Source organism: Opisthocomus hoazin, unplaced genomic scaffold (assembly GCF_030867145.1).
Source record: "Opisthocomus hoazin isolate bOpiHoa1 unplaced genomic scaffold, bOpiHoa1.hap1 HAP1_SCAFFOLD_143, whole genome shotgun sequence".
NCBI classification, from domain to species: domain Eukaryota; kingdom Metazoa; phylum Chordata; class Aves; order Opisthocomiformes; family Opisthocomidae; genus Opisthocomus; species Opisthocomus hoazin.
This window is the reverse complement of record NW_027449057.1, coordinates 4,740-72,864: the sequence shown is the minus strand read 5'-3', so window position 1 is coordinate 72,864 and position 68,125 is coordinate 4,740. Positions and strand designations below refer to the sequence as shown.

Genomic DNA, 68,125 nt, shown 5'->3' with positions numbered 1-68,125 from the left:
CCAGAAGTAGGTTTAAAATTACCAGAATTGGATTAAAAAAATGCCAGAAATGGGCCCAAAATGCCAGACAAGGGTAAAAAAATGGCATAAATAAATTTTTAAAAATGCCAAAAATGGGCCTAAAATGCAGAAACGTGTTAAAAAGTTCCAGAAATGGTTTTAAAAATGCCAGAAATGGGTCCAAAATGCCAGAAATGGGTTAAAAAGTGCCAGAAACGGGTCCAAAACTCCCAGTCTTCCCAGTCCCAACAGTCCAGCATGAAGACCTCGTTGGGGCTGAGCACCGGCGCGAGTCCAAAGGCCGCGGAGCTCAATCCCGCCCCAATTCCATGTCTCCGCGCGATCCCTCACGTCCCCATTCGCCAGCGCCGCCTGTGCCCCACCCCCGCCTACCCACGCCTCCATGTTGCCGTTTACGGTGATGAAAGCTTCGCGGAAGAAGACGAAGATGGCCGCCACGGCCGGGACGCCGTCGTCGCGGCACTCGCTGACCTCCACCACCACCTTGAACCAGTTGGGCGACTGCTCGTCGCAGAGGGCGGCCATCTTGTAGGCGCCGCTGGCTGGGAGCCGCCCGCTGGCTCCATCGAACGTGGTCAAAGAGGCCCCCGGGGAGAGGCGGCAGCGGCCTTCCCGCTTGACGCAGCGCTGCGCCCCGTCCCGCGTGGCGCAGACCTCCTCCGGGGGACACCGTGTCTCCTCGCAGACGAGGCCCCGGGCCGGGTGGCAGTCGCATTTGGTGGAGCAGTTGTTGGAGGTGATGGACTCACCCACCTGAGAAGGAAAAAACGCGGAGGTGAAGCCACGTGAACACCAGCTCCAGGTTTTGGGACCACGAGTTCGAGCACCACCTCGGTGGGACAACCCAATTCAACAACGGGTGAGTCTCCAAACCAGTTGCATCATCTAACTGGGACAACCCAACTCACGCAAGGTTGAGACCCCCAGTTAGTTGCACCATGTCAATGGGACAACCCAACTCGTCAACGACTGAGGCCACCAACAACTTGCATCATCTAACTGGGACAACCCAACTCACTGAAGATTGAGTTTCCAAACCAGTTGCATTGATGAGGTGGGACAACTGACCTCATCCAAGGTGGAGTCCCCAAACTGGATGCATCATCCAGATGGGACAACCCACCTCACTGAAGGTTGAGACCCCCTGTTAGTTGCACCACCTCGGTGGTACAACCCAACTCATCAATGACTGAGGCCACCAACCAGTTGCATCATCCAAGTGGGACAACCCACCTTACTGAAGACTGAGTCTCCAAACCAGTTGCATCATCCAACTGGGACAACCTAACTCATGGAAGGTTGAGTCTCCAAACCAGTTGCCTTGATGAGGTGGGACAACTGACCTCACCCAAGATGGAATCCCCAAACCTTCTGCATCATCCAGATGGGACAACCCACCCCACAACCCTCCCTCAACCCAAAACACCAATGCCAAGCCTCGACGCTCCGCTTCACCTTGAGATAGCGCCCACGGTGCACGCAGCCGCACCGCTCCAGGGACACGCAGGCTTCCCCGTCGAAGAGGAACCCGTCGTCGCACTGGCAGCCCTCGAAGCACGTCCAGCTGCACGGGGCCGGCACGGAGAGGCTGGCGCAGGTGAAGTCGCAGGTGCGGGTGCAGAGCTCGTAGTGGCTGTGGGGTGGGCAGGAGAGGGCTGGGAAAAAAAAGAAAAAAGGGAGAAAAACTGTGAACACGGGCCAAAAAAAAATCACGACCGTTTTTTCAGGACCCAATGGGGCATCCTCTTGGCTGACCCATGGTACCGGGCATCTCTGGAGGCTCCAAAAGTACGTTAAAACAACCAAATCCTGCTTTTAACACCCTCATTAAAGCATTTGCATACGACTAATGGCCTCGAGGACGCCATTTTCGAACTCGTTCGACACAAATCTGGATGTTTTGGAGGGGGTGAGCTGAGATTTCCTCCTTCCCGGGGGGGTTTTGGTGGGAAACGGGTGATTGAAGCACCCCAAAAGAGATTTACTGGGAGATTTGAATATAATTTCTGGGCTATTTGATAGATTTTAAGCAAAAAGCAGTGATATTACACAGGTAAATTGGTATGTCTTCTTCCGAAAGCGAACGCGAGTTCACCACGAAAGCGGGAAAAAAAGTGCCACGATCGCAAAATTGGAGGGGTTTGCTGGGGGTAAATGTGGCTTCGGAGGAAAACAGGAGTAGAAGTGGCTCCGCGGAGATATCCCGGAGCACTTACGGCAAAACCGGGTCGTTCTCCACCCGCCGATCTGGGCCCCGGCGGCTTGGCAAGCGGCGGCGTAGGCTTGGAGGCTGTGGCACAGGGCGTCGCGGGCGCCGGCGGCGGCGCAGACATCGTGGATGCAGTGGTTGAAATACTCCACCGGGCTCACCCGCGGGTGACACGGCCCAAAAGGTCCCGCCGGGTCCCGGATGAGCCCGCAGGAGTCGCCGGCGCCGTAGGGAGCGGCGTCGGCGGTGTCGCACACCGGGCAGGCTTTGCCGTTGCAGCCGTCGGCGCACGCTCCGTCTTCCGTTGGCACCTTCCAGGAGGTGGCAAATTCCTCGGTGCTCTGCGCCAAGGACCCGCCGCGCAGCTGGAAGTCGTCGCCGGGGTCTCCGTTGAAGTTGCCGCCCAATCCGCAGACGCGACCCCGGTAGGCATCGGGGATGGTGACGAGGAGGTAGGTGGCCGCGTTGTAGAGGAGCCGGAGGCCGGCGGCGGTCTGGAGGACGATGTTGTTCCCTTCTTGGCCGACCCGTAGCTTCCTGTCCTCTGTCACCAGCGGCAGCGTGTAGCGCTCCCCGTCCACCTGCGATGAGCACGTAGGGTTGGGGAGGGGCTTGCACGCGCGTGTGCACCGAGGTATTTTGCCCGGGGGGATCTTGCGCTGCGGATTTTGCATGCCCACATGTGCCGAGGCGCGGGATCCTTGCTACTTACCGTCACCTCCCACCTCCGTCCCCTCTCCATGCCGACCGTGTAGCCGTGGATGGAGACGACCACCTTCTTCATCAGGGCCATGTCGCTCCGCCCGCCCACGTCGTGCTCCAGCAGCACCGAGAAGTTCGTCAGCCGCGGGTCCGTCTTGCAGACCCGCGCCAGGATGTAGGTGCAGGAGCCCTGGAGATCGAAGGCTCGCCCGTCGAACGTCACGTAGTGCGGGTCGCCCGACACCACCAGCCGCCCGTAGCCGGCGGGGTAGCACCCCAGCACCCCGTCCTCTACTCGACACTCCTCGTGGGCGCCGCAGAAGACCTCCTCGCACTCCACCACCCCGTTGGCTTTGCAGCGGCACCTCTCCCGGCACGAGGCGTAGAAATCCTCGCCCTTCTTGTAGTAGCGATCCCGGTGCTCGCAGCCGCACTCGCCCGCCGGCACGCACTCGTCGCCGCTGAGGACGAAGCCCTCGTCGCAGAAGCAGCCTTCGGTGCACGGCGCCGACGCGCAGCCCTCGGTGGCGGCTTGGCCCCGGCACGTGGCTGGGCAGCTGCTCCCGCAGAGTTCATAGTGCGAGTGACGGGGGCAGGAGGGGCCTGCAAGAAGCAGAGGAGAAAATGTGAAGCCGCACTTGGGTTCACGGTTGGAAGCATCAGGGTGAGAGCTTCCATCTTGCACCAATGGTCGAGGACCAAATGCAAAGCAAATCTTCGGTGGTGGAGCATCAATATCGCTCTGGGGGGGCAAAGGGGATTTATTTTCACCCCCCTTCGTCTCATTAATGAAATACGTGGAGGGTGATGGGGATTTATTTTGCACCCCCCTTCCTTCCATTAATGAAATATGTGGGAGGTGATGGGGATTTATTTTGCACCCCCTTTCCTTGCATTACTTCAATACGTGGGGGGTGATGGGGTTTTATTTTTCACCCCCCTTCCTCTCATTAATGAAATACGTGGGGGCGATGGGGATTTATTTCGCATTCCCCTTCCTTGCGTTAATGAAATTCGTGGAGGACGAAGGGGATTTATTTTGCATTCCTTTCCTTGTGTCAAAGAAATATGTGGAGGGGGATGGGGATTTATTTTGCACCTCCCTTCCTTGAGTTAATGAAATATGTGGGAGGGGTTGGGGATTTATTTTGCACCCCCTTTCCTTGTGTCAATGAAATACGTGGGGGGCGATGGGGATTTATTTTGCACCCCCTTTCCTTGCATTACTTCAATACGTGGGGGGTGATGAGGTTTTATTTTTCACCCCCCTTCCTCTCATTAATGAAATACGTGGGGGGCGATGGGGATTTATTTTGCGCTCCCCTTCCTCGCGTGAAGGAGGAACGTGGAGGGCCGCACAGATTTATTTCACTCTGTTGCGTGATAGTGGACAGATTTCACTTCTAAAATGAGTTGGGGGGGGGGGGGAATTCTCCCGCATCCACGTTTGCATATCAACTCCTCCTTTGGCATCGGGGCTGGGACGGGAGAGAATAAAATGATATTTTCCGGCAGGAATGGTTGGAAACGGGGCAGAGAAATCTTTTTCTTTCATCTGCCCAAGGCGCAGGGTGCAAATCCGAGCTGGTTTTGAGTGGCTGAGCGTTAATATTGCTCTGGGGAGCGACGGGGACCGGTTTTGCATTCCCCCTCCATTCGTCAAGGAAGAATTTGGAGGACAACGGGGATTTGTTTTGCAGCATTGCGTGAAGGAAGGAAGGAATTTGGCTTTGGGATCGAGTCAGAGGGAATTTCCCTGGGTCCGTATTTGCATATGAACTCATCGTTTGTCCGCACAGCTGTGAAGGGAGGGGAGAAACCAGCTGCAGTGCAAGGGGATGTTGGAAACGGGGTAAATAAACCCAATTTTGGGAGCGTTCCGTGCTTCCGTTGGCTCTAAGCAAAGCCAAGACCGGGTGGTTGGGCTCAAAATCGTATTTTTAAGGCTCAAAACCTGATTTTTATGGCTCCGTGCGTGGGGGAATCCCCTTCTGCCCCCGCTCACCGCAGAAGGACGGCGTCCTCCACCGCTCCACGCCGACGCCGCGGCTCTGGCACTCGGTCACGTAGGCGGCGACGGCTTTGCACAAGGTGTCCCGGTGGCCTTTGTAGTGGCAGGCGTCGAAGGCGCAATCCTCCAGAAACGGCGCGGGGTCGACGGCGCGGTGGCAGGCCCGGAAGGGCCCCCCGGCTCTGGCGATCACCCCGCAATAGCCGTCGCCGCGGTAGAGCCGTTTCTGCTCCTCGTTGCAGATGGGGCAATCCCCCACGCAACCGGCCGAGCAGCCGGGGACGTCTCCCACCTTCCAGCTGTCGGCCAGCTGGATTTCATCCGCCGCCCGTCTGCCGTCGCGGGCCACAAAGTCGTCGTCGGCGTCGCCGTTGGCGTTGCCGCAGAGGCCGCAGACGGCGCCAGCGTAGGCGTCGGGGAGGATGACGCGGGCGTAGCTGTACCAGTCGAAGCTGACCCGCAAGCCGAAGGCGGTGCGGGCGAAGCCGTGGACGCCGCTGTGGTAGAGCTCGAACTGGTCCTTCTGGGTGAACGGGAGCTCCACGAAGGCACCGTTGACCTGAAGGGGGGGGAGGGGGGGCGGAGGGTTGGCAGTGGCACAGGGTGGCGAACAGCTCGTGCGAAACCGCTCAAAATCCGGGTTTTTTGGTAAAAAAATTTTGCAAGGGGAAGATTTCCATGCAAACCGTTGAGATTCAAGGTTTGGATTTTTTTTTGTAGAACCCTTTGCAGCAGGAGAATTTCCTGGCTGACGCAGATCGGTCACGATCAGCGCGTTTTCGGCGAATGCTGTGCACGGGGAGAATTTTTGAACCAAACGCGATTGTCGCGAGATTTGGGTGGTTCCTGCAGAACCCGGGGAGGATTCGCGGGCAAAGGGGAATTACTCAGGGTTTGGGCGTTTCCGTCAAAACAACGCAAATCGCTGGAGATTTGGGGCATTTTTGCGAAACCCTTGGCCCAGAGAGGGTTTCCAGGATTTCCCCGAGATTTGGGGGATTTGGCAAAAATGCTTTGCATGGAAGGGGTTTTATGGTCAAACACAAATCACTCGAGATTTGGGTGTTTTGGCAAAAATCCTTTGGCAGGAGGAGGATTTCGCATTGAGGAGCTACTGGAGAGAGTCCAGTGGAGGGCTACGAGGATGATCACAGAATCCCAGCACGGCAGGGGTTGGCAGGGACCTCTGTGGGTCATCTAGTCCAACCCCCCTGCCGAAGCAGGGTCACCCAGAGCAGGCTGCACAGCACCGTGTCCAGCCGGGTCTGGAATATCTCCAGAGAAGGAGACTCCACAGCCCCTCTGGGCAGCTTGGGCCAGGGCTCCGTCACCCTCAGAGGGAAGAAGTTCTTCCTCGGGTTCAGCTGGAGCTTCCTCTGCTTCGGTTTGTGCCCGTTGCCCCTTGTCCTGTCGCTGGGCACCACTGGAAAGAGTCTGACCCCGTCCTCCTGACACCCACCCTGCAGATATTTATTGGCATTTGTAAGGTCCTCTCTCAGCCTTCTCTTCTCCAGGCTGAACAAGCCCAGCTCCCTCAGCCTCTCCTCGTAGGAGAGATGCTCCCGTCCCCTCATCATGTCCTGCTGGAGAGCAGCTCTGTGGAGAGGGACCTGGGTGTGCTGGTGGACGACAGGTTGACCATGAGCCAGCAGTGTGCCCTGGCTGCCAAGAAGACCAATGGGATCCTGGGGTGCATCAAGAGGAGTGTGGGCAGCAGGGCGAGGGAGGTTCTCCTCCCACTCTGCTCTGCCCTGGTGAGGCCCCGTCTGCAGTGCTGTGTCCAGTGCTGGGCTCCCCAGTTCAGGAAAGATGAGGAGCTACTGGAGAGAGTCCAGCACAGGGCTACGAGGATGAGCAGGGGACTGGAGCATCTCTCCTACGAGGAGAGGCTGAGGGAGCTGGGCTTGTTCAGCCTGGAGAAGAGAAGGCTGAGAGAGGACCTTACAAATGCCAATAAATATCTGCAGGGTGGGGGTCAGGAGGACGGGGCCAGACTCTTTCCAGTGGTGCCCAGCGACAGGACAAGGGGCAACGGGCACAAACTGAAGCAGAAGAAGCTCCAGCTGAACCCGAGGAAGAACTTCTTCCCTCTGAGGGTGACGGAGCCCTGGCCCAGGCTGCCCAGGGAGGTTGTGGAGTCTCCTTCTCTGGAGATATTCAAGACTCACCTGGACGCGGCGCTGTGCAGCCTGCTCTGGGTGACCCTGCTTTGGCAGGGGGTTGGACTGGGTGACCCACAGAGGTCCCTTCCAACCCCTGCCAGTCTGTGATTCTGTGATTTCCAGGCGTCAGGTTCTGTATTCAGTGGGAAACATTATGGTGCGGAGAGAAAAATGGGGGAAATTTGTTGCCAACCCTTTTGTGCAAGGCTTTGGCTAAAACAAGGTGGGGACCGGACCCAAATGGGTTGAGTCAGTCCGCAGCTGTCGGGGAGAAAGGAAATGTGAACTCAGAAAGCCGCAGGGGAGAGCGAAAAGGAAGCCGAAGGCGTCAAGCGAAGCGGAGGGTTTTGAAAGTGGAAGCATTTTTTTGCTGTTGTTTGTGGAGATTTTTCTCTCCCTCCATTCCCCAGAGGGAACACGAATGGCTTCCAGCACACCGTAAACTAATCGTGGGGTTTTTTGCTTTTTTTTTTTTTTAAACTTCTTGAAGGTTTTAAAAAGAAAGTGTTTAAGTCCAAACGAGCTGCTCAGGGCTCCCTCTGGAGACGGCAAAGAGAAATTGATGCTTCCATGGAGACGCTGATGAGGAAATTAGTGGGATTTTTGGGGCGGAAAACACAGCAAATAAGTACTTTAGACACAGGTCGTGTGAGGTCCTTGGTGGACACCTACCTTGACCTTGCGCGGGTGCTCCTGGCTCATGCTGATGACGTTGCCGTAGACCTCCAATGTGACGGTCTTGGTGAAGGAGACGGCTTTGCTGCCCCGGTTGTTGTTCTCCACCTTGACGGTGAAGGGGACCAGGTTGGTGTCCTGGGCGCAGAGGGCCGCGAACTGGTAGATGCACGTCCCTTGGAAGTCGTATTTCAACCCGTCGAAGGTGGTGTAATGAGGATCGCCCGTCCCGATGCAGGTGAAGTGCTTCTTCGCCTGGCAGCTGTGGACGCCGTTGACCGTGATGCATTTCTCGTGGGCTTTGCACCCCACCTTCTTGCAAACCACCTCGCCCTCCTCCTCGCAGCGACACCGGCTCTGGCAGCTCCCGTCCTCCCAAAACTCCTCCTGGACCTTGTAGGAGCGTCCGTTGCGGGAGCAACCGCAGGTCTCCGCTGGGAAGCAGGTCCCGTTGTGGAAGACGAAGCCCTCGTCGCACTGGCAGCTCGCCGCGCAGGGCTGGCTGCAGGACGCGGGGGCTTTGGGGTTGGCGCAGGTGGCGGGGCACGCCGTCCCGCAGGCCTCGAAGTGGCTGTTCTGGGGACATCTCTGAGCTGCGGGGGTGATATTCGAGAAGAAGATCTCAGAAAAACATAAGGGATGAGCTAAGGACTTTCCTCAGGGGGACATCGGGCTCCTGCGTTGGCTCGGCTGATGCCTATAAGTGATTCAGAGTCCATGAGTCACCCCCTTGGGGAGGGCCCTCGAGAAATCCCCTCCATAATTCTGTGTGTTATGGACCTCTGAAGTACGCAGGGTGGATTTCGGGGTGGCTTGGCATGAGAAGAGCAGAATCACAGAATCACAGCACGGTCGGGGTTGGCAGGGCCCTCTGGGGGTCACCCAGCCCAACCCCCTGCCAAAGCAGGGTCACCCAGCCCAGGCTGCACAACACCGCATCCAGGCGGGGCTTGAATATCTCCAGAGAAGGAGACTCCACAGCCCCTCTGGGCAGCCTGGGCCAGGGCTCCGGCACCCTCAGAGTGAAGAAGTTCTTCCTCGGGTTCAGCTGGAGCTTCCTCTGCTTCGGTTTGTGCCCATTGCCCCTTGTCCTGTCGCTGGGCACCACTGGAAAGAGTCTGGCCCCGTCCTCCTGACCCCCACCCTGCAGATATTTATTGGCATTTGTAAGGTCCCCTCTCAGCCTTCTCTTCTCCAGGCTCAACAAACCCAGCTCCCTCAGCCTCTCCTCGTAGTAGAGATGCTCCAGTCCCCTGCTCATCCTCGTAGCCCTGTGCTGGACTCTCTCCAGTAGCTCCTCTTCTTTCCTGAACTGGGGAGCCCAGAACTGGACAGCGTACTCCAGATGAGGCCTCACCAGGGCAGAGCAGAGGGGGAGGAGAACCTCCCTCGACCTGCTGCCCACGCTCCTCTTGATGCACCCCAGGATGCCATTGGCCTTCTTGGCAACCAGGGCACGCTGCTGGCCCATGGTCAACCTGTCATCCACCAGCACACCCAGGCCCCTCCCCTGATGCTGGAGATATTGACTAAGCTGATGCCTACAGCCATTGGTGGGCTGGGCAGTAAATCTCCAGCACCCCATGGCCGGGTCCCCACATGGATCCTTTTCTTTCTCCCCAAAATATTTAGGGACCCCCCCCAATCCGAGCTCACCACAGCCTGCCGTGTCCTGCAGCGTCTCCTGGCCTCCACAATCAGCCGGGCAGGAGGGATCTCGCCAGCTCTCGGCCCAGTCCTCCACACTGGAAGCCTGGGTGCCATCGGGAAGTGTCGTCTCGTCCTCCGTGTCCTCATTGAAGTTGCCGCAGAGTCCGCAGGTGGCCCCGAAATAGCTGCTGGGCACGGCCACCATTACGGCCCAGTCTTCGTCGTAGGTCACCTGCAGCCCGAAATCCGTTTGCAGGATGGTCCGACCATCGTTTTGGGAGATCTGGATCTTCCTGGCTTCGAGGGTGGCTGGGAGGCTGATGAGCTTGTTGTTGACCTTGGGGGAAAGCAGGAAAGAAGAATTCAGGTTGATGGTTGCTTTGCTATGAGTTTGTGACCTGCAAAAGCACATAGATACGATCAGACGAGAGAGATTTCTTTCGGGAAGAAGCGATGATCAGCATAAATCAGCAATTTCACCCCACGTCACGTAGAAGCGCAATGAGCTTTAGCGGGAAAAGATCGAAAACCCAAACGTGTCCTGAGAGAACCATTTCCTTCAACCTCTGATCTTAAAATCTCGTTTGTATTACGACCACTGAACTGCCTGGCTGGGAAGAATCTCATCTAACCTCGCAAAATAGCCTTGGGTCTCACCTAGGCTCCCCTTTTTGTTGGTGGACCCCATGGAGAAAGCCAACCTCACGGTAGAGTTGCGTCCTGCAAATTGCCTTTTTCGTGACGCCAACGGAAAAGTGAGCGTGGTTGAACTGGAGACACCCCTGAGGACATCTCAAGTAAGCCCCAAAACGCCCTTTCCTCTGCCGTGTCCTGCTATATCTCCCCAGACTCTGTGGTTTTGGTGGTTTCTCCTCATTTTTTTTAGTTTCAACCTCACCTGCCACAACGTTTTCTCCTCTTCCACCTGGCTTTGTCCGGAATAACCCTGCGGCAGCCTGGAAAAACCCACCTGGATTTTGCCTCCTTCTCCTTTGTGGATGGAGACGTTGTAGGTGTAGACGTAGATGTTGGTCAACCGCTCCTCAAAATCGCTTTCGCTCTTCTTCTCCTCCACGGTGAAAGGCACCAGGGCGGGATCGTTGCCGCAATATTTGGCGATGGTGTAGGTGCAGCCGCCCCGGATGTCGACGGTCATGCCGTCGAAGGTGTGGTACTGCAGGGACTGCGACCCCGTGCAGGTTCCCATGTAGTCGTGCACGCACGCGGCCTCCCCCTTCTCCACCTTGCACGTCTCCTTGGCGCGGCATTTCACGAGGCGGCAGGGGTCTGGAAGGAATCACGCAGCGTTATTTGCGGGGGTGATTTTGCTGCCAGAAGTGGCCTCGAGGGCAGTGCGAGAGTCACCGTGACCGTAGAGGGTCAACCGGCGCCTCTGGATCTCTGCTGTATTAAAGCAGGGATTTATCCCACGTGGGTTTACCCACCTTGAGCTTAGACTCGAACATCTATCTGGGTTGGTCACGTGAGGCTCCTTTCACTGCTTACTTAACTAGAGATGATTTATTTACGGATTATTTATATATAAAAAATTGTTCCAGGTGGGTTTAGCCACCTTAAGTTTAGACTCGAACTTCTGGGTTGATCATGTGAGGCTCCTTTTTTAATTAGAGATTATTTTTTAATAGATCATTTGTAGATAAAAAATTATCCCAGGTAGGTTTAGCCACCTTCAGTTTAGACTTGAAGATCTGGATTGGTCACTTGAGGCTCTTTTCATTGCTTGCTTAATTATAAATTATTTATAGATAAAAAATTATCTCAGGTGGGTTTAGCCACCTTAAGTTTAGACTTGACTATCTGAGCTGATCGCTTGAGGCTCCGTTCATTGCTTGCTTAATTATAGGTGATTTATTTATGGATTATTTATAGATTAAAAATTATCCCAGGTGGGTTTAGCCACCTAAAGTTTAGACTTGAACGTCTGGGTTGATCACATGAGGCCCCTTTCATTGGTTGTTTAAATAGCGATGATTTACTCCTAGGTTATTTATAGAGTATATATTTCTGGAAGAAATATCCTCTCCCAAAATTGGCCAAAGCCACGTGGGATTAATTGCCCCCTTTTAGACCCGCCCACCTCTGTGCCATGCGGGAAAAGCTGAGTTTCAGCTCAAAACAGCCGATTTGAGACAATTTTGAAGACGCGAGCTCAGCGTCGATCAGCTACGGGGGATGGACACCCGGCTCGGAGGACTAAATTATGACCCCTAAAAAAGTGTGGGTTCACCTTGCGTGGCGACCACGCTTCTGCGAGGGGGCAGCAGGGGGGTGAAGGGAGCTGGGGGTGCCCCCGTCGTGCTCACCGCTGTCGCAAACGGCCGCTGTCCCGTAGGCTTTCTGCTCCCGGATCCCCACGCTGAGCAACCCGAAGGGGGACTTCTCGTGCTCCACCGTATGGACGGTGAATTGACTCCCCAAACTCTGCCCGGCCCAGGAGTAAGCGGTCCCCGGGATGGGTTTCCACGCCGCGTTACTCAACGGCGTTTTGTTGAGCGTCGTTCCAGCCGTCTCCGAGGTCTTGGCTATCAGCAGGGCGTAATTCTCATAACCTTCCAGCGCGAAGATTTTGTAGGAGTCGCAGTAGCTGGTGACGTCTGGGATGGTCATAAAAAAGGGATCGTAAGAGATGGCGTCTTTCTCCCCTCCGTCGGCGAAAAAAATGACCTGGATGCCGGCGTTGGCGGAGAGGTACAAGGTGTTGGAGGCTTGGAGTCCATAAAGCGTTGACCTGTTGGGCCGTAGCTGCCGAACGGCCTTGGTCGCCCCGTGTTGAGACTCTACGCGCGTCGGCTGCGAGGTGGAGACGTAGACGATGTCGGACTGAGCCTCGAAAGGCAACGGTGGCACGATGAAGGTGCTGCCCCAGCTGGCGACGGGCCGAAGCTGCTCCACCAAATGGTCACAGTGGGTGAACCTGGCCAAGCAAGTGTGGCCGGTGAAGACGGCCACAGGTTTTTGTGCCACGATCCTCGTGCCAGACAGATCAGACGGGCTTTGGAGCTGGGCTGCTTGGAAGGGCTCCAGTCTGATGGGGAGCACTGAGCCCTGGGGGTAAGACCGACCTTTGTAGGTCACCGTGGCTTTGAGGTGCACGTCAACCGTTGTGGGCTCTTCCCCAGCGACCACCACGAACTCGCCGTAGCGGTCGGTGCCCACGTTGGGCGTCACAACGTGGTACTCCATGCCCCAACTGTGCGCCGGGTACACCACGGCTGAGTCGACTGAGGTGGATTTCTCGTTGACCATCACCAAGGAGATGGCGTTGTTGGCCCTCACCACCACGGTGTTGTCGAAGGATTTGCTCCCCACCATCTCTGCTTGGGGCGGGATTTTAACCAGGATGGTCTGACCTGTGGTTGCCTGCACTGTCATCCTCAAGCCTGGCTTCTTCATGGAGATGGTGACTGATGTGAAGGGCGAGTAACCTGTGATGAGCAGCTTGAAGTCGCTGTTGAGGGTCTGCTGCAAGCCGTTTTGCATGAAGGCCACCACGAAGTTCTCCCCCAGGTGATTCGGGGCTGATGCCGCCACGCCAAGCAAGCAAAAGACGCCTAGAAAAGCCCGAGGAAGAGGAGAATTGGCCATCGGTGCCTTCATCGTTGGATTTGGCAAGCCTAGCTGGGGACCAAGACTCAAGCTGGGCTTGAGGTGGCACCTGGTTGAGTCGTGGTGGCTAAGGAGTAGCGATTTGGTGGGCTGTTGGTTTGATGGGACGTTATTTTGGGGTAAAACCAGCTTAAATTAACCTCGATTCGATGGATTATTGACTTTTGATTTGACGGGTTATGGGGTCGGAGATAACAAGGTCCGTTGATTTGGGTAAATATCGAATTGGAGAAATTGTTTTGAAGCAATATTGCTCAAGAGGGGCCAGAAATACGAAGAAATCTCAATCTGGAGAAATAAAAATCAGTTTCCCTGGCAAAAGATGAGCTTTTTGGGTGGGTTTCGTGCTGGATGAAGGAATTCGAAATGAATAATTGAGATTTTTAAGGCGTCCCCTTCCACCTCCAATAGGCCACGGGGGTGGAAATGGCGACAGCCACGCTTGGAGATGACACTGAAGGACCACACCCAGCGCTGGGTTGCAACCAGGGTGGAAAATTTCCTGATTTTCAACCAATCCGCACCCAAAACGCCTCTTGGGGGGGGGTCTTTGGCCCTTGGTTTCCACTCCGCGTGCCATGGGGTGGGGGAATTTTGACTTTTCTCATCCGTTGCACGGGATGAGGGTGCAAAACACGGCCTCCGGGGCTGGAAAAATCTTATTTGGAGGCGATTCATGTTTTGGGGGGGGTTGGGTTTTACAGGTCATGGAGCGTTTCTCTGCCTCGTTCGAACTCACCCCAGAACACGACGGGCCGGACCCGCAGCGGCACATCGGCGTTTCCCCAGCCCGGGCTGCCGGCCATGATACTTTGGCTGGAAAAAAGGTAAGAAAACCATCAAATTCTCTGATTTTTATTTTATTTTTTTTTTTAAATTGTGTCCCCAAAATCTGTTTTTTTCCCTTCAGACTCATCCCGAAAGTTTCTGCTCCGCAGCTCTTCTGCCTACCTCAACAACTGGCATTTTATGCACGGCCGCTTGCCCCTGACCCCCAAATCTGCTTTTTTTCTGGCATTTCCGTGCACCCTCCCGCCAGTCCCCCCTTGTTTTTTTCCCCTTCCTCCTTCTTTTTTCCTCTCCCCCTTTTTTCCTTTCTTTCCCCTTTCCTCCCTTTTTTTCACCATTTTTTCCTTTTCCTCTTTTTTCCTTTTTCCCCTTTCCTCTTCTTTCCTCTTTTTGCCTTTTCCCACTTTTTTCCATTTTCCTTCCCCCCCTTTTTTCTTTTTCCATGTTTCTCCTGTTTATCTTACCCCATTTTTCTCTTTCCCCCCAAATCCCCCCTTCTTACACTTCCCCCTTTTCCCTTTCCCCTTCTTCCTCTTTTTTCCCTTTTCTCCCCCCTTTTCCCATTTCTCCCCCCAAATCCCTTCTTTTCACTCTTTTTCCTCCTTTTTCCTTTTCCCCTTCTTCCTCTTTTTTCCCTTTTCTCCCCTTTTTTCCCTTTTTTCTCCTTTTTTCCCTTATCTCCCCCACTTTTCCTTTTTGCCCCCCAAATCCCCTCTTTTTACTCCTTTTCCTCCTTTTTCCTTTCCACTTGCTTCCTCTTTTTTCCCCCGTTTCCCTTTTTCCCCCTCCCAAATCCCCTCAGAAACGGCCAAATCCAGCTGCTACCGGGAACAAACCCAGGGCAGGGGAGACACCGGAGGAATTTCCCAATGCGCTTTCCCATTTTAGGCTCGTCATCGAAAAAAAACCCAATTGATTCTTTTTTTTATTGATAGATTTAACCTTACCTGCCCCCAGCTTTTATCCAGTCCCAAAAAGCTCCGTTTTGTCCTCAAATTCTTGCCGCAGACACCGAGAGTGACCCTGGGGCAGCCAGCTCCCGCTCCTCCCTGGATTATTTTTTTGCAGACATAAAGGGGGGGGGGGGGGGAGGGAAATGACAAACCCGGACGACCCCGGGGGACCGACCCACCCAGCGCTTTGACATCATTTTTGGCGAGTAAACGGTGAAAACGGGGAGGAAAACAGCGTTTTGGCGAAAGCCAGGCCAGGGGTTGAGGCAAAGGTCAAAGAATTGCTAAATACGGATTTCTTAAATTTTTTTTTTCATGGGTCAGTGTGGAAGAAATTGGCCCAAAATGACAAGCGAGGGGTGGGGGGTGCAAATATGGGGGGGGTTGGAGGAGCGAGGGGTGGCGGCAGCACGAGAAATGTTCGGCCGCTGCGTGAACGGGCTGAAAAAGTGGGGGGAAACAGCGCGGGGGAGGGGTTTTCCCCCCCCCAAAAAAAATCCCTTTTGGGGACCGGGGAAGGGGAGCGAGGGGGGTGGGTGCGCGCGGCGGGTTGCGGGGGGTTGCGGGAAGCTGCGCGTTGTGCGGGTTGTGGGTGCCGTGGCAGAGCGTGTTGTGGGCGGGAAGGATTTGGGAGGGGGGATTTGATCTGAATCGCGTGTGGTGTGCGTGTGGTGGCGTGGGACAGCGTGTCGGGGGTGCGAGGGTTTGGGGGTGTTCGTGTCAAGTTGTGTGTTGTGGGTGTGTTGTGGGTGTCATGTTGGAGCGTGTTGGGGGTGTATTTTGGGGGGTGTTTGTGCCAAGTTGCGTGTGGGTGTTGTGTGTCGTGTCATGTCACGTGTTGTCGTGTCATGTCGTGTTGTGGGCGTGAAGTTTTGGGGGTGTTTGTGCGAAGTTGTGTATTTTGTGCGTGTTGTGTGTGCTGTGTCATGTTGGAGCGTGTCTTGGGTGTGAAGGTTCAGGATTTTGTGCCAAGATGCGTGACGTGTATGTGTGTTGTGTGTTGTGTCATGTCAGAGCGTGTTGTGGGCATGAAGGATTTGGGGGGGTTGCGCTGAGTCATGTGTGGTGTGCGTGTGGTGGCGTGGGACAGCGTGTCGGGGGTGCGAAGGTTTGGGGTGTTCGTGTCAAGTTGCGTGTTGTGGGTGTGCGTTGTGTGTTGTGCCATGCCAGAGCGTGTTTTGTGCGCGTTTTTGGGGGTGTCTGTGCCAAGGTCTATATTGTGTGTGCAGTGCGTGTGTTTTGTGTGTTGTGCCATGTTGGAGTGTGTTGGGGGTGCCACATTGTGGGGATGTTGGTGCCAAGTTGCGTGTTGTGTCATGTCAAGACGTGTGCGCAAAGTTTTTGGGGTGTTTGTGGTAAGTTGGGTGTTGTGCGCGTGTCATGTTGGGGCGTGTGGAATATGCAAAGATTTGGGAGTTTGTGCCAAGTAGCGTGTTGTGTGTGTGTGTTGTGTGTTGTGTCATGTCAGAGTGTGTTGTGGGTTTGTTTTTGGGGTGTTCGTGCTAAGTTGTGTGCTGTGTGTGCGCGTTGTGTGTGTTGTGTCATGTCAAGGCGTGTTGTGTGCACAAAATTTTGGGGATGTTTGTGTGAAGTTGTGTGTTGTGTGTGCAGTGCGTGTGTTGTGTGTGTTGTGCCATGTTGGAGCGCGTTGTGGGGGTGCTTGTGCCAAGTTGCGTGTTGTGTGCGTGTCATGTGTTGTGCCGTGTCCGAGTGTGATCCGGGTGTAATGTTTTGGGGGTGTTGGTGCCACGTTGTGTGTTTTGTGCGTGTGTTGTGTCATGTTGGGGCATGTCGGGTGTGCAAAGCCTTGGGATTTTGTGCCAATTTGCGTGTTGTGCCATGTCAGAGCGTGTCGTGGGCGCCACGTTTTGAGGACGCTTGTGCCACCTTGCGTGTTTTGTGCTCTGTGTGTTGCATGTTGTGTGTGTGGTGTGTTGCGTTGCACGCGTGTGTTGTGTCACACGTGTGCTGCGTGTTGTGCATGTGTGCGCTCGTGTGTGTTGACGTACTGTGTTGCACACATGTGTTGTGTTGCACATGTGTGTTGTGGATTGTGTTGTGCGTTGCGCACGCTGTGTGCGCACCCAGTGTGCGTTGAGCGTTGCGCTGCACAAGCGTGTTGTGCTGCACGCATGCGTCGCACGGTGTGCAAAGGCGTGTTGTGCACACGCGTGTCCTGCTGTACATGCTAGCATGTTGTGCGCATTGCACATGTGTGTCAATACACGGGTGTGTCGCGTGTTGTGCACACCAGCGTGCTGTGTGTTGCGTGTTGCGTGTTGTGTGTCATGTGTTGCATGTTTTTTCTCATTTCCAGTGAAAAACCACCTTCACTTTAGGGAAAAAATATCCTTTTTAGGGGAAAGAACCGCCTTCAGGGGAAATGATTCCAATTTTTTTTTTTTAGCTGATATTTAGGTGAAAAAATTCACAATTTGGGATTCCTAGGTGATTTTTTCCCTGTAAAATTTGGATTTTCCCCCTAAATTAATTTTGGCACAACCCAGCCCCTGCGTCCTCGCATGCAAATGCCCAGAAATGGGGGAAAATCCACGATTATCATAAATAAATTGAGTCTAGAGCAGTTGGAAATTATTTTTTGCGGCATTTTCTGCAAAAGAGAGGGGGGAAAAATCATAAATGCGTGACACAAAGTACAAGAAATCATAAATTCATGCATGAAGCCAAAAAAATCAGGCACACTGGCAATAATAATAATAATAATAATAATAATAATAATAATAATAATAATAATTCATGCACAGAATGACAAAAAAAATCATAAATTTGTGCTCATAGAGGGCAAAAATCGGTAAATTTCAGGATACAGAGGGCAAAAATTCTAAATTTGTGCATCAAAAAATCAGGAATTCATACACAAAGGGCAAAAAAATTGTGAATTTATTCAAATAGGAGAGAATATCGTAAATATTTGCACGGAGAATGCGTCAAATTCAGGCACAGAGGCAAAAAAAAGGGGCAGAAAGAGGGCAAAAAATCATAAATTCTTGCACGCGGAGGGCAAAAAATCCTAAATTTGCGGAGGCAGAGGGCAAAAATTCATTAATTTCTTCACAAAAAAAGGCAAAAAAATGCCTAAATTTGTGCATGTGTGCAAAATTTGTGCAAAATTTGCGCTGATTGAGTAAAAAAATCATTAATTCACCTGCCCCGAGTGGCAAATAAATGCATAAAAATATGCAGAGAGTGGGGAAAAAATAATAAATTCCTCTGCAGCGTGTGAGAAATGTTAAATTTCTGCGCAGAGAGGTGAAAAAAATCATAAATGCAAGCGGAGAGGTGTGCAAAAATCGTAAATTTGCACCCGTGAGGTGCAAAAAAATTACAAATTCCTGAAGCGGGTGAAAAAATTTCATAAATTTATGCCCGCAGAGGGTGAAAAGCGAGAAATTTGCGTGTGGAAATGCTAAAAAAATTAGAAATTTGTGGACATGGAGGGCACTAAAGCATAAATTTGTGGATGCAGGCACAACCCCCCCCAGGTATTTGCGTATGCAGAGGGTAAATTTATGCACCTGGGGAGCAAAGATTCGCAAATTAATGACAAAAGAGGTGGAAAAAAACCGATGAATTTTGGCAAATTTGGTCCAGCCGCCCCGAAACGCGGAGGGGGGAGGGGAAGCGAAGAGGCCGCGGGAGCTGCAATTTCTCAGCTGTGGTTTTATTGCATTGGGAGAGGTCGTTGCGTCCTTGTCCTCTGGGGGAGGGGTGACGGGGACCACGGGGACAACGGGGACAATGGGGGCGGTCCCTCCGCCCCGCGCGCCTCGATTTACCTACGAGAAGAAACCCAAAACTCAAGAAGAGGAACCCATTTCCCCCCCAAAAATTCTCATTTCTCCCTATTTTTGGAGGTTTCCATCCCCAAAATCCGACTCACAACCAGCAGCCGTTGCCGTCAGCGACCTTGGGCGCCTCGGTGGGGACCCCCGTCACCTTGAAGTCGTCCACCTGGAAGACCCAACGCCCCGGGACGTTGACGTTGGAGGTCTTGGTGATGTTGATGATGGCTGCGGTCTGGGAGCCAGGGATGTTGTAGAAGTTGGTTTTGTCTCCGCTGTTGAAACCGGCCTGGAAAGGGAAGTCAAATGGAGGGGTCGGAGGGTGAAGACCACCCGTGGGGTTCATGGGGTGGGACAACCTCCTGCTGGCGGTGGTGGTGTGCCCCAAAAAAGTTCTGGGCCGGCCTCTGATCTTTGGTGAACCTGGTGGTGGTCTTCTAAAACAGTCTGGGCCAACCTCGCTCCTTCCACATGGTCACCAGGAGATCTCATGGGCCAACCTCCTATCTTCAACACGGTCACCAAAAGATGTCGTGGGCCAGCCTCCTGCCTTCCACATGGTCACCAAAAGATGTCATGGGCCAGCCTTCTACCTTCAACATGGCCACCAAAAAATGTGTGGGCCAACCTCCCACCTTCAACACAGTCACCAAAAGATGTTGTGGGCCAACCTCTTACCTTCCTCATGGTCACAAGGAGATCTCACGGGCCAACCTCCTGCCTTCAACATGGTCACCAAAAGATGTTGTGGGCCAACTTCCTACCTTCAACATGTCCACCAGAACATGTGGACCAACCTCCTACCTTCAATATGGCCACCAAAATATGTGTAGGCCAACCTCCCACCTTCCACGTGTTCTCCAGAAGATGTTGTGGGCCAACCTCCCACCTTCCACATGGCCACCAGAAGATGTTGTGGGCCAGCCTCCTGTCTTTGGTCAACCTGATGTCATCCCCCAAAACATTACAGGCCAACTTCTGACCCTCGCCAAACCTGGCGTTGTCCTCCCAGAAACGTTACAGACCAACCTCCAACCTCCATCATCATCCCCAGAAGATGGCATGGGACAACCTACTACCATTTCTCCTCAAAATGTTGTGGGCCAACCTCCAACCTTCACCATTGTCTTCCCCAGAAGATGGCACAGGACAACCTCCTACCTTGAATCAACCTGATGTTTCCCCCCAAAACCGTTGTGGACCACCATCCTACCATTGGCATTGTTGTTCCCCCAGATAGGTCCAGGACAACTTTCAATCTTGAATGAACCTGATGATGTCCCCAAAAACCATCATGGGCCATCAAAAACATCAATTATGGGCCAAAGTCCTACTTTCAGTGGTGTTTTCCCCAAAAAACATTGTGGACCAAAGTTCTACCTGCAGCAAACGTGGTGGTGTCCCAAAAGAACCCCATTACTGGTCAACCTTCTCCCCTATTCCTCAGCTCCTTTTGTCCCATCTCCCTCCGTGGTTCCCTCGGTCCCACCTACATGGGCCGGGGTGCCGCCGAGACCCGTTTCAGGGTCACCGTCGCTTGCTACCCCCGTGGTCCACTGGATATCGTGATAGTTGAGGATGATGAAGGACCTCTTGGTGTCGGTGGTCAGGGTGGCTTGAAAGGTGTTGCCCTGCGGGAAGGAAGGAGGAGGTGACACCATCAGTGGTGGGATGAGCAGGTGTGGGTGGGATTTAACGCACGGATGTAGGCTCCTTGCCTTGAGCTGTGCCGGGAAGCCACCTTGGTCAGGCTTTTTTTGGTGTCTACCTTCAGATGAGTACTTTTGGTGCTCTACCACAGCCTCTTTCTCTGCACGAGGTGGCCAGAGGAAGAGCACGGTAGAAAAGGTGGCTTTCGACACTGAACCTCCCCCCCCCATCAATTAAGTGGGGAGTAAAAGTTTGGTGGGACACCTGCGTATTGGCACCTGGGGATAGCGGAGAAGCTCCATGGGGTTTTGTGTGCCCATCGGGCTGGCAGGTAGGACGGAAGGACCAGAGGATACGAGCTCACCTCAAATGGATGGGTGGTAAAGACCAATGGATGGGTCAACAAATGGGTCAGGAATGCCAGGAATGGGTCACGAAGGCCACAAATGGGTCGTGAAGGCCAAGGAATGGGTCACAGAGGCCAAGAAGTAGATTGTAAGGTCAACAAATAGGTCAGGAGCCCAAAAAGTAGGTCGTGAAGGCCGCGAATGGGTCGTGAAGGCCAACGAGTGGGTCACAAAGCCCAACGAGTGGGTCATGAAGACCAAGGAGTGGATCTCAAAGACCAATAAGTGGATCTCGAAGGCCAATGAGTGGGTCACAAAGGCCAACGAGTGGGTCATGAAGACCAATGAGTGGATCTCGAAGGCCAATGAGTGGGTCATGAAGGCCAGTGAGTGGGTCACAAAGCCCAACGAGTGGGTCATGAAAACCAATAAATAGAATATGAGGCCAACGAAAGGGTTGCAGGCCCAACAAATGGGTCATGAGGACAACAGGTGGGTCAGGAGAGCCCAGGAGTGGGTCATAAGGCCACCGCGTGGGTCATGAGAGCCCAGGAGTGGATCGTAAGGCCAACAAGTGGGTTATGAGAGCTCACAAGTGGGTCGTAAGACCACCACGTGGGTCACGAGAGTCCAGGAGAAGGTCGTAAGGCCAACACATGGGTCAGGAGGCCAACACATGGGTCAGGAGGCCAACACATGGGTGTGACCACATTTCACCTTCAAGTAGTGACCGTGGACCTTACCTTGTTGGTGGTAGAACCGTAGTAGGCCACGTGGTCCCAGGTGGCCACGAAAGCCCACGTGGCGGTGAAGGGGACCTTCGGGAAGTATTGGTTGATGTTCTCGGTGATGCGTGCCAGCAGCTTTGGGTCAGTGGTCTCTCGGTAGAAGACATCCCCTCCCAGGACATTGTCGACGTCCCCCCAGTACGGCGCCACGAAGGAGCGCCCGTCGGCCAAGGGGAGGGGGTCGGGGGTGTATTGGCTGACCCGGGCGCCGAAGGAAATCACGCCGTTGTTGTTGACCTGCGAAAGACACCGGGTCGACCCCGAGGTGGCGGCGACCTGTGTTGGCACCCTGCCGCGTGGTCAGCACCTCGACTCGGTGGTGGCACCGTGGAGACGGACACGGGAGCCGGGTGCGGTCTCACCGCCAACTTCCACATCTCCATGACCTTGGTGGAGATGTTTAGATCGCTGTGACATCTACGGCTCTACCAAAAAGTGGGGTGGGGGGGGTGGGGATGTGACATCCGAACCTTGGCCACGGATCTCCCAACTGCCGCTCCAGAAGGGTGGAGACCTCCACCCAACGCCCACCAATCCCACGAGGATGCTCCAATGCACCAGAAGAAAAAACCCATCATATGAAGGCAACTGGATTTTGTTGGGGGGCAAGCGAGAAAATGGGGTGGAAAAGGGGGTGGAAAGAAGAGGGGGATGTTGGGAAATGGGGGAGGGGACACACGCGAGGAGGACGCAGAGTTTTGGCCGACGCACGTAAAGGCTCCGGTGCTCTTTGCCGTAGAAGGTGAAGGGCACGGCGAGGGCGAGGGGCTTCGACGTCCCGTCGTCCAGTTTGGGGTTCTTCTGGTCGCGCTCGTCCGGGCCGTAGGGGTAGAGCAGGGGGACTGCGGGAAGGCGAAGGCGGAGGGATTGGGGGGTCCTCGCCCACCCCAAACCCCCCCGACCTCATGCATTTTTGGGGTGAAGCCTGCCGAGTTTGGGATTTTTGATTTTTAAACGGGGAGGGTGCTGCAGGTGACCTAAAATCGGGGTCGGGGCGTCCAAAAGTTGGGGTGAAACCGGGGCCGGAGGGAATTTCCCCCGGGGGGGTCACGGATTTGAGGACAAACGGCTCAAAATCGGAACATCTGCTTTCCACATATGTGCAGCTGGGGAGGGAGGAAGCCCCGCTCGCTTCCCGCTTCCCGTTCAGGTGGAAATACAGTTTTTTAGTGAAAAACCCTGCAAACCCAAATTCTCACCTTTTTCTTGCGCCAGTTGTACGCCGGTGGCAGCTCCTGGAGAAGAGAGCAGGGTGGGAAATGTCAGCCCGGGAACCGACTCCCCCCCGGGCATGGCGTCCTCAGGAGAAAAACCCACGCGACCCACCTGAGGTCAAGAGCAGGAAAACGAGGGAGGGCTTCATCCCGGCTCCCGCGAAACGGGGACAATTCTGCCAAAATTCAAGAAAAAAAATAAAACAAATCCCCGATAAAATGGATGAAGCAGCCGAGAGGGAACGGTTTCTCCTTAAAATACCAGCCAGGATCTTCTCGCCGCATTTTTGCCCTGTGGCGTGGCGGGGAGGAAGAATTTTCACCTTATTTTTTTTTTAAATCGCACGATCAGCGAAATTTTTCTTATTCTCGTTGACCAGGAATTGAGAAAAATCAGATTTGAACCCTTCACTCGTCCTGTTTTGCCCCGACCTGGGAACGCCGCGGTCCTGCCAGTGCGGATCACCCCTCCCGCCACGAATCTACGTGGAAATTCGTGAATAAAACCCCGCGCCCGGGTGTTTTCATGGCTGGAAAAAGAGAAATTGAGGCAGGACGGAGGACGCGCGACGTGAACCGGGGCGGGGGAGGATTTGGTGAGCACCCACGTGGGCGTTCGGCACCGTCCTTCGCCCCGGGTGGGTTTTTTGCGACCATCTCCCCCCGGTTCGCGTGATTTCAGGCCCGTGGGAGGAGAGCGTGGCCGCCGGACGCGCGTCGCGAGCGTGGCGTTAGGGGAGCGACGGGGATCGAATCTCTCACCTCGACGTCTCGCCGCGTCCCAACTTTCCCGGGGAGAAGCGAGAAGAGGAGGCAGGAGGCACCGGCACCGGCGCGGACGCCAAGAACTGACTTCTCGCTCGCGTCCGGCCCCTTCTTTAAACGCGCGGCGCTCCCGGCCGTGAAAAAAAATAACTCCGAAAAATCCCGTAAACGCTGGGAATCCGCCAACTCCGCGGACGCAGATTTATTTTTTTGGGGATCGAGGAGATTTGTTTTTGGCTCCTCCCGACGTTTTTTCCCGCAGCGCTGATAAGGTTTTGGCACGGAGACACGGCGCCCGCGGGGACGGGGGGGGGGGGGGGGGGCTGAGAGTTCTCGGGAATTCCAGGAAGAGATTACAATATTTTTTTAATTAATCTCAAAATAATTAAAAACAACCCCCCCACCCCCCATTCCCCCACCCTTGCCCCGACGCCTGGGGGGCAACGGCCGGGCGGCCGCCAGGTAAAAGGTGCCGCGAGCGAGGTGGTTTTTTGGGGGGAGTTGGGTGAAATTTGGGGAGGGGGGGGTGGGGTGCTGGGAGGGGGGGGAGGGGGGAGAGCCTCGGGAGGGTGCTGGGGGGCAGCTGGGGCCATTGTGCGCCCTGTGGGGTTTCTTCGCCCAATGGCGTTTGCGACAGCGAAGAAATATTAAATAATGTATTTATTAAATAAAATCTTCTTCAGAACGTCCCCTGTGGGTCCAGCACCCACTGCAACGTCCCCTGTAGATCCTGCACCCATCACAATGTCCTCTGTGGGTCCAGAACCCATCACAATGTCCCCTGTGGGTCCAGCACCCATCACAATGTTCCCTGTGGTTCCAACACCCATCACCATGTCTTCCGTGGATGCTGCACCCATCACAATGTTCCCTGTGGGTCCTGCACCCATCACAACGTCCCCTGTGGATCCCACACCCATCACAATGTCCCCCGTGGGTCCAGAAACCATCACAATGTCCCCTGTGGTTCCAACACCCATCACCATGTCTTCTGTGGATGCTGCACCCATCACAATGTTCCCTGTGGGTCCTGCACCCATCACAACGTCCCCTGTGGATTCCACACCCATCACAATGTCCCCTGTGGGTCCAGAACCCATCACAATGTCCCCTGCGAATCCTGCACCCATCACAATGTCCCCTGTGAGTCCTGCACCCATCACATCCCCTGTGGGTCCAGCATCCATCACCATGTCTTCTGTGATCCTGCACCCATCGCAACGTCCCCTGTGGATCCTGCACCCACCACAATGTTCCCTGAGGATCTTGCACCCATTGCAATGTCCCCTGTGGATCCTGCACCCATTGCCACGTCCCCTGTGGACCCTACACCCACCACAACATACCCTGTGGATCCTGAACCCATCGCAAGGTCCCCTGTGGGTCCAGCACCCATCGCAACATCCACTGTGGATTCTGCACCCACCACAATGTCCCCTGTGGATCCTGCACCCATCACCATGTCTTCCGTGAATCCTGCACCCATCACGGCCCCTGTATGTCCAGCACCCATCGCAACGGCCCCTGAGGATCCTGCACAAATCACGTCCCCTGTGGGACCAGCACCCATCACAATATCTCCTGAGGATCCTGCACCTATCACGTCGCCTGTGGGTCCTGCACCCATCACAACATCCCCTGCGGATCCAGCACCCATTGCAATGTGTCCCATGGATCCTGTACCCATCGCAATGACCCCTGTGAGTCCTGGATCTATCACATCCCCTGTGGGTCCAGCACCCACCACAACATCCCCTGTGGATCCTGCACCCATCGCAATGTCCCCTGTGGGTCCAGCACCCACCACAACATCCCCTGTGGGTCCAGCACCCATTGCAATATCTCCTGTGGATCCTGCACCCATCACGTCCCCTGTGGATCCTGCACCCATCGCAATGTCCCCTGCGGATCCTGCACCTATCACTTCTCCTGTGGGTCTAGCACCCATCACAACGTCCCCTGTGGGTTCTGCCCCGGTCTTGGCATCCTCCACGGTCTTTTTCCGAGGAAGAGGTGCTGATGAAGGAATCCAGCTGCACATCTTCACCTCCCGGCCCCACCACCCCCAACCAGCACCTCCCAGTTCCGAGGAAACCCCAGGCTCGATTTTGGCCAGCTGATCTCCTTGGGCCGCGCCAGGACCCGGCAAAAGCCCCTACCCCGTCCCCCTTGCCGCCGGATTCTGCCGAGTCAGCGGAATTCCAGCTCTTCTCGGAGCCAACCCCTTCTCCCGCTGCTCCCGGGGGAGGATTCTCGGGAAATCATGGACGAGCCCGAGCTGGGTTATAAAAACGGAGATTTTTTGGGAGTGACCCAGCAGATTTTGGGACGATTTCCATGGGATTCGGGGAGAGCATTGGGAGCTGCTGAGGCGGGAAGGAGACGGCCGGTGAGTGGTAATTTGCTTTTTTTTTTCTTTTTGTTCCTTTTTTGCTTTTTTCCTCCTCATTTTGGGGCGTGAGCTCGGGTTTTCCCCACCTGAGCAAAGCAAAGCACCAGAGATGCCTTCACCCATCAAGCAGGAACCCCAGGTGGGTTCATTTTACTCTAAAATTATAAAAAAAGAGGATTTTTCTCCTTCCTAAACCCAAGTTGAGATGTTTTTTATGACATCCGTGTCCTAAAATCCCACCGGGCACCACCATCTTGGTGTTGACCCCAACGGGTGTTGGGTGGCGGTGAGGGACCAGTGGCTCTGAGAACCTCCAGAAGGTGGAAGGGAGGGGAGTCTGGTCCTTCAACCCCTTTTTTAGAGCCGAATTTTGGTGATTTAGGGGAAAATTGTGCCAAGGGGCGGTTTGGTAGGAAGAGGGAGAGGGACGGGGTCTTTGAGGTGGCATCAAGGAGGGGTTTGGGGGTGGTCGGGTTGGAGACAGGGTCTTTGAGGTGGCATCAGGAAGGGGTTTGGGGGTTGTTGGGCTGGAGGTGGGGTCTTTGAAGTGGCATCAGGGAGGGATTCGGGGGTCGTCGGCTTGGGGACAGGGTCTTTGAGGTGGCATCAGGAAGGGGTTTGGGGGTTGCTGGGTTGGAGATGGGGTCTTTGAGGTGGCATCTGGAAGGGGTTTGGGGGTTGCTGGGTTGGAGATGGGGTCTCAGAGGTGGCATCAGGAAGGGATTTGGGGGTCGTTGGGTTGAAGGAGGAGTCTCTGAGGTGACATCAGGCCTCAAAAAGGGCATTTTCATCATTTTTGGCTTTTTCTCCTCACTTCCAGCGATGGGCGGGACGTGGTGGCTTGCAGCCTGGCTGGCTCTCTGCTGCGGTGAGTGACAACACAACCCCATTTCCCCCCCCCAAAAAAACCCCCCTCCAGTTTTCCTGAATTTCGGATTTTTGTGGTTTCTGCAGTAAAAAGCCACTTTTCCCCCTGTTTCCCTGTTTTTCAGAAAATTCTCTTTATTCCCTCCTTTTCCCCCAGCAAAAAAAGTTGTTCACCAAAAATCTCTCATCTCATTTTTAATTTTCTACCCAAAAATCCTCATCACCTCCTTTTTTTTAATAAAGCATCACATTTTTTCTGCCGCCCCCCGGAAAAAGCCCTTATTTCCTTATTTTTTTAAAAGAAAAATCCACGTATTTCACTCTTTTAAATTGCATTGAGATTAAAAAAAATATATTATTATGTGTTTTTGGGGTTTTTATTTCCCAGAAAATATGAATTCTTGTACACCAGGGATGTCTTTTAGGGCGAAAAAAGGCCTTTCTTGCCACTTAACTTTCTTTTTTTTTCAACAAAAATGTCATTTTATTGGTTTTATATTAGGAAAAAAAATCCCTATTAGGAAAAAAATCCCTATTTTTTCTTCACCTGCTTTTTTTTTTCCCCTAAGGAAAGAATATCCCTTACGTGATTTGGGGTTTTTTTCCCCGAAAAAGTCCTTTTTTCCCTGTTTTTTTTTTTTCAGATAAAAACACTTTTTTATTTTTTCCCCCACCAAAAAGTCCTGGTTATGGCTTTTCTTTCCCACAAATGCCCCTGTTATCATCTTTTTTCACCCCAAATTCTTTATTATCTTTTTTTTCTGGAAATAAAATGCTCTGATCACAATTTCCTGACAGGAAATAGCCCTTTTTAGGGAAAAAAAATCCGGATTTTTCACCAGCCCCCACGGTCACCCAGTTGGTTTTCAGCAAAAACTCCTCAATCGCTGCTTTTCTTCTAAAAAACCCCTCCTTTTTCAGGAAAAAAAAGCACTTATTATCTATTCTTATTTCCACCCAAACTCATTGTTCTCTTTTTTTTCCCTACAGTGCCCTTATTCCAATTTTTTTGAGGAAAAATAACAGCCAAAATTCGCTGTTTTTACCAAAAAAATCTCTTTTTACCTTCTCTTTCGGGGTTTTTTTTCAGCAAAAAAAAATTACCTGCTTTTTATTTTTTTTTACAGATCCTTTAGTAACTTTGGGGGCTTTTTTTCTGGTAGAAGCCTGAATTTCCTATTTTTTTTCCTCAAAAAGTCAGTGTTACCTGCTCGGTTTTGAGCACGACGTTCTTATTCTTGGTTTTCTTGGGTTTTTTTCTGTCTATTTTTCTAAGAAAAATCTCTTGTTCACTATGGTTTTGTTCTTTAATAAAAATAAAATAAAATAAAATAAAATAAAATAAAATGAAATAAAATGAAATAAAATTTTAAATAAATAAATAAATAAAACTTCTCACCTATTTATGGTACAAAATCCCATTATTCCCTGGGATTTGGGGGTTTTTAAATTAATAAAATTTCCATTTTACTTCTTTATAGTTTTTTTTCCCCCCACAGGAAGGAAAAATCTCAGTTGAACCTGGTGTTGGGTTCCACCCCCCCCCGGGAAAATGCCCTTCGTTCCTCGTGTTTTTATCGCACTAAAAAACCCGTTATACCGGTTTTTTGGTTCGTGATATTTGGGATTTTTTACCCCATGGGGGAATAAATTAACCCCACCCTGTTACCCCTTTGATCAGAGAAAATAAAAACCTTCTCACCTGCTTCTTTCCACCCCCCAAAAAAAATCCAAACACCTGTTTCTCACCCAGACTTCCTCATCTGCTTATATTTTTCCTTTCAGGAAAATAAAAATATCTAATTTCCTGTATTTTTCAAGAAAAGAAATACTTTTTTTTAGGAAACAGTCACACACTTGGGTGTATTTTTCCTAAAAAAACCCCAAAAAACCCAAACATGAAAAATTCTTTTAAGAGCCCTTATTATGACTTTTTTATTGGTTTTCTTCGACTTTTTTTATAGAGTTATTCATCAGAGCCCTTAAAATCTGGGGTTTTTCCACCAAAAATCCTTTATTACTCATTTTCTTTTTGGAAAAACCTGATATTCTCCACTTTTTCCCTCAAAAAAGACTCATTTTTGATTTCTTTCCCTCAACAAAAAGAACCCCTTTGGTTTTTAAAGACTTTTTCAGGCAAATTTCTGCAACAAAAAAAAAGATTTATTTCCAGCGGAGTATTTTCTGGAATTTCTACCGCAATTTTTCACCCCAAAAAACCCCTTTTTCTCCCCCTTCCTCCCTCCCCCCCAACTTTCTGCGGGTTTCTTCTGCAAACTTCCCTTATTCCTGATTTTTATTTCAATTTCTGCTGTAAAATCCCTTTATTATGTGCTTAAAAAAAAAAAAGCAGGAAAAAAACACAACTAAAAACCCCCAACTGCCCACTTTCCGTTGCAATTTCTGCAGCAAAAAGCTTTTTTTCCCCATTTTTATTTTCCGGCATGTTCAAACCTCGCATTTCTACAAGGAAAAAAACCGCTTTTATTCCCCAATTTCTATTTTTGGAACTTTCTCTTGCGATTTCTGCGGCGAAACTGATTTCCTTGTTTCTTCGGAACGCCCTCCCGTGTGTTTCTGCAGGAAAAATAAAATTATATTCTCCGTTTTAAAATATTTTTTCAATTAATTTCAATTAATTTTCGACAGCAGATTTTTTCCAGCTGAAAAACCCTCATTCCTTATTTTTTTTTAATTTTAAGAAATTCCTACCACAATTTCTGCGCTCAAAAAGAAGCAAAATTTTTTCTTGATTTGGGTTTTTTTTTTTATTTTTAATGGAGAAATATCTACAGCCACAAAAAACCCCCCTTTCTTTCTCCCCCCTTGTTTTTCCCAGCTCTCTCCACCGCCATGTTCCGCGGCAAGGAATTCTTCACCGTCTTCATGCAGAACTCCGAGCGGGGCACCCGCGCCAACCTCCAGCTCCTCTTCACCTCTTACTCCAACTCCACCCAGGTGACGGTGACGCAGCGCGGCGGCACCTTCGCCCACACCGTCGCCCTCGGGCGAGACGAGACCGTTTCTCTCTCCGTCCCCGGCCACGTGGAGCACGTCGGCAACTGGATTTCGGATAAAGCCATCTTGATTCAGGCCACCGAGGAGATCTCCGTGGTCTCCATCAGCTCCAAGCGTTACACCATGGGTGCCACCACCGTGTTGCCCGTAGGGGCGTTGGGCAACAAATATTACGTGGTGACACCGAAGAGCGTCGGGAGTGATGGCTTGAAGGAGTTTGTGGTGGCTGCCGGGAAGACGTCGGCCAGCGTCTCCATCACTGTCAAGGGCGAGTTTCGTTACAACGGGAAGAAATACTCCCCCGGGTCCACCCTCCGCATCGTCCTCAACCCCTACCACAGCTTCCAGCTGCAGAGCGGCCAGGATTTGTCTGGCACCGAGATCACGTCGGACAATGCCGTCGCCGTCTTCAGCGGTCACAGCTGCGTGAAGATCCACACAGGCTGTGACTACGTGGTGGAGCAGCTTCTGCCCGTGGCCGCGTGGGGGACTGCTTACGTCGTCCCGCCCAACCCCTTCCAGTACTACGTTGACTTGGTCTACGTCGTGGCGGCCGAGAAAGCCTCCATCACCTGCAACCGGGGGAGTGTGGCTGTCACCGAGGACATCGAGGCTGGGGAGGTCCATGAGTTCGAGATTAGCCAAAATTCGCCGCTTTACGTCAACGCTTCAGCTCCGATTCAGGTGGTTTTCTTCTTCACCGGTGCCAGGAAGAGCTGGTACAATCGAGACCCCTTCCTACTCAACATCCCGCCTGTCTCCACCTACTGCACGTCCTACCGGGTCCGCATGCTGGCCGGCTACGAGAACCACGTGGTCCTCACCGCCCGGAACGAGGATGCCAGCACCTTCGCCCTCAACCAGAAGACAGAGGGGACCATGTCCTGGGAAGCGATTCCCGGCACAAACTTCTCCTACACCTTCGTCACCATGAGCAAGGCGGTGGACATCCAGAGTGCCGAGCACAAGCAAACGCCCTTTGGGCTCCTGGTCTTCGGCTTCAAGAATTACGCCGGATACGGCTTGGCCGGCCTTTGTACCACACGTAAGTAGGTCCAATGTGTGGCTGCATCTTGCCGACGGCCTGGTCTTCTCCATGGTTGCCATCTGTGGTTGGTTTTTTTCTGCAGCTTCTCCTCCGCTTTCCTGTGAAAACCTGGGCTGCAAGGAGAAGTGCGAGGTGGTGGATTGGCAACCCACATCCATCCCAGAAACCTTCTCGACCTGCTGGGCTGCTGGCGATCCCCACTACCAGACCTTCGATGGGAAAGCCTTCGACTTCATGGGCACGTGCACCTACACCTTGACCAAGACCTGCGATCCGGATCCGACCCTGCCCGTCTTCAGCGTCGAGGCCCGAAACCAACTGTGGGGTAACCTGAAGGCCTCCTTCATTGCCTCCGTGACTGTCCGTGCCTATGACGTCACCATCGCCGTGGACCGGTCCGAGAACGGGATTGTGAGGGTACGCCAGCAAATTAATTCGCAAATCCAACGCAATATTGCGGCGTTTCTGTGGAATCATGTCTTTAATGATGAGCTTAAGGGTCTTCTCCAAACTCAACAACTCTATGATTTGCCACACATGGGTCGCTGACGCTGCTGCATGGTCTTCTCTCGCAAGAAGATGCCTTGAAGCTCAAAAATCTCCATTTTTCACCCCATGTTAGATGTTATTTGTGTTTTGTGGGTTGTTTTTTTTCCTGCTCCAGGTGAACAACCATCGCTCCCGCCTCCCGATCTCCCTCGCCCGAGGACAACTCCACCTGCAGCAGAAGGGCAAGTCCGTCCTGATCAAAACCGCCTTCAAGCTGGAGGTCCTCTACGACTGGGACGACCGCGTGGTGATCAAGCTGCCCGGTGCGCTCTCCGGCAAAGTGTGCGGGATGTGCGGCAATGGCAACGGTGACCCCCGGGATGATTCCCTCACGCCTGACGGCCACCTGGCGCGGGACGCTGAGGAGCTGGGCAGGAGCTGGAAGGTGGCCGACGAGGGCCACCACTGCTGGGACAGCTGCAGTGGGGACTGCGGCCGTTGCCAATCGAACGAGGCTGCGAAGTACGCGGGGGAGACGTCATGTGGGTTGCTCACTCAACGCCTGGGGCCCTTCGAGCGCTGCCACGCCGCCATCGACCCCGACGTCTACCTGAAGAACTGCGTCCACGACCTCTGCATGAAAGATGGGCTCCACGTCATGCTGTGCCGAGCCCTCGAAGCCTACGCGGACGACTGCCAGGCGGCGGGGATCGCGGTTTCTGACTGGAGGACGCTGGCAGGCTGTCGTGAGTAGCTGCTGGGTGGGCAGGGTGCCCAGCAAGGGTGTCATTAAGGGGCGATGGGATAGGAACGAGCAGAAGAGAGGCACCAAAGGGAAATCGCGTCCGCGTTTGTTGCTCCTTGGTGCTCTTGATCTCCCAAGCGAGATGGGGCCAGGTTGTTTTGAACCAGGGTGCGCAAAGTTGGGTCTGAAAGGGCCGTGGGTCCTAAGAGTGCGGATTCATGGGCTGGAAGAGGTTGTTGCAGAAAGTCCACGTAGACTCCAAAAAGTCTGTGCAGAAAGTCCAGGCAGAAAGTATGTGTAGAAGCTCCAGAAAGTCCAAGCCCCACAAATCCAAGCAGAAAGTCCAGAAAGCCTGTGCAGACTCCCAAAGGTCTCTGCTGAAAGTCCAGAAAGTCTGTTCAGAAGGTCCAGAAATACCTTTGAGACCCTGAAATGTCTCTGCTGGAAGCCCAGGGAGTCCATCAGGTTCCCAGAAGTCTGTGCAGAAGGTCCGGGGAGTCCGTGGAGACTCCCAAAACTCCATGGAGGTAGTCCAGAAGGTCCAAGTCCTGAAAGTCTATGCAGAAGGCCCTGGGAGTCTGTGGAGACTCCCAAAGGTCAATGGAGATAGTCCGGAAGGTCCAAGTCCCGAAAGTCTGTGCTGAGGGTCCGGGGAGCCCGTGGAGACTCCCAAAGGTCTATGGAGATAGTCCAGAAGGTCCAAGTCCCGAAAGTCTGTGCTGAGGGTCTGGGGAGCCCGTGGAGACTCCCAAAGGTCTATGTAGATAGTCCAGAAGGTCCAAGTCCCAAAAGCCTGTGCAGAAGGTCCAGGGAGTCCGTGGAGACTCCCAAAAGTCCATGGAGATAGTCCAGAAGGTCCAAGTCCCGAAAGTCTGTGCAGCGGGTCCGGGGAGCCCATGGAGACTCCCAAAGGTCTATGGAGATAGTCCAGAAGGTCCACACAGATTCCAGAAAGTGCGTTCAGAAGGTCCAGAAACTCCAGGAAGACCCTAGAACCTACACGTAAAGCTCCAGAAAGCCCAGACAGGTTTTCTTAGCCCTCTGCCATGCTTTCTTACGGCCAAGGAGCATCATCTCCACTGTGACTGTGGGTGTCCTGTCCCTTTGACAGCGCTCTCCTGCCCCAAGAACAGCAACTACACCCTGTGCGGCACTGCCTGTCCCGCCACCTGCAACGCCGCCGCGATGCCCGCTGACTGCAGTGCCGCGGCCTGCGTGGAGACCTGCGAGTGCCAGGAGGGCTTCGTGCTCGACGCCAACGAGTGCATCCCCCAGGCCGAGTGCGGCTGCGTCTTCGAAGGCCGCCTCCACGGCCTCGGCGAGAAGTTTTGGGGCGATGGCGCCTGCACCAAACGCTGTGTCTGCGGTGCGGAGTCCCGGAGGGCCGTGTGCCGACGGGTCAGCTGCCGCGTTGGGGAAGAATGCCGGGTGGAAGACGGCATCCAGGATTGCTATCCCAAGAGCTACGGGACCTGCACAGCCGTTGGCGCTACCCACTACGAGACCTTCGACGGCAAGAAGTTCACCTTCCAGGGCACCTGCATGTACCAGTTGGCCGGGCTGTGCGAGAAGACCCAAGGTCTGGTGGACTTCCAGGTGCTGGTGCAGAATGGCTGGCATGACAAGGACCTCCTGTCCTCCATCGCTCTCGTGATGGTCAAAGTCTACGGCAAAAACATCGTGATCCGCCAGGAGCACCCTGGTAGAATCACGGTGGGTTCAGTAAATGTCTGTTTAATCTCCATGTTCTTCACTTTCTCCTCCTTGTCCCACTTCTTCTCTTCCACCCTCACTCCTCTACCGGGTGGTGCTGAATATTTTTTCCCAGCCATGCTGCTGAGATCCAGAGCTACTGGGGCTGTTTGCCCCCGGTTAATTAAGATGAGGTTTAATTGCCTAAATGCAAGGGTCTCCACCTGAAGCGGGAGACCCCGGTGCGTGATGTAAAGCCGTGGATCCTCAGGCACCGTTCCCCTCGAAGCTGGTGGGTTTCTGTCATTGGGGTTGGTGGTTAAATCTGAAAAAGTCTTCTTCTAAATAATTTGGGTGCTTGGCTGTAGCCCAAACCGCAGGTGGTGTGAAAACACAATTTCCCTCTGCTATTGGATATTAAATTATTATTATTTTGCATTTTTCCTCCCCCAGATCAATGACCGGTTGGTCAACCTCCCGTATCGCCACAGAGACGGGAAGATCTTCGCCTACAGAGGTGGGCAGGAAGTGGTGGTAGAGACAGACTTCGGCCTTACTGTCACCTACGACTGGCAAAGCCAAGTCACCGTGTCGGCGCCCAGCAGTTATGCCAACGCCTTGTGCGGCCTCTGCGGGAACTACAACGAGGACGTGGGCGATGAGATGATGATGAGGAACGGCCAAGTGACGTCAAACCCGGATGCCTTCGGCCACAGCTGGAAGGAGATTGATGTCCCTGGTTGCGTGGAGCTGTCGAAGGTGGAATGTCCCATGGCCGCAGTGGCTCTGCAGCACCGAGGGGTCTTGGAGAAGGGTTGTGGGATCCTCCTGGAAGTGGATGGACCCTTCAGAGCTTGCCGCGCTCAGGTGGACGCCGCCCAATACTTCCAAAACTGCCTGCACGATTTCTGCCTCTTCCCGACCCAGGAAGACGTGATGTGCCGGATCGTCGCCCGCTATGCCGCCGCCTGCCAAGCGGCCCACGTGACCGTCGGGAGATGGAGGAGGGACGATTTCTGTGGTAAGTCGGGCGATTTGGTGGGGTTTTCTTTTGCTTCAGGAGGGGTTACGAGCTTCTAAGGGAAGCTAAACCCTTTTGGGGACAAACCAGAGGTGGGAATCGTCTCCCTTCGTGGTTCTTTATCCCACCCGAAGTCTAGGTTCATCCAATCACCTCTGTTTGCAGCCAAAACCCAGAAACAAACTCTTCCAGGGAACAAGGTGTCTCATCTGGCTACGACCAGTCAAAGAATTTAGCCCCAATAAACACCGATGTCTTCGCGTTGGCTAAAAAGGAGAGTGAGGGCTGATTGCCTGGATCGTTTCGAGGGCAGAACGCGTGAGATGTGCCGAAAAAATCGGAATTAAGGGGAGAGGGACCTGGCCTGGAAGATGATCGGGGACCCAAGGTGGAGGTGATTCCGTTGCTTGAGGGAACATCCTCCTTTCTGCCCCAAATAATGGGGGGAAACCGGGTGGTTTAGGGGTCAAAAACCTCAGAAGGGTTGAAACGTCCCTGGTGGACACCTCCTCCCTCCTCAGGGAGCAAGAGGTGAGAGGTAGCCATGAAGTAATTGGGTAAAAAGCCAAACTTTTCAAACACAAGTCCAGGCTGGGTGGAGAGTGGCTCGAGAGCAGCCCTGAGGAGAAGGACTTGGGGGTACTGGTGGATGAGAAGCTCAGCACAAGCCACCAATGTGTGCTTGCAGCCCAGAAAGCCACCCTTATCCTGGGCTGCATCGAGAGCAGCGTGGCCAGCAGGGCGAGGGAGGGGATTCTGCCCCTTCACTCCGCTCTTGTGAGACCCCACCTGGAATCCTGCATCCAGCTCTGGAGTCCCCAACATAGGAAGGACATGGATGTGTTGGAGCGGGGCCAGAGGAGGCCACGGAGATGATCTGAGGGCTGGAGCACCGCTGCTATGAGGACAGGCTGAGAGAGTTGGGGCTGTTCAGCCTGGAGAAGAGAAGGCTCCGGGGTGACCTTAGAGCTGCTGCCAGTGCCTGATGGGCCTACAGGAAGGATGGCGAGGGACTTTTCACAAGGGGGTGGAGTGATAGGACAAGGGGGAACGGCTCTAAACCAAAAGAGGGCAGATTTAGATGACATATTAGGAAGAAATTCTTCCCCATGAGGTGGTGAAACACTGGCCCACGTTGCCCAGAGAAGCTGTGGCTGCCCCCTCCCTGGCAGGGTTCAAGGCCAGGTTGGATGGAGCTCTGAGCAGCCTGATCTGGTGGAAGATGTCCCTGCTTATGGCAGGGGGGTTGGAACCAGCTGAGCTTTAAGGTCCCTTCCAACCCAAACCATTCTATGATTCTATGAAAAAAATATAATAATCTGCATCTGGTGAACCTCATCACTGGGCACGATGGTGTCCCCCATTGCAGGGAACTCGCCGGATCTGGCCTGTAGTCCCCTCGCTCCTCACGAATGCCCTTGTCTCGCGGCAGGTATCTCGTGTCCCGCGAACAGCCACTACGAGAGCTGCTCCCGGGGCTGCAGCCAGACCTGCAGCAGCATCTACAGCCCGGTGAAGTGCTCGGGGCAGTGCAGGGAGGGCTGCGATTGCGACGACGGCTTTGTGCTCAGCGGCGACGAGTGCGTCCCCGTGTCCCGGTGCGGGTGCCTCCACCAGGACTTCTACTACAAGATGGAGGAGACCTTCTTCCCCACCAAGCAGGAGAAGTGCCAGTGCCAGGACGGCAACGCGGTCGACTGCCAAGAAGTTTCTTGCCCTGGAGACAGTGAAGGCAAAGTCATCGACGGTGTCTTCCAGTGCCCATCTGCTGCGCGTGGGGCCTGCGTGGCCACAGGTGACCGCAGCTACATCTCCTTCGATGGGATGGCTTTCAACATCTCGGGCGCCTGCTCCTACATTCTCACTGAGACTTGCAACGGTGACGGCGTCAAACCGTTTCTTGTGAAAATCGAGAAGAGCGCCCGGCAGAAGAAGAAGGTCTCTGTCATCCGAGCATTGTCCGTTGAAGTCTATGGGCTCACGCTGACCTTGATGCGAGGCAGGAGGGGAGCCGTCACGGTAAGGCGGTGCTTCGTGGTCTACCTCTTTCTGGTGGTGACAAAGTCTGTGGGCTCCTGGTGACCTTGACACGAGGCAAGAGGGCAACTGGCACGCGCAGTCTGCTCTGTGAGTGCAGAAATTACGGTGGCGGTGTCTACAGGCTCATGATGACCTTGGCGTGAGGCCACAAAGGCTCTGGGGCAGCGGGTGGTGAAGCGCGGCTGCACCTCTTTATGGTCGCGAGCGTGCTGGTGTCAAAGTCGACGGGCTCGCGTTGAATCCGGCGTGAAGCACAGGCTGTGTGGTCACAGCAAGGCCAGGTTTTGCGGTCCGCTGCTTTTCGGGTGCGAACACGGGAGCACCCAGAAATTGTTTTTCTTCCATGGAGGGAAGACCTCACTGCTATGACCGAGACAAAGCTGTGCTCCTCCCCAGTTTGCCTTCCAGTTTCAAAGTGGGAGGCATAAATTCATTGAAAGGTTGGTTGGAAGCTGTTTTCCCCAATGTTTTTTTGTTCCTACCTCCATCGCCGCCTCCTTGTATTGTCCTTGAAGCTCACTGGAGGATTTCTCTCTCCCTGTCCCAGATGGACTCGATATCCCACCACCTCCCGGTCATCCTGAACAAGGGGCAGGTCCAAGTGCACCAGCACGGGATGGGTGTCCTGCTTCAGACTGACTTCGGCCTCGCCGTACGCTATGACCTCCTCCACCACGTGACGGTCACGGTCCCGCCGAGCTACCAGGGCCACCTTTGCGGGCTCTGTGGCAACTACAATGGGCAACGTAATGATGACTTCCTCCTCCCCAGTGGCCAACAGGCCCCCACCGCCATGGTCTTTGGCTCTGCCTGGAAAACACCTGAAATGGATTGCGATGACGACTGCTCTAAGGACGACTGCCCCGTCTGCGCAGAGGAGAAGAAAGTGATCCTCCAGAAACCCAACTACTGCAGCATCCTCACGCTCCCAGAAGGCCCCTTTGACTCCTGCCGCCACCTCATCGACCCAGCCCCTTATTTCCAAGCCTGCCTCCACGACGTTTGCCTGGCTCAGGGGGACACCCGCATCCTTTGCCAGAGCATCCAGAGCTACGCCACCGCTTGCCAAGACGCTGGTGTCATCATCGAGCCTTGGAGAAGACCATCCTTGTGCCGTAAGTGGGAGTCGTGGGTGGGAGACTTCCTGCGTGGCCGCGAAGTCACATCCCGTTGGGCTGAAGTGAAAAGTAGGCGGGGCTTTACCATTTATTTCTGAGGGATGTTGGGGCTGGGTGTCCGTGCTGACCAACCCTCGATGCCTGGCGGGGTGCAAATGGTGCCTTTGGGTTGGGAGGATGACGGTGGCCTGCAAGCAATTTCCCCAGGGTGAAGCCAGCCCAAGGGGCTGCATTTTCATTGGCGTTGGGGACAAATAAGGAAAATCAACCCGCACGTGCCAACTGGGTGCATCTTCACCCATGTGGTGGGCGAGCAGGAGAAGCCGCCGCCAGGTGTCAACCAGGCGGATTTTTGCTGGCATTCTGGGCCAGCGGGGAAAGCCAACGGAAGTACCGACCAGGTGCATTTTGGGTTGGTATCGGGTGAAAACGGGAAAAGCCAATGCAAACGCCAACAGGGGGAGCTTTCTTTGAAACGGGAGGCAAACGGGAAGAGCCAACACAGAGAAAAATGCGCTTGGTTAGCACTTGCGTTGGCTTTTCCCTCTGGTCCCCACCACCAAGCGCCAACGGGTTGTGTTTTCATCAACATTCAGACTCCGCCATCTCCCCGGGGTGCCACGGCACCGCTCTTCTGCCCAACGTTCCATCTCGGGCTTCATCCTTCTAGGGAAGCTCAGGAAGTGTGGGCTGGATGATTGGTCAGTGAGGTGGATTGGGAACTGGCTGAATGGCAGAGCTCAGAGGGTTGGCATCGAGTCGAGCTGGAGGCCAGTAACTAGTGGTGTTCCCCAGGGGTCAGTACTGGGCCCAGTCTTGTTTAACTTCATCAGCGACCTGGATGAAGAGTTAGAGTGTACCCTCAGCAAGTTTGCTGATGACACCAACCTGGGAGGAGTGGTGGATACACCGGCAGGCTGTGCTGCCATTCAGCGTGACCTGGACAGGCTGGAGAGTTGGGCAGAGAGGAACCTGATGAGGTTCAACAAGGGCAAGGGCAGGGTCCTGCACCTGGGGAGGAACAACCCCATGCACCAGTACAGGCTTGGGGTGGACCTACTGGAGAGCAGCTCTGTGGAGAGGGACTGGGAGTGCTGGTGGATGACAGGGTGACCACGAGCCAGCAGTGAGCCCTGGCTGCCAAGAAGGCCAATGGGATCCTGGGGTGCATCAAGAGGAGTGTGGGCAGCAGGGCGAGGGAGGTTCTCCTTCCCTTCTACACTGCCCTGGGGATGCCCCATCTGCAGTGCTGTGTCCAGTTCTGGGCTCCCCAGTTCAAGAGAGATGAGGAGCTACTGGAGAGAGCCCACTGCAGGGCTACGAGGATGAGGAGGGGACTGGAGCATCTCTCCTCCGAGGAGAGGCTGAGGGAGCTGGGCTTGTTCAGCCTGGAGAAGAGAAGGCTGAGAGGGGACCTTCGAAATGCCTCTAAATATCTGCAGGGTGGGGGTCAGGAGGACGGGGCCAGACTCTTTCCAGTGGTGCCCAGCGACAGGACAAGGGGCAACGGGCACAAACTGAAGCGGAGGAAGTTCCATCTGAACCCGAGGAAGAACTTCTTCCCTCTGAGGGTGACGGAGCCCTGGCCCAGGCTGCCCAGAGGGGCTGTGGAGTCTCCTTCTCTGGAGATATTCCAGCCCCACCTGGACGCAGCGCTGTGCAGCCTGCTCTGGGTGACCCTGCTTGGGCAGGGGGTTGGGCTGCGTGACCCACAGAGGTCCCTTCCAACCCTGAACATTCTGTGATTCTGTCCTTCTCCTTCCAGCTCTCAGGTGCCCGGCCAACAGCAGCTACTCCCTCTGCACCCATCTCTGCGCCAACAGCTGCGCGGGGCGTGTAGACGCCTCCAAATGCCCCCAAACCTGCGCCGAAGGCTGCCGCTGCGACAAAGGGTTCACCTTTGACGGGCACGGCTGCGTTCCCGAGGAGAAATGCGGATGCTTTGTGGATGGGAAATATTACAAGGTAGCAACCGCACGAGTTTTGGGGAGGTTTAGGGGTATTTTTCACGTTTTCCTCCTGCCTGCGCTGTGGCGCGTTTCTCCAAAGGTGAAGGTGTGCGCGGTCCAAAGCGCCTCGCGGGGAAAAGAACCTCAAAATCTTCCCCCTGCCGAGCGATTCTGCGGTTTCACATGGAGAGAATTGGGGCGTTTTGCATTCTGCAACGCTGCTGGTTCTCTCGGGTAGACCTAAACGTGCTGGTTTTCTTCTTTTTTTTCCCCTTTCCCCATATTTTTATGCATTTCTGCCTGACACGGTTTGCTTTCCTCACTGCGACGCCTCACGCCCTCTCGCCCCGCAGCCCCACGAGTCGGTCCTGAGGGAGAACTGCCGGCAGCGTTGCACGTGTGTCCCCAGCGAGGGCTTGACCTGCAGCAGCCACAGCTGCACCGACGACGAGACCTGCGAAATCCAGGACGGCGTCTTGGGTTGCGTCAACCAAAGTAAGGAAAAATGGGGTCGTCGGAGTTGGGGGGTGGGGGAAGAAGAGGGGTCTTGGAGCCAGAGCGTGTCGTGGGGCTGGTCTGGATGTTTGACTTCAAGGTGTGGGCTGAGCTGGAAACCCTCTAGCAAGGGGAGGTGGAGGCCACACATCCTGTCTCTAACCTGAAGAGGGGCAGGGATGCGGTGGGGGGGTTTTGGAGGAGCAAAGGTCTTCAGAGCAGCCGTCCCTCAGCTTTGCGTCCACCCAGACACCCTGTTGTAACCATGGTGGCGCCTTCTTGAAGGACGGGTGCAACCTCTGGTGACGATGAACCCAATCTTGACATTTTTCCGAGTAACGGGGGGTGGGAAAGGTGTCTGAAAAGGGGAAATTTGGGTTTGGTGATGGATTGTTGTGTTCTGGTTTACACCTCGGAGCTGCCAGTCTCCTGCCAAAGCCCGAGGAGAAGCAGAGGACGCATGGTGGGACCCCAACACTGGTGAAGACTCTTGGTTTGCACAGTGATGTGAGATATGTCCCTCACTGGAACATCTCCCGTGGTTTCTTCTCCTTCCAGATCCCTGCAAAGCCCTGCGGTGCCGGCCCAAGGAGAGGTGCAAGCTGAAGGACGGCCAAGCCAAGTGTGTCCCCTCCCTGGTTGCCACCTGCTGGGGTTGGGGAGATCCCCACTACCACACCTTCGACGGGCTCGATTTCGACTTCCAAGGCACCTGCACCTACACCATGGCTGAATCCTGCGGGAGCGACACCACGTTGGTCCCCTTCAAGGTGGAGGGCAAGAACGACATCCGCGGCGGGGTGAAATCCGTCTCCTACGTGAGCTTGGCCAACGTCAAGGTCTACGGCCAACACATCTCCATTCGCCGGAAGGAAGTGGGCAAAGTCAGGGTGAGTTGGCCTAAAATGGAGGGAAAAAAATGGCCTTTCCCCACGTCTTTCTTCATCCGTCTCTTCCCCATCTCCTTTTTCATCCATCTCCTTCATCATGTTCAACGCCTTGCCCTGCTCTGTCAGGGCCACCCTTATTTTTGGCCAAATCAATCCAACTTGAACGTGGATTTTTGAACTGTTGGGATACGCCGGGGATACGCTGCCTTGCGTGAGGCAACCTGAGGTTGTTTCCTTCCCTGGGGGGAAGCCGAGAGCACCAGAGGTAGATGCAGTAGGTGTCCGAGAAACCTCAAAGCAGGTGGGACACCCCTCTGGGAGGTTTGCGGTGGCAGCCCGCCGCGTGTGAATCATCGAATCATCGAATGGTTTGGGTTGGAAGGGACCTTAAAGCTCAGCTGGTTCCAACCCCCCTGCCATGAGCAGGGTCATCTTCCACCAGCCCAGGCTGCTCAGAGCTCCATCCAACCTGGCCTTGAACCCTGCCAGGGAGGGGGCAGCCACAGCTTCTCTGGGAAACCTGGGCCAGGGTTTCACCACCCTCATGGGGAAGAATTTCTTCCTAATATGTCATCTAAATCTGCCCTCTTTTGGTTTAGAGCCGTTCCCCCTTGTCCTATCACTCCACCCCCTTGTGAAAAGTCCCTCGCCATCCTTCCTGTAGGCCCATCAGGCACTGGCAGCAGCTCAAACGTCACCCCATAGCCTTCTCTTCTCCAGGCTGAACAGCCCCAACTCTCTCAGCCTGTCCTTGTAGGAGAGGTGCTCCAGCCCTCAGATCATCTCCGTGGCCTCCTCTGGACCTGCTCCAGGGGTAAAGATCACAATCGGGTGAAGCGAAAGCAAAACGTGACAAAGGCAGTAATGCTGAGAAACTGGAGAGGGTTTTGATGCCCAGAGCAACTCAACAGCCCCTGATGAGGGTTGGCTCCCAGTCTGGATCTTCCCCAGAGCGCGTGGAGCTCGCGGTGGGCAGTGGCACGCTGTGACGGTGTTCGCTTGCTGCAGCACGCAGCGGTCCCGTGGCCGCAGCCTTGCCGCGTCGTGTGGTTGCACACCCCGAGCCCGCGTCGTCCTCACACCTCTCACTCCCCACCCGCAGGTGGACGGGGTGGTGACGCTGCTCCCGGTGAGCCTGGAGGATGGCAAGGTGCGAGTCTTCCAGAGCGGGCTCAGCGCCGTGCTGGAGACGGATTTCGGGCTCCGGGTGACGTACGACTGGAACTGGCATCTGCTCATCGACCTCCCCAGCAGCTACTACAAACACACCTGTGGCCTTTGCGGCAACTTCAACCTCAAACCCGAGGACGACATCCCCCAGAGCGGCAGCGACCTCCCCGCCTTGGTGGCCTGGGCCGAAGGCTGGAAGGTCCTCGATGACGATGACCCCTTTTGTTGGGATTATTGCGAAGGCAACTGCCCGGTGTGCGAGGAGGAGAAGAAGGAGCTCTATGGGGGCAACCAGTACTGCGGTCTCCTCAAAAAAACCTTCCAGGGCCCCTTCAAAGCTTGCCACGACGTCGTCAAGCCGCAGGATTTCTACCGCAACTGCCTCTACGACGTCTGCATGAACGACGGGGCGAAGAAAATCCTCTGCCAGGTGCTGGAGGCTTACGCGTCCACCTGCAAGAAGCACGGGGCGGTGGTGCACGACTGGAGGACGCCGTCGGGCTGCCGTAAGCGACGGGTTTCCTCCTCGGTCTGTGCGGCCGGGTGGGGTTTTTTTCGCAGAGTAAGGGAATATCTAGCGTGGGAGGAGGCACGCAAAGAACTTGGCGTTGTTTGCGTGGGGGAACGGCCAACGCTGGCGCGTTGGACACGAAATAACTGGGGATCACAGAATCACAGAATAGTAGGGGTTGGAAGGGACCACTGTGGGTCATCTAGTCCAACCCTCCTGCTGAAGCAGGGTCACCTACAGCTGGCTGCACAGGACCTTGTCCAGGCGGGTCTGGAATATCTCCAGAGAAGGAGACTCCACAACCTCCCTGGGATGTTGCATCCAACGCGCTCGTTGCGGTGCCCACGTGATGCTGCTGCATCCCCCGTTCCTAACGGCCCCGTTTTCTCCCCGCAGCGTTACCCTGCCCCGAAAACAGCCACTACGAAGCCTGCGGCAGCGCCTGCCCGGCCACATGCGACAACCGGGACGCGGGGGCCGCTTGCGCCCAGCCCTGCGTGGAGACCTGCGCCTGCAACGAGGGCTACGTCCTCAGCGGCGGCCAGTGCGTGGCGGTGGCCAGCTGCGGCTGCACCCACGATGGTCGCTACTACCGGCCCGGGGAGGACTTCTGGGCCGATGAGACCTGCCGATCTCGGTGCAGGTGTGACCCAGAGGTGGGCATGGTGGTGTGCGAGGACGCCGGCTGCAAGGCGGATGAGAGGTGCGCCGTGGTGAAGGGCGTGAGGCGGTGCGTGGCCAAGAGCCGCTCTGTCTGCGTGGCCACCGGCGACCCCCACTACACCACCTTCGATGGGCGCCACTATGACTTCATGGGCACCTGCGTCTACCAGCTGGCCGCCCTCTGCTCTGATGACACCACCCTTGTCCCCTTCACCGTCACCGTGGAGAACAACAACCGGGGCAGCCGCGTGGTCTCCTACACCAAGGAAGTCACCTTGAAGGTCTACAACATGACCCTCAGCCTCAGCCAGGCGCACCCCCAGAAGCTCAAGGTAGGGGAGAACAAGGTGCCGGGTGGGTTGTGAGGTTCCTGCATGACGTTGGAGTGGGTTACAAACTCATTGCAAGGCATTTGGTTGGGCTGCAAGGTCCTCGTAGGGTATTTCGGTGGGTTTGGGTGGGTTGCAAGGTCTTCATAGGGTGTTTCGATGGGTTTGGGTGGGTTGCAAGGTCCTCATATGACGCTGGGGTCGTTTGCAAACCCATTGCATGATGTCCTGTGGAGTTGCAAGCCCATTACAAGGGTGGTGCATGGTGTCCTGCTGGGTTGCAAACCCATTGCAAAACAACTGGGTGGGTTGAAAGGACCTTGCATGATGTCTGGGTGGGTTGCAAGGACTTTTCATGGTGTCCTGCTGGGTTGCAAGGTCCCTGTATGACATTGGGGTGGGTTGCAAGGTTGGCAAGTGGCTCCCTGCTGGGCTGCACGGTCATTGCATGCTGTTGAGATGGGTTGCAAACCCATTGCAAGGCATCTAGGTGGGCTGCAAGGTCCTTCTGCAGTGTTTCGGTGTGTTGCAAGGTCCTTGTAAGGCATTGGGTGGGATACAAGGTCTCTGCGTAGTGTCCTGTTGGGTTGCAAACTCATTGCAAGGTATTTGGTTGGGTTGCAATGTCCTTGGATGGTGTCCTGTGGGGTTGCAAGGTCCCTGTATGACCTTGTGGTGGGTTGCCAGGTCTCTGGGTGGTGTCCTGCTGCATTGCAAACTCATTGTGTGGCATCTGGGTGGGTTGCAAGGTCGTAGGATGGTGTTTAGGTGGGTTGCAAGGTCTCTGCATGGTGTCCTGAGGGGCTGCAAGGTCCCTGTATGACCGTGGGGTGTGTTGCAAGGTCCCTGCGTGGTGTCCTGCGGGGTTGCAAGGTCCCTGTATGACCTTAGGGTGGGTTGCAAGGTCCTTGCATGGCATTGGGGTGGGTCGCAAGGTCCTTGCGTGGTGTCCTGTAGGGTTGCAAGGTCCTTGTGTGGTGTCTGTGTGGGTTGCAAGGTCCTTGGGTGGCGTTGTGTAACCCATGGTGCGCTTCCAGGTCAACGACATTCTGGTGGATCTGCCCTTCAAGCACGGCACCCAGCTCCAGGTCTACATCAGCGGCGTCCACGGCTTCATCAAGACTGACTTCGAGGTCATCGTCACCTTCAACTGGCACAGCTACGCCAGGGTCATCCTCCCCAACACCTACGCGCGATCCGTCTGCGGCCTCTGTGGCAATGCCGACGGCAACCCCCAGGACGACTTCGCTTTGCCCGATGGGCAGCAGGCTGCCGACGAAATCCGATTCGCCGACTCCTGGAAGGTGGCTGACGTCCCCGGTTGCTGGGCCGGTTGCGCCGAAGGTTGTGAAGGTTGCACCGAAGTGGAGAAACGCGCCTACCGCGGCGACAAGCACTGCGGGCTCCTGGTGAAGCAGGGCGGACCCTTTGCCGCCTGCCACGGCGCCGTCGACCCGACCTCTTACTTCGACGACTGCCTCTTCGACACCTGCCTCTACAAGGGCCACCAGGAAACGGTCTGCCACTCCCTCGGCGCCTACGTCACCGCCTGCCAGAGCCAGGGCGTCCGCCTCAAGCCGTGGCGCACGGCCGCCTTCTGCAGTACGTGGGCCTGGGGGGGGGATCTCCGGGGGGTCGCGGGCGCAAGGGCCGTCGGGGGGTCGTGGGAGCAGAGCTTTCGGGTTCTTTTTGCTGACACTGAGGGTTTAGGGCTTGCGCTCACCAAGTCTTTCTGGGTCGCGCAAGGGCTTCCACGTGCGGAAGCTTTCTGGTTTGCATGCGCGAGGGTCTCTGGGTGGCGCAGAGGGTCTGGGGGGTCGCGCGGATGAATTCCGTGGGGCTTCCACGCTCGGAAGCTTTCTGGTCTGCAAAGATTTGGGGGCTTGGATGCGTGAAAGCCGGTTGGGCTTGCACGCACGAGGGCTTTGTGGGCTGCACGAGGGGATTCTGGGCTGCACGAGGGGATTCTGGGCTCCACGAGGGATTTCTTGGCTGCACGAGGGGTTTCTGGGCTGCACCGTAAATTGTTTGGGGCTTCCATGCACAGAGGCTTTCTGGTTCGGAGAGATTTTGGGGCTGGCGTGCACGAAAGCTGGTTGGGCTTGCACGCACGAGAGCTTTGGGGGCTGCATGAGGGGATTCTGGGCTGCACGAGGGGTTTTTGGGCTGCACGAGGGGTTTTAGGCTGGTGTGCACGAATCATTTTGGGCTTGCAGAGAGATTTTGGGGCTCGCAGGCGTGAGCTGTTCGGGGCTCGCAAGCGCGGAAGCTTTCTGGTTTGCACGAAGAGCTTGGGGCTTGCACGCGTGAAGGTGGTTGGGCTTTGTGGGCTGCACGAGGGGTTTCTGGGCTGCACCCCTGAATCCTTTGGAGCTTCCACGCACAAAGGCTTTCTGGTTTGCGAGGATTTTGGGTCCTTACACACACAAAAGCTGTCTGGTTTGCACGAAGGGTTGGGGCTCACATGCGTGGAAGCTTTCTGGTTTGCACGCGCGAGGGTCTCTGGGTGGCGCAGAGGGTCTGGGGGTCGCACGGACGAATTCTGTGGGGCTTCCACGCACGGAAGCTTTCTGGTCTGCAAAGATTTGGGGGCTTGGACGCGTGACCTTCTTGGGGCTTACACAAGCGGGGGCCGTCCGGTTCGCGCGGGGGGTTTAGGACTCCCAAGCACAAAGGTTTTGCGGCTCTGCAAACCCCACCCCTGATATTTTTCTCCCCCTCCCCAGGCCCCGTCTGCCCCCCGAACCAGCACTACGAGCTCTGCGGCCCAGCCTGCCCGGCCACGTGCCGAGGCCAAGCGGAAGCGGAGGAATGCGAGGAAGCCGCGCCCTGCGCCGAAGGCTGCTTCTGCGACGACGGCTTCCTGCTGAGCGGCGACCGCTGCGTCCCCTTGGCCCAGTGTGGCTGCTTGCACCAGGGTCGCTACTACAAGGCGGGCGAGGAGTTTTTCTCCTGCCCTCATTGCGGCGAGCGTTGCAAGTGCGAAGCAGCCGGGGCGGTGTCTTGCCAGCCGGCGGGCTGCGCGGCGGGCGAGACGTGTGAGGTGCGCGATGGCGTGCGGGGCTGCTACCCCAGCGAGTGCGGCCGCTGCCAGGTGCTGGGCGCCGTTTCCCACAGCACCTTCGACGGGCGCCCGCTGCGTCTCGCCGGCGACTGCAACTACACGCTGGCGGCGGTCGAGGCCGCTGGACCCGACGACCCGCTGGTGCCCTTCGCGGTGGAGGTGGAGAAGGAGAACGGCGAGGGGGGACCCCGCATCCGCCGGCTGCTGGTCGCCGTGCAGGGGGTCACCGTCGGCATGGCCAGGGGCACCCGGTGGGAGGTGACGGTGAGTGGGGCCCCTTCGGGGTGCAAAAACTCTTCTTGAGCTCGCAAATGCCGTTTCGCGGTGCCCAGTAAGAGGGCAAACCGTGTTTTGGGGTGCAAAACCTGCTTTGGGGTGCACAGCAGGACGTGCAAGCCCTGCTTTGGGGTACAAACCTGATATTGGAGTGCACAGCAGGATGTGCAAGCCCTGCTTTGGGGTACAAACTCCGATTTGGGGTTCACAGCATGTTGTGTAAACCCTATTTTGGGGTGCAAACCCTGCTTTGGGGTGTAAACCCTGCTTTGGGGTGCACAGCAGGGCACACAATCCCCACTTTGGGGTGCAAATCCTGATGTTGGGGTTCATACCCTGCTTCGGGCTGCACAGCAGGACGTTCAAACCCTGTTTTGGGGTGCAAACCCGATATTGGGGTGCACAGCAGGTAGTGAAAACCCTGCTTTTGGGTTCATATCCTGCTTTGGGGTTCAAGTTCTGCTTTGGCGTGCACAGCAGGACATACACACTCTGTTTTGGGGTGCAAACCTGACTTCGGGGTGCACAGCAGGACATGCAAACCCTGCTTTGGAGTACAGGCTCCGATGTGGAGTGCACGGCAGGTTGTGCAAGCCCTATTTTGGGGTGCAAACCCTGCTTTGGGGTTCAAGTTCTGCTTTGGCGTGCACAGCAGGACGCACACGCTCTGTTTTGGGGTGCAAATCCCGATGTTGGTGTGCACGGGAGGATACGAACACCCTGTTTTTGGGGCGCAAACCCCACTTTGGGGTTCATACCCTGCTTTGGGGTGCACAGCAGGACACACAAATCTTGTTTTGGGGTGCAAACCCTCTTTTGGGTTTCATACCTTGCTTCGGGGTGCACAGCAGGTTCTGCAAGCCCTGTTTTGGGGTTCAAACCCAGTTTTGGGGTTCAGACCTGATGTTGGGGTGCACAGCAGAATGTGAACATCCCGTTTCAGGGTGCAAACCCCACTTTGGGGCTCCCTCCCTGCTTCGGGGTGCACAGCAGGATGTGCACACCCAGCTTTGGGCTCCCCACCCCCCCCTCTTCTCACCCCTCTTTTTCTCTCCCCGCTCCCCCACAGGTGGACGGCGAGCGGCACCTCCTGCCGCTGGCGCTGGCGGGCGGCGCGGTGACGGTGTCCCAGGAGGGCACCCACCGGGTGCTGCTGGCCCGGGGGGGCCCCAAACTCCTCTACGATGGCGACGCCTACGCCCTACTCACCCTCCCCGGCACCTACCGCCGCCGCACCCGTGGCCTCTGCGGCGACTTCGACGGCAACGCCGACGATGACGCCGTCGCCCCGCCAGAGCTGGGTTCCCCCGCATGCACCCACGGGTCCGTGCCTCCCGCCTGCCCCTCGGCCGCCCCGGGACCCTGCGGGGTGCTGACGGAGGTGACGGGTCCCTTCGCCGGGTGTCACGGGGTGGTGGCACCCCACGAGCACATGGCCAGCTGCCTGCGGGAGCAGTGCGAGCGGCCGGGCGCCGAGGCACTGTGTCGCAGCTTGCAGGCGTACGCGGCCGCGTGCCAGGCCGCCGGCGGGGAGCTGCGGGAGTGGCGGGGAGCTGCCAACTGCCGTGAGTCGACGGAGGGGTCGGGGGTGGGGGGGGGTTGGCATGCCGTGGGTTTGCTGCTCTGCAAGGGGGCGAAGCGACTGCATGCAGCGGGGTTGCGGTTCTGCGAGGGAAAGCGGTTGCTAGCTGTGGGGGTTGCGTTTCTGGAAGGGAAGGTGGCTGCAAGCTGTTGGGTTGCGTTTCTGGAAGGAGAAGGCGGTTGCGAGCTGCGGGGTTGTGTTTCTGGAAGGGAAGGTGGCTGCGAGCTGCGGGGTTGCATTTCTGGAAGGAGAAGGCGGTTGCGAGCTGCTTGGTTGCGTTTCTGGAGGGGAGAGTGGCTGCGAGCTGCGGGGTTGCATTTCTGGAAGGGAAAGTGGTTGCGAGCTGCTCGGCTGCGTTTCTGTAAGGAGGAGGATGTTGTGCGGTGCGGGGTTGCGTTTCTGGAAGGAGAAGGCGGTTGCGACCTGCGGGGTTGTGCTTCTGGAAGGAGAAAGCAATTGCATGCAGCGGGGTTGCGCCTCTGGATGGGAAAGTGGTTGTGTGCTGCAGGGTTGCGTTTCTGGACAGAAAGGTGGTTGCGAGTTGCGGGGCTGAGTTTCTGGAAGGAGAAAGCAATTGTGTGCAGCAGACTTGCATTTCTGGAAGGGGAAAGCAGCTGCGAGCTGCAGGGTTGCATTTCTGGAAGGGAGAGTGGTTGCGAGCTGCGGAGTTGCATTTCTGGAAGGAGAATGCAGTTGCATGCAGCGGGGTTGTGTTTCTGGAAGGAGAAGGCGGTTGCGAGCTGCGGGGGTTGTGTTTCTGGAAGGGAAGGTGGCTGCAAGGTGTTGGGCTGCATTTCTGGAAGGAGAAGGCGGTTGCGAGCCACTCGGTTGTGTTTCTGGAGGGGAGAGTGGCTGCGAGCTGCGGGGTTGCATTTCTGGAAGGGAAAGTGGTTGTGAGCTGCTCGGCTGCGTTTCTGTAAGGAGAAGGAGGTTGCGCGCTGCGGGGTTGCGTTTCTGGAAGGAGAAAGCAATTGCATGCGGCGGGGTTGCGCTTCTGGATGGGAAAGTGGTTGTGTGCTGCAGGGTTGCTTTTCTGGACAGAAAGGTGGTTGCGAGTTGCGGGGCTGAGTTTCTGGAAGGAGAAAGCAATTGTGTGCAGCAGACTTGCATTTCTGGAAGGGGAAAGCAGCTGCGAGCTGCAGGGTTGCATTTCTGGAAGGGAGAGTGGTTGCGAGCTGCGGGGTTGCGTTTCTGGAAGGAGAATGCAATTGCATGCAGCGGGGTTGTGTTTCTGGAAGGGAAGGTGGCTGCAAGCTGTTGGGCTGCGTTTCTGCAAGGAGAAGGCGGTTGCGCGGTGCGGGGTTGCGTTTCTGGAAGGGAGAGTGGCTGCGAGCTGCGGGGTTGTGTTTCTGGGTGGAAAGGTGGCTGCAAGCTGTTGGGTTGCATCTCTGGAAGGAGAAAGCGGTTGCGAGCTGCAGGGCTGCGTTTCTGGAAGGGAAAGCGGTCGCGAGCTGCTCGGTTGCGTTTCTGCAAGGAGAAGGCGGTTGCGTGCTGCGGGGTTGCGTTTCTGGAAGGAGAAAGCAGTTGCATGCAGCGGGGTTGCGTTTCTGCACGGGACGGTGGTTGCGAGCTGCAGCATTGCATCTCGGAAGGGAGAGGGGTTGTGAGCTGCAGGGTTGCATTTCGGGATGGAGAAGGCGGTCGCGCACCACGGGGCTGCGTTTCTGCGAGGAGAAAGCAACCGCACGCAGCGGGGTCGCGCTCCTGCGCGGGAGCCGCGCTCGCACGCGGCCGCTCCTCGTTTCGCCGAGGTCGCGAGGCGCTAAGCGGCTGCGCGGTGCCGGTTCGCGATCCCACGCGGGGTCGGTGGCCACGCACCGCGGGTTTTGCGTTCCGGCGAGGGTCTCCGGTCTCCGCTTCCATGCGGCCGCCGGTGGTCGTTTAACGCGGGGGTCGCGTGCGGCGATGGCAGCGCACGGCGGCAGCACGCGGCGGCGTTTTCGCTGCGCACCGGGTAGCGAGGGGGGAAAGGCGCTGGCGTGCGGAGTCCGGTTCGGTTTCGAGGGGGAATCCAGCGGCGCGAGGGGGAGGGGGAGTTCGTTTTCGCGGTTCGCGTGCAGCGGCTGCCTTTGCGCAATATTTGCTTGCGCAAGGGCTTGGCGAAGTGTGGGGTTTTCCGTGGAAAAGGGATCTTTTCTGTGGGAAAAGGGATTTTTTCTGTGAAAAAGTGTTTTTTTTTCCCGTGGAAAACGTGGGGTTTTTCCATAGAAAAGGATTTTTTTTCCTGTGGAAAAGAGGTTTTTTCCCCATGGAAAAGGATTTTTTTTCCCTATGGAAAAGGGTTTTTTTTCTGTGGAAACCGGGGGGGGGGGGGGGGTGTGTCATAGAAAAGAGTTTTTTTTCATAGAAAAGTTTTGTTGGTTTTTTTTCCATAGAAAAGGGTTGTTTTCTTCCATGGAAAAGGTTTTTTTCCCCCCTGTGGAAAAGGGATTTTTTCTATGGGAAAAGGGTTTTTTTCCTGTGGAAAAGGGGAGATTTTTTCTATAGAAAAGGTATTTTTTATAATGGAAAAGGTTGGGTTTTTTTCCTGTGGAAAAGGTTTTTGTTTTCTGTGGAAAAGTTTGGTGTTTTTTTTTTCCCATGGAAAAGGCGGGTTTTTTTCCATGGAAAGGCGGGGTTTATTTCCATGGAAAAGGTTTTTTTTTTTTTCCATGGAAAAGGGTTTTTTTTTTTCTGTAGAAAAGGTTTGGTGTTTTTTTTTTTCCACGGAAAAGTTTCTTTTTGCATAGAAAAGGGATTTTTTTGCCATAGAAAAGGTGTTTTTTTCCCCATGGAAAAGGGTTTTTTTTTCCATAGAAAAGGTTTGGGTTTTCTTTTTCCATGGAAAATGGTTTTTTTTACATAGAAAAGGGTTTTTTCCATAAAAAAGGTGGGTTTTTTCCGTGTAAATGGGATTTTTTTCCCATGGAAAAGGGTTTTTTTTACATAGAAAAGGGTTTTTTTTCCATAGAAAAGGTTTGGAGTTTTTTTTTTTCCATGGAAAAGGGTTTTTTTTTCCCATGGAAAAGCAAAAACGAAGAGCAAATCGTGAAAATCGTCACTCTCCATTCTGCTCTGTCGCCCGCCAGCCCTCTCCTGCCCTCCCCACAGCCACTACGAGCTCTGCGCCCACACCTGCGCCCGCGCCTGCGCCAGCCTCTCCGCCCCGGCCGCCTGCACCCCGAGGTGCTTCGAGGGCTGCCAGTGCGACGAGGGCTTCCTCTTCGACGGGGACCAGTGCGTCACCGGCGACGCCTGCGGCTGCCTGCACCGCAGCCGCTACTTCGAGGTGGGGGCTCGGGCATGTCCCGTGGGTGCTCGCGTCCTTGCATGGGGAGCATCACCCTCATGCACGTCCCATGGGTGCTCGTGTCCTTGCATGGGGAGCCTTGCACCCTTGCATGTCCCATGGGTGCCAGCACCCTCGCACAGGGACCTCTGCACCCATGCACGGGGACCACTGCACCCTTGCATGCTCCATGGGTGCTCACGTCCTTGCATGGGGAGCATTGCACCCATGCGTGCTCCATGGGTGCTTGGACTCTTGCATGGGGAGCGTTGCACCCTTCCATGGCCCATGGGTGCTTGTGTCCTTGCACAGGGAGTGTTGCACCCTTGCATGGCCCGTGGGTGCTAGAACCCTTGCACAGGGACCTCTGCACCCATGCATGGGGAGCGTTGCACCCTTGCATGCTCCATGGGTCCTCGCGTCCTTGCACAGGGACCATCGCACACCCCACGGGCACTCACTTCCTTGCACAGGGAGCGTTGCACCCTTGCGCTCTCCATGGGTGCTCACCTCCTCGCACAGGGACCTTTGCACCCATGCGTGCCCCATGAGTGCTTGGACCCTTGCATGAGGAGCATTGCACCTCTGTGTGCCCCATGGATGCTTGCACGGGGACCTTTGCGCCTTGCACACCCCATGGATGCTCGCATCCTCGCACGGGGAGGCTTGCACCCTTGCATGGGGACCATCTCACGCCCCACGGGCGCTCACACCCTTGCACGGGGACTGTTGCACCCTCGCACGCCCTTCTCCACCTCCCGCACCTTTGCGACCCCGCCGCGCACAGCCTTCTTCCCCCCCCCCCCCTCCTTTTTGCGCCCTCCGCGCGGGGAAAGCCGTCGCCGGCGGCGGTTTTAGCGCCCGTCCCGCCCCGCAGATCGCCGAGACCGTCCTCTCCTCCGACTGCAGCCAGAGCTGCATGTGCCGGGCGGCGGGCGGGATGCAGTGCCAACCGGCCGGCTGCCCCTTCGGCCAAACCTGTGGCCTCCAAGATGGCGTCCGGGGTTGCGTGGAGCAACCGGGCCGTTGCACCTTGGCCCCTGCTGCCCGCTTCGTCTCCTTCGACGGGGCCACCGGTGCTACCATGGCCGCCGGCATCTACGTGGTGACTGCTCTGTGCGACGCTCTCCACCCCGCCTGGTTCCGGCTCTTGGCTGACGTTGGGGAGGATGGGGACCGCCCGGCCGTGGTGGCCCTTCACCTCTTCACCCCCCGGGTCTTCATCACCGTCAAGAGGGGCAAGAAGGTCTGGGTAGGTTGTCCCCACCCGAAATGTCCCCCCTGGTCTTAATTTTCACCCAAATCCATGGTTTTCCACCAATTTACTGCAAAGTCCATCAATATCATGCGAGGGAAGCGCCTATGTGGGCTGTCCTTCATCCCACCATCATCATCAGGTGTCCACACGCTGGCCCGTCGCTTCCTTTTGACCAATTCTGCTCTTTTCCCAACGATTTCACATGAAGGAAGCACCCCCACGCGTTGTCCTTCATCCCACCATCACCTGGAGAACCTCCGTGCACCCGCCCAACCCTCCCTTTGGATTCAAATTGTCCTTTCTTCTCCTCAATTTCATCCCAGAGGAGGCTGCGCAGGCGCCGTCCTTCCTCCCACCATCATCGCAAGGCCTCCTTGCGTCGGCCCGGCCCCTCGTTTTAACCAAAATCGCCTTTTCCCCCACCGGTTTCCGACGGAGGAAGCGTCCGCACGCGATGCTCTTCTTCAAGAGGCACCCACGCGTTGACCCGCTCCTTTGTTTTGACCAAACCAGCCCTTTTTTTCCAGCAGTTTCATGCAAATGAAGCACCCACGGGTGTTGGCCTCCATCCCCACCACTGTCGAGAGGTGGCCAAGCCTCCGCTTGGCCCTTGATATTGACCAAAATTGCCCTTTTTTTCCCCAGTTATTTAATGTAAATGTGATATAAGGGCACCCATGGGTGCCGTCTTCACCCCAGACCCCTCTCCCAGCCCCACGGAGAGGATCCAGGTCCTCATCCCACCTCCCACCCCGCCCCCCAGGCAGGAACGATCCCCGCGAGATCAACCCTCACCCCCATCTCCACCCCATCCTGGGGCGATTCCCGCTGTCTCTCCATCCCTAAAACGGAGAGATTTCACCCCGTTTTGGGCCACGGGTGTCTTCTCCAGGTCAACGGGGTCCCAGCCACCCTCCCTGTGGAGGTCTCCAGCACGTTGACCATCGCTGAGACCCGGGAAACCATCTGGCTCACCCAAAAACCCGAACTCGTCGTCGGCTTCAGCCCCGCCGGGGAGGTGACGGTGACGGCGACCCAGGACCTGAGCAAGCGGCTCTGCGGGATCTGCGGGAACTACAACGGTGACGCGGCCGACGACCTCCGAGGGCCCGATGGGAAGTTGGTGGGGGCCGTGGCGGCCATGACCAAGGCCTGGAGAGCACCCGACTTCACTCACGTGAGTGGCCCCAGGAGGCGACACCGCGTGGCTTGGTTTCGGTGATCTTTGTCGTCTTCTGTGTCCCAGCTCAGTCTCAGTCATGTCCCTGTGGGCCTCGGTGCCACCACCATGAAGAAATGTCCCATCAGTTGCTCCCATCCCTTCAGATTAACCAAAATTGCTGGTTTTCCACCAATTTAATACGAGGGGGGAAGAGCCCAAAAAAGGAGGGGAATGCCCCAAAAATGGGGGAAAAGAACCCAAAAAGGAGGGGAAAAGCCCCCAAAAAGGGGGAAAAGGACCTGAAAAGAGGAGGAAAAGCCCTAAAAAGCGGGGGAAATAGTCCAAAAAGGGGGGGGGGGGGGGAAGCCCCAAAAAGGGGTGTAAGGAGCCTGAAAAGGAGAGGAAAAGCCCCAAAAAGGCAGCAAAGTAGCTCAAAAAAGGGGGGAAAAGAATCCAAAAAGGGAGAGAAAAGGCCCAAAAAATGAGGGAAAAGCCCTAAAAAGGAGGGAAAAATTCCTAAAAAGGGGGGGGGGGGGAAGAGCCCCAAAAGCAGAGGACAAGAGCTCAAAAGGGGGGGAAGAGCCCCCAAAAAAGAGGAAAAGTGCCCAAAAAGGGGAGGAAAATCCCCAGAAGAAGGGGAAAAGAACCAAAAAATGGGAGAAAAGCCCTAAAAAGGAGGGGAAAGCCCCCAAAAGGGGGGAAAAGAGCACATAAAGAAGGGGAAAAGAATCCAAGAAGGGGGGAAAGAGCCCAAACAGAAGAGGAAAAGGCCCCAGAAGTGGGGAAAAGAACCCAAAGTGAGGAGGAAAAGCCCCAAAAAAGGGGGAAAAGAACCCAAAAAGAGGGGGAAAAGGCCCAGAAAAGGGAGAAAAGAACCTAAAAAGAGAAGGAAAAGCCCTAAAAAGAGGGGAAAAGAGCCCCAAAAGGAGGGAAAAGCCCTAAAAAGGAGGGGAAAACAGCCCTAAAAAAGGGGGGTGAAGAGCCCCAAAAGCAGAGGAAAAGAGCTCAAAAGTGGGGCAAGAGCCCCCAAAAAAGAGGAAAAGTGCCCAAAAAGGGGGGAAAGGAGCCCGAAAAGGAGGGGAAAAGCCCCAAAAAGGGAGCAAAATAGCCCCAAAAAGCAGGGGAAAGAACCCAAAAGGGGGGAAAAAGGCCCCCAAAAGGAGAGGAAAATCCCCAGAAGAAGGGGAAAAGAACCCAAAAAGGGGGGGAAAAGGCCTAAAAAAGAAGGGGAAAAGCCCCCAAAAGGGAGAAAAATAGCCCAAAAAGGGGGGGGGGGGGGAACAAAAAGGGGGGGAAGTCCCAAAAAGGGGGTAAACGAGCCCAGAAAAGGGGGAAAAGCCCCAAAAGAAGGGGAAAAGACACAAAAAGAAGGGGGAAAACCCAAAAAAAGGGGGGAAAGAAGCCAAAAAGGGGACAAAATGCCCCAAAAGGAGGGGAAAAGAGCCAAAAAAAGGGGGGAATAGCCCCAAAAAGAAGGGGAAAAGAGCCCAAAGCAGGGGAAAAGAGCCCAAAAAGAGGAGGAAAAGCCCCAAAAAAGGGGGAAAAGAGCCCATAAAGGGGGGAAAAGAAGCCAAAAAGGGGGGAAAGAGCACCCAAAAAAGCGGAAAAGGCCCCAGAAGTGGGGAAAAGAACCCAAAATGAGGAGGAAAAGCACCCAAAAAGGGGGGGGGAAGAATCCAAAAAGAGGAAGAAAAGCCCTAAAAAGGCGGGGAAGAACCCCAAAAGAAGAGGAAAATAGTCCAAAAAGGGGGGGAAAGAACCCAGAAAAAGGGAGGAAAAGCCCTAAAAAGGGGGGGAAAGCCCCAAAAAGAAGGGGAAAAGCCCCCAAAAGGAGGGAAAAGAACCGCAAAATGGGGGAAAAGGCCCAGAATAGAGGGAAAAGAAGCCAAAAAGGGGACGAAAAGCCCCAAAAAGAAGGGGAAAAGAACCCGAAAAGAGGAGGAAAAGCCCTAAAAAAGAGGGGAAAAGAGCCCAAAAAAGGGAGGGGAAGAGCTCCAAAAGCAGAGGAAAAGAGCTGAAAAGGGGGCCAAGAGCCCCCCAAAAAGAGGAAAAGAGCCCCAAAAGGGGGGAAAAGCCCCAAAAAGGGAGCAAAAGATCCCCCAAAAGGGGGGAAAAGACCCCAAAAAGAGGGGAAAAGAACCTAAGAAGGGGGGAAAAGAGCCCAAGAACAGGAGGAAAAGCCCCAAAAAGGAGGTGAAAAGCCCCCAAAAGGAGGGAAAAGACCCCCCCAAAAAGGGAAAAGCCCAAAAAAAGGGGGGAAAAGCCCTAAAACGGGGGGAAAAGCCCCAAAATAAGGGGAAAAGAACCCAAAGAGAGGGGAATAGCCCCAAAAAGAAGGGGAAAAGAGCCCAAATGGGGGGGAAAGAGCCCAAAAAGAGGAGGAAAAGAACCCAAAAAGGGGGGAAAAGAGCCCATAAAGGGGGGGGAAAGCCCCAAAAAGGGGGGGGAAAGAGACCAAAAAGAGGAGGAAAAGAACCCAAAAAGGGGGGAAAAGAGCCCATAAAGGGGGGGAAAAGCCCCCAAAAGGGGGGAGGAAGCCCCAAAAAAGGGGGAAAAGAACCCAAAAAGGGAGGATAAGCCCTAAAAAGGGGGGGAAGAGCCCCCAAAAGAGGAGAATACCCCCAAAAAGAAGGGGAAAAGAGCCCAAAAGGGGGGAAAAGAGCCCAGGAAGAGGAGGAAAAGCCCCAAAAAGGGGGGAAAAGAACACAAAACGGGGGATCAAAAGTCAAAAAAAATGCCAAAACCCGCCAAAAAGCGAGAATCCCCCCCAAAACGGGGAATTAACCCTCTCTCCTCTCTTCTCTTTGCCCCCAGTGACGCGGAGAAACGGCCGCCGGCCGGCCCGACCTCGCCGCCTCGCTCCTCGCCGTGCAACTGACGCCTGCATCCAAAAATGAGATCCAATATTTTCCCAAAATTCGAGCTTTTCTCCCCAAAAAAAACCCTGGGAGAAGCCACCGATTTTTGGCAATAAAATGGTTGAAACTGGGGAGGGGCAGAACAAAGCCGAGCGGGGGAAGGGGTTGAGGAGGAAGCGTGGGGTGGGGGTGGGGGGGTCCCGGATCCCTGGGTGCCCTTGGGGGGGTTGGGGTGGTTCCCGGACACCCGGCTCCCGCCCCCGGCGCCCGTTTGGGTCAATATTTCACCCGTTTGGGTCAATATTTGATGTCACGGCTTCGCCCGAGGGCCCGGACACCTGGGTGCCCCCGGGGGGGGGGGGGGGGGGGCACCCGGATATCTGGGTGCCGAGGGGGGAGGGGGGTGGGGGAGGCTCCCGGATGTCTGTGTCCCCTGGGGGCATCCCCTCCCCAGTCCCTTCCAGTTTCCTCCAGTTTGCCCCTGGTTCCCTCCACTGTGCCCTTCAGTGTCCCCAGTCCCTCCCAGTCCCCCCCCAGTTTGTCCCAGTCCCTTCCAGTGTGCCCTTCAATGTCCCCAGTCCCTCCCAGTTTGTTCCAGTTTGTCCCAGTCCCCTTCAGTGTGCCCTTCAGCGTTCCCAGTCCCTCCCAGTCCGCTCCCCAGTCTCCTCCAGTCTCCCCCAGTTTGTCCCAGTCCCCTCCACTGTGCCCTTCAGTGTCCCCAGTCCCTCCCAGTCCCTCCTAGTTCGTCCCAGTCCCCTCCAATATGCCCTGCATTGTCCCCTATCCCTCCCAGTCCACTCCCCAGTTCCTTCCAGTCTCCCCCAGTTTGTCCCAGCCCCCTCCAGTGTGCCCCTCAGCATTCCCAGTCCCTCCCAGTCTGCTCCTCAGTCTTTTCCAGTCTCCCCCAGTTTGTCCCAGTCCCCTCCAGCATACCCCTCGGTGTCCCCACTCCCTCCAGTTTGTCCCAGTCCCCTCCAGAGTGCCCCTCAGTGTCCCCAGTCTCTCCCAGTCCCCCCCAGTTTATCCCAGTCCCCTCCAGTGTGCCCTTCAGCATTCCCAGTCCCTCCCATTCCGCTCCCCAGTCTCTTCCAGTCTCCCCCAGTTTGTCCCAGTCCCCTCCACTGTGTCCCTCAGTGTCCCCAGTCTCTCCCAGTCCCCCCCAGTTTGTCCCAGTCCCCTCCAGTATGCCCTGCAGTGTTCCCAGTCCCTCCCAGTCCGCTCCCCAGTCTCTTCCAGTCTCCCCCAGTTTGTCCCAGTCCCCTCCACTGTGTCCCTCAGTGTCCCCAGTCCCTCCCAGTCCGCCCCTCAGTTTGTCCCAGTTCCCTCCAGTGCGCCCCTCAGTGTCCCCAGTCCCCTCCCCAGTATATTCCAGTCCCACCCGGTGTCCCCTCCAGTGTCCCTCCCTGCACTCCCAGTCCCCCCCAGCGTCTCCCAGTCTCCCCCAGTGCCCCCCCACATGACCCCACAGTCCGTCCCAGTCCGTCCCAGTGGGGGTGTGGGTGGGGGCGGAACCCCCCGGGGCCCTGGGAGGTGCCACCTCCCCCGTCCCGTCCCCTCCCTGGGGATAAAAGTGGCCCTGGCCACCCCCGGGCACTGACCGGCACCATGGGACCCCGGTGAGCGTGGGGACACGGGGGGGACACGGGGACACGGGGGGACACGGGGACATGGAGACATGGGGGGACACGGGGACATGGGGCGGACACGGGGACACGGGGGGACATGGAGACATGGGGGGACACGGGGACATGGGGGGACATGGGGACATGGGGGGACATGGAGACATGGGGGGACACGGGGACATGGGGGGGACACAGGGACACGGGGGGACATGGAGACATGGGGGGACATGGGGACATGGGGGGACATGGAGATATGGGGGGACACGGAAGGGGACATGGGGATGGGGGTCACTGGGGGACACGGGGACATGGGGGGACACAGGGACAGTGGGGGACATGGGGACATGGGGAGGACATGGGGGGACATGGGGGAGACATGGGGACATGGGGGACATGGAGATACGGGGGGACATGGGGATGGGGGGATGGGGGCAACATTGGGGGACATTGGGGGACAGGGGAGGGGACATTGGAGGGCTTGGGGGACATGGGAGGGGACGTGAGAAGGACATGGGGACAGGGGGACACTGGGGGACATGGGGACATTGGAGGACTTGGGGGACATGGGAGGGGACACGAGAAGGACGTGGGGAAGGAGGGACACTGGGGGACATGGGGACAGGGACATCAGGGACTGGGGGACATGGGGGACACTGGGGCCATGGGACCCTGGTGAGCGTGGGGACACTGGGGACATGGGGGGGGACACGGGGACATGGGGGGACATGGAGATATAAGGGGACTATAGGAGGGGACATGGGGACATGGGGATGGGGGGAAGTGGGGACATGGGGGGATGTTGGAGGACATTGGGGACATTGAGGGACATGGGAGGGGACATTGGAGGACATTTGGGACATGGGGGACCTTGGAGGACCTGGGGGGACGTGGACATCTGGGGGGACATGGGAGGGGACACTGGGGGCTTGGGGGACATGGGGGACATTGAGGGACATGGGAGGTGACATTCAGGAGGTGGGGGACTTGGGGGACCTTGGGGGACATTGGGGGGCGTGGAGATCTGGGGGGACATGGGAGGGGACACTGGGGACGTGGGGGACATGGGGGACATTGAGGGACATGGGAGGGGACATTCAGGACGTGGGGGAATTGGGGGACCTTGGGGGACGTGGAGATCTGGGGGGACATGGGAGGGGATATCAGAAGGAAGCGGGGACACGGGAGGGGACACAGAGACATTGGAGGACCTGGGGGGTCATTGAGAGCTGTGGGGACATTGGAGACATGGGGGGACACGGGGACATGGGTGACGTCAGGTCATGGGGGACATGGCGAGGCATGGGGACACGGGGACAGGGACACCCACGGGGACAGGGACAGGCAGGGAACATCTGCAGGGGACAGGGTCACCCATGGGATGTGTGCGTGGGGACAGGGATGCCCATGGGACATCTGGAAGGGACTGGGACACCCATGGGAACAGGGACAGGCAGGGGACCTCTGGAGGGGACAGGGACACCCAGAGGACACTTGTGCTTGGGTATAGGGAGGGATGGATGGATGGGTGGATGGGTGGGTGAAGGACAGATGGATGGGTGGAGGATGGATGGATGCAGGACAGATGGGCAGATGGATGGACAGCTGAAGGATGGACAGGTGGATGGATGGATGGAGAACAGATAGATGATGGATGGATGGAGAACAGATAAATGAAGGATGAATGAAGGATGGATGAAGGGCAGATGGATGATGGATGGATGGATGGATGGATGGCTGGATGGATGGATGGATGGATGGATGAAGGACAGATGAAGGACGGATGGATGGATGGATGGATGGATGGATGGATGGATGAAGGACAGATGAAGGATGGATGGATGATGGATGGATAATGGATGATGGATGGATGATGGATGGATGGATGGATGGATGAAGGACAGATAGGTGATGGATAGATGATGGCTGGATGGATGATGGATGGACGAAGAGCAGATGGCAGGGTGGACAGACAGTTGGGCAGATGGCTGAAGGACGGGTGGACGGATGAATGACGGACAGGCAGGTGGATGATGGACGGATGGATGAAGGCAGGACAAGCACCCTCACCCCCCTCTTCCCCTAGGCCTGGGCAGATGAAGGCTCCCACCATTCTCCTCCTCCTCTTCCTCGGCCATACGGGTAAGTGGGACACCATGGGGGACAACCATGGGACCCCTGGGTGACTGGGGGACAACACGGGGACATGGGGGGCACCCGTGGGGCCCCTGGGTTACTCAGGGACACCGTGGGGACATGGGGGACACTCATGGGACCCTTGGGTGACTGGGGACACCGTGGGGATATGGAGGGCACCCATGGGACCCTTGGGTGAGTGGGGGACAACACGGGGACATGGGAGGGCACCCATGTGACCCCTGTATGTCTTGGGGACATGGGTGGCACCCATGGGTGACTGGGGGACACCATAAGGACATGAAGGGCACCCATGGGACCCTTGGGTGACTGGGGGACACTGGTGGGAGTGGGGACACCATGGGGACACGGTGGAGCACCCATGGGTGTCACCCTGTCCCCTCTGCACCCAGGGAGCAGCCCTGTGACCACGAAGGACAACCAGGGGGGTAAGTTGGGGGGCAGAGGGCGGAGCAAGGGGTGCGGCCCCGTAGTTTGGGGTCCCAGACCCATGTCTGAGGGGTTCCCAGTCTCATACTGGTAAATCCGGGGGTTACACTGGGAGGTCACAAATCTACAACCTGGAGGTCCCAGGCCCATACTGGGAAGGTTCAGGGGTGACACCGGCGTCCCGGATCCATGCTGGGAGATCCCTGACTCAGGCTGGGAGGTTCTGAGGTGACAGTGGGAGGTCCCAGGCCCACACTGGGAGGTCCCAGACCCATACTGGAGGTTCTGAGGTGACACTGAGAAGTCCCAGTCCCACACTGGGAGGTCCCTGATCCATACTGGGAGGCCCTAGGGTGACATTAGGAGTCTTAGATCATCCCAAGGGGTCCCAGCCCCGTACTGGGAGGTCCCAGGGTGACACTGGGAGTCCAAGCTCCGTACTGGGGGCTTCCCACACCCACATTGAGAGGTCCCATGCCCAGACTGGAAGGTCCCAGATCCAGACTGGAAGGTCCCACAGTGACGTGGGGGCTTCTGGGCCACCATGGGGTTCCCAGACCCACGGCGAGGAGGGGGTCCCGCTCCTCGACGTGGGTCCCTGAAGGGTGCCTCCCCCAGGTGGGCTGCTCTACCCCTTCGGGCTGAAGGTCGGGGATGCGGCCACCCCCCGCGAAGATGATGGGATGAGCCCCGAGATCTTCCTCTCGGAGACCTTCTACTTCTACGGACACCCCCACCGCTCCCTCTACGTGGGTCCCGGGCCCCATGGGTCGGGGTGCTTGGGGTGCTGTGGGTTGTGGACACCACCGCTGGGGACCCCATGGGTTGGGTGATGCTGGGGGGGACTCCATGTGTTGGAGAAACCATTGGTGGAGACACCATGGCTGGGTGACACCATGGGTTGGGGATGTCATGGGCTGGGGACACCACGAGCTTGGGCTACCACGGTTGAAGGCACCACGGGTTGGAGCTGCTATGGGTGGAGATACCCCAGTTAGGGGCCACCATGGGTTGGGGGCCACCAAAGTTGGAAACGCCATGGTTGGGGCTCCACGGGTAGGTGACACCATGACTGGAGGCCTCTATGGTGGGGGGACAAGATGGTTGGGGCCACCATGGTTGGGAACAAGATGGTTGGGGCCATCATGGAGACATCATGGTTGGGAGCCACCATGGTTGGGATCAACATGGTTGGGGCCATCATGGGTTGGAGACATTGTGGTTGGGAGCCACCAGGGTTGGGGCCACCATGGTTGGGGGTCAAGATGGTTGAGTTCAAGATGGTTGGGACTACCATGGTTGGGCTCAAGATGAGGGGGGCCACCACGGTTGGGCTCAAGATGGTTGGGGTCACCATGGATGGGAGAGATCACAGCTGGGAGCCACCATAGTTGGGGCCACTATCATTGGAATCAAAGTGGTTGCGGTCACCACGATCAAAGATACTGTGACTGGGCTAACCATGGTTGAAGACACGTCGCTGGGGTCCACCATGGTTGGGAACACCGTGGTTGGGGCCACCAGGGTTGAAGGCCTTCACAGTTGGGGACCACCACGGTTGGGAGCCACCACAGGTGATGCTTACCACGGGGTGATGGTTGCCTCCTCCAGGTGAACAACAATGGGGTGGTGTCCTTTGGGATGGGGGTCCCGGAGTTCACCCCTGAGCCCTTCCCGCTGCCCGGCCACCGCCCCTTCGTGGCCCCATACTGGGCTGACGTGGACATCAGACTGGGAGGAGATGTCTTCTACCGGCAGAGCCGGCAGCCGGCGCTGCTGGCCCGCCTGGCCCGTGACCTGGCCCCCGCCGTGGCCCCCTCGGACCCAGCCCCTCAGCCCACCTGGGCCTTCGTGGCCACCTGGAATCGCGTCGCCTTCTTTGGGGCCGCCGTCAAGAAGGTAGGACGTGGGGGACCTCCAATGGTGGTGGCCTCCTGTCACGGTGTCACCTGCTCGTGCAGGGATGGGGAGGGAGGTGGACACGTGGGGATGGGGCACGGGGCTGTGAGGACTTGGGGACATGGGGATGGGCCACCAGGACACGGGGACAAGGGGAGGGACACGGAGGAGGTCACCGGGATGGAGATGAGGAGTGGGGACACAAGGAGGACATGGGGATGGGCCACCAGGCCACAGGGACAAAGGGAGGGACACGGAGGAGGTCATGGGAGTGGAGATGTGTCATGGGGACAGGGGGACACATGGAGGGGGTGAATGTGGCCACCAGGAGGACATGGGGACGGGCCACCAGGACAAAGGGAGGTACACGGAGGAGGTCACCGGGGTGGAGATGTGTCATGGAGGACATGAGGAGGAAGTGGGGATGGGCCATGAGGCCACGGGGACAAGAAGAGGAACACGAAGGAGGTCAGGGGGATGGAGATGTGTCATGGAGGAAATGGGGGGACCTGGAGGTGGTGACCATGGACATGAGGAAGACTTGGGGATGGCCCACCAGGACACAGGGACAAGGGGAGGGACACAGAGGAGGTCATGGAGGTGGAGATGTGTCATGGGGACATGGGGGGACATGGAGGTGGTGAAAGTGACTACCAGGAGGACATGGGGATGGGCCGTGAGGACAAAGGGAGGGACATGGAGGAGGTCAAGGGGGTGGAGGTGTGTCATGGAGGACATGAGGAGGACATGGGCCCTGGGGATGGCCCACCAGGACACGGGGACAAGGGGAGGAACACGGAGGAGGTCATGGGGGTGGAGACGTGTCGTGGGGACATGGGGAGGTGGTGAAGGGTCCCATGAAGCTGTGGAGATCTGGACATGGACCCAGAAGGTGGCCCACATGGTGGTGGCCACACAGGGACGAGCACCATGGGGATGGAGACGCGGAGCTGGTGGTGACAGCTAATGGGGGTCATGGTGACGCGGTGACATCTCCCCGCCCCTCCCTCGCCAGGTGAACACCTTCCAGGCCGTCCTGGTGGTCGCCGGGGCCAACTGCTTCGTCATGTTCAACTACGGGGACCTCCAATGGACAACCGGCATCGCCAACCAGGGCGACGCCCACACCGGCCTGGGGGGTGTCCCTGCCCAGGTGGGAGATGGGGGACAGTGGGGGGAGGGGGCTGGGGCGGGGGAAGGGGGGGCTGGGGTGGAACTGAGGAGGTTGAGCATGAAATGAAGGAAATTTGGGGAGACATTCAGGGGATTTGTGGTGGAATTACGGGAATTTGGGGTGGAATTAAGGAAATTTTGGGTGGAATTAGGGAAATTTTGGGTGGAATTAAGGGGATTTGGGGTGAAATTAAGGAGATTTAGGGGAATAAAGGAAATTTGGGTGAAATTAAGGGGATTTGGGGTGAATTAAGGAAATTTTGGGTGAAATCAAGGAAATTTTGAGTGTAATGAAGGAAATCATGGGAATTTGGTCTGAATTATGGGAATTTAGGGTGGAATTAAGGGGATTTGGCCCAAATTACAGGAATTTGGTGTGAAATTAAGGAAATATGGGCGGAAATCAAGGGAATTTGGGGCAGATTTAATGCGATTTTGGGTCAAATTAAGGGGATTTGGGGTGAAATTAAGGGGATATGGGATGAATTATGGGAATTTAGGGTGGAATCGAGGGGATTTGGGCCAAATTACAGGAATTTGGGGTGAAAGTAAGGAATTTTGGGGGAAAATCAAGGAGATTTTGGGTGGAATTAAGGGGATTTGGGGGGCATTAAGAGAAAGTGGGAGGATTTGGGCTGAGTTACGGGAATTTGGGGTGGAACTAAGGAGATTTTGGGTGGAATTAAGGAAATTTTGGATGGATTTAAGGAGATTTGGGGGGGAGTTAAGGGGATTTGGGCTGGAATTAAGGGAATTTGGGGTGGAACTAAGGAGATTTTGGGTGGAATTAAGAAAATTTTGGATGGATTTAAGGAGATTTGGGGGGAATTAAGGGAATTTGGGAGGATTTGGGCTGAATTACAGGAATTTGGGGTGGAACTAAAGAGATTTTGGGTGGAATTAAGGAGGTTTTGGGTGGAATTCAGGGAATTCTGCGTGGAATTATGGGGATTTGAGGGGAATTAAGGGAATTTGGGAGGATATCGGCTGAATTACAGGAATTTGGGGTGAAATTAAGGAAATCTGGGGGGAAACCAAGGGAATTTGGGGCAGATTTGATGGGATTTCGGGTGGAATTACGGTGATTTGGGGTGAAATTCCGGGGATTTGGGGCAGAACCACCGCCCCTCAGCCGCTGCCGGCTCCCGGCCCCCCGCCCCCCGCCCCGGGAGGCCCCCCCCCCTCCCCCCCCCCCAGGCCGGGTTCAACAGCGGCGATGACGTCCACTACTACAACATCCCGGGCTCGCGGACTCCGGCCGTGCTGGGCGTCGGGCGCCGCAGCAACGTCGGGGTGCCGGGGCGCTGGGTCTTCCGCGTCGACGAGTTCACGGCCACCGAGGAACCCTCCCCCACCCCGGGGACCCCCAGCACCCCCTCGCCGACCCCCACCCAGCGGGAGACCACCAAGGAGAGGGTGTACATCTGCGGGTGGTGAGCGAGTGGCTGAGCCGGGTCCATGGGATGCTCTTCAGGGTGTTGGGGGACACCTGGGTCCATGGGTCCCCATTGGATGTTGGGGGTCACCTAAACACCTGGGTGCTCTTTGGAGGTTGGGGGTCACCAAGATCCATGGGTGCTCTTTGGGTGTTGGGGGACACTTGGACCCCTGGGTCCTCTACGGGGGTTGGGGGTCACCTGGAAACCTGGGTGCTCTTTGGGGGTTGGGGGTCACCTGGATGCTTGGGTCCTCTTTGGGGGTTGGGGGTCACCAAGATCCATGGGTCCTCTTCGGGGGCTGGGGGTCACCCAGACACCTGGGTGCTCTTTGGGGGTTGGGGGACACCAGGACCTCTGGGTCATCTTCAGGGGTTGGGGGTCACTTGGATGCTTGGGTGCTCTTTGGGGGTTGGGGGATGCCCAGACACTTGGGTCCTCTTTGGGGGTTGGGGGACACCCGGACCCTTGGGTGCTCTTTGGGGGTTGGGGACACCTGGATGCTTGGGTGCTCTTTGGGGGTTGGGGGTCACCCAGACAATTGGGTCCTCTTCAGGGGTTGGGGGTCACCTGGATGCTTGGGTGCTCTTTGGGTGCTGGAGGACACCTGGACCTCTTTGGGTTCTCTTTGGATGTTGGGGGTCACCCTGGTCCCTGGGTGCTCTCTGGGTGTTGGGGGACACCTGGGTCCCTGGGTACTCTTGGGAGTTGGGGGACACCTGGGTCCATGGGTCCCCATTGGGTGTTGGGGGTCACCTGGATGCCTGGGTGCTCTTTGGAGGTTGGAGGTCACCTGGATGCTTGGGTCCTCTTTGGGGGTTGGGGGTCACCTGGGTCCATGGGTGCTCTTTGGGGTTGGGGGTCACCTGGACACTTGGGTGCCCTTTGGGTGCTGGGGGACACCCTGGTCCTTGGGTCCCCTTTGAGGGTTGGGGGTCACCTGGACCTCTGGGTGCTCTTCAGGGGTTGGAGGTCACCCAGGTCCATAGGTGCTCTTCAGGGGTTGGGGGTCACCTGGATGCTTGGGTGCTCTTTGGTTGCTGGGGGACACCTGGACCTCTTTGGGTGCTCTTCAAGGGTTGGGGGACACGTGGAGCCCTGGGTGCTCTTCGGGGGTTGGGGTCACCCGGACCCCCGGGTCCCCTGACCCACCGCCCCCTCCCGCAGAAGACCCAGTCCCCAGGGAGGAGGCGTTGCCACGGAAACACCAATAAAGCCCCGCCCAGCACCACGCCGCCGCGCCTATGTGTGGGACTGGGGGAACTGGGAGGAACTGGGAGGGAACTGGGGGAACTGGGAGGAGTCGGGGCAGAACTGGGAGGGAACTGGGGGGAACTGGGAGGGAAATGAGAGGAGTCGGGGCAGAATTGGGAGGGAATTGGGGGGAACTGGGAGGAACTGGGGGAACTGGGAGGAAAATGGGAGGAGTCGGGGCAGAACTGGGAAGGAACTGGGGGGAACTGGGAATAAATTGGGGGGAGTTGGGGGGAACTGGGAGTTATTGGTGAAAACTGGGGGAACTGGGGCGAACTGGAGAGGAACTGGGATGGAATTGGGAGGGAAATGGGGGAACTGGGAACAAATTGGGGGAACTGGGAACAAACTGGGGGGAATTGGGAGTTATTGGGGGGGAACTGGGAGGGAGCTGGGGGTAATTGGGGGGGAACTGGGAGGTACTGGGAGTAACTGGAGCAGAACTGGGGAAACTGGGAGCCAACTAGTGGAAACTGGGAGGGAACTGGGCAGGGCTGGGGGCCACTGGGAGGGAACTGGGGGTAACTGGGGAGGAACTGGGGAGGAACTGGGAGGGGTTGGGGTAATTGAGGGGCAACTGGGAGGGAATTGGGGGGAACTGGGGCAACTGGGAGGGAACTGGAGATACTGGGCGGGAACTGGAGGTAATTGGGGGGGAACTGGGAGGTGCTGGGAGGGAACTGGGCAGTGTTGGGGGCAACTGGGAAGGAACCGGGGTTAGTCAGGGGAGGGGGGGGGAACTGGGAATGAACTGGGGGGAACTGGGAGGGAACTGGGGGTGTCAGGGGCGGAGCCGCCACCCGGACGCCCACCGGGCCTGGGGGGGGGGGGGACGACGGACCCAAGGGTTTGGGGGGGGTCCCAGGGGGTGGGGGGGGACTCAAGGT

General features: G+C 56.2%; 3 protein-coding genes across 3 annotated transcripts in view; 2 read left to right on the top strand and 1 right to left on the bottom strand.

The window, feature by feature from the left end:
• LOC104334868 (IgGFc-binding protein-like) overlaps positions 1-23,483 on the bottom strand; it is a 27,851-nt gene extending 4,368 nt beyond the window's left edge. Inside the window, exons 1-20 of the mRNA XM_075412516.1 lie at positions 23,364-23,483; positions 22,714-22,777; positions 22,587-22,622; positions 22,099-22,229; positions 21,343-21,624; positions 20,096-20,233; positions 18,701-18,891; positions 18,385-18,517; positions 16,763-16,923; positions 13,797-13,873; positions 13,460-13,511; positions 11,755-13,106; positions 10,401-10,717; positions 9,437-9,767; positions 7,778-8,373; positions 4,938-5,502; positions 2,943-3,535; positions 2,238-2,811; positions 1,477-1,676; positions 394-774 (exon numbers count right to left, since the gene is read on the bottom strand). Of these exons, the coding sequence (XP_075268631.1) occupies positions 394-774; positions 1,477-1,676; positions 2,238-2,811; positions 2,943-3,535; positions 4,938-5,502; positions 7,778-8,373; positions 9,437-9,767; positions 10,401-10,717; positions 11,755-13,106; positions 13,460-13,511; positions 13,797-13,873; positions 16,763-16,923; positions 18,385-18,517; positions 18,701-18,891; positions 20,096-20,233; positions 21,343-21,624; positions 22,099-22,229; positions 22,587-22,622; positions 22,714-22,750 (6,147 nt within the window). The 5' untranslated portion in view covers positions 22,751-22,777; positions 23,364-23,483. The remainder of the gene's footprint in view (positions 1-393; positions 775-1,476; positions 1,677-2,237; positions 2,812-2,942; positions 3,536-4,937; positions 5,503-7,777; positions 8,374-9,436; positions 9,768-10,400; positions 10,718-11,754; positions 13,107-13,459; positions 13,512-13,796; positions 13,874-16,762; positions 16,924-18,384; positions 18,518-18,700; positions 18,892-20,095; positions 20,234-21,342; positions 21,625-22,098; positions 22,230-22,586; positions 22,623-22,713; positions 22,778-23,363) is intronic.
• Positions 23,484-34,889: 11,406 nt separating this feature from the next.
• Positions 34,890-57,397, top strand: LOC104334969 (Fc gamma binding protein). Its single transcript, XM_075412515.1, has 15 exons — positions 34,890-34,956; positions 36,071-36,657; positions 37,226-37,793; positions 39,562-39,761; positions 40,099-40,240; positions 40,799-41,130; positions 42,233-42,806; positions 43,208-43,806; positions 44,841-45,405; positions 46,530-47,131; positions 48,213-48,708; positions 51,794-51,993; positions 52,871-53,245; positions 54,144-54,428; positions 57,228-57,397. The coding sequence occupies exons 1-15, from the start codon at positions 34,890-34,892 to the stop codon at positions 57,228-57,230; spliced, it is 5,595 nt and encodes a 1,864-aa protein (XP_075268630.1). The 3' UTR covers positions 57,231-57,397.
• Positions 57,398-60,138: 2,741 nt separating this feature from the next.
• Positions 60,139-65,985, top strand: LOC104335071 (sushi, nidogen and EGF-like domain-containing protein 1). Its single transcript, XM_075412513.1, has 7 exons — positions 60,139-60,170; positions 60,977-61,032; positions 61,440-61,475; positions 62,095-62,225; positions 63,088-63,375; positions 64,391-64,528; positions 65,746-65,985. The coding sequence occupies exons 1-7, from the start codon at positions 60,139-60,141 to the stop codon at positions 65,983-65,985; spliced, it is 921 nt and encodes a 306-aa protein (XP_075268628.1).
• Positions 65,986-68,125: the final 2,140 nt, after the last annotated feature.

Bases quoted from the DNA above. Each gene is read 5' to 3' on its own strand.
- LOC104334969 (XM_075412515.1), top strand. From the start codon at position 34,890: ATGTCTTCGCGTTGGCTAAAAAGGAGAGTGAGGGCTGATTGCCTGGAT. The intron at 40,241-40,798 runs GTAAGGAAAAAT...TTCTCCTTCCAG, and splicing joins CTTGGGTTGCGTCAACCAAA to ATCCCTGCAAAGCCCTGCGG. The intron at 51,994-52,870 runs GTGGGGGCTCGG...CCCGCCCCGCAG, and splicing joins ACCGCAGCCGCTACTTCGAG to ATCGCCGAGACCGTCCTCTC.
- LOC104335071 (XM_075412513.1), top strand. From the start codon at position 60,139: ATGGGGGGACACGGGGACATGGGTGACGTCAG. The intron at 60,171-60,976 runs GTCATGGGGGAC...CTCTTCCCCTAG, and splicing joins GGGGACATGGGTGACGTCAG to GCCTGGGCAGATGAAGGCTC. The intron at 61,033-61,439 runs GTAAGTGGGACA...CTCTGCACCCAG, and splicing joins CCTCTTCCTCGGCCATACGG to GGAGCAGCCCTGTGACCACG.